Source organism: Salvia splendens, chromosome 4 (assembly GCF_004379255.2).
Source record: "Salvia splendens isolate huo1 chromosome 4, SspV2, whole genome shotgun sequence".
Lineage (NCBI taxonomy): Eukaryota > Viridiplantae > Streptophyta > Magnoliopsida > Lamiales > Lamiaceae > Salvia > Salvia splendens.
Genome location: NC_056035.1, coordinates 3,554,914 through 3,616,179, shown reverse-complemented (window position 1 = coordinate 3,616,179; position 61,266 = coordinate 3,554,914). Strand labels below are relative to the sequence as shown.

General features: G+C 38.9%; 8 protein-coding genes and 1 pseudogene across 9 annotated transcripts; 4 read left to right on the top strand and 5 right to left on the bottom strand.

Annotated features, from left to right (window-relative positions):
• Window positions 1–5,337: 5,337 nt before the first annotated feature.
• On the bottom strand, window positions 5,338–7,865 carry LOC121798997. The gene is made up of 3 exons (XM_042198297.1): window positions 7,738–7,865; window positions 6,587–7,099; window positions 5,338–6,071 (listed from the first exon to the last, which is right to left on the bottom strand). Exons 1-3 carry the CDS (start codon window positions 7,805–7,807, stop codon window positions 5,536–5,538), a joined length of 1,119 nt encoding a protein of 372 aa, XP_042054231.1. The 5' UTR covers window positions 7,808–7,865; the 3' UTR covers window positions 5,338–5,535.
• A 16,172-nt stretch (window positions 7,866–24,037) lies between these two features.
• Window positions 24,038–24,376, bottom strand: LOC121800281. Its single transcript, XM_042199855.1, has one exon. The coding sequence runs from the start codon at window positions 24,374–24,376 to the stop codon at window positions 24,038–24,040; it is 339 nt and encodes a 112-aa protein (XP_042055789.1).
• Window positions 24,377–26,591: 2,215 nt separating this feature from the next.
• On the top strand, window positions 26,592–28,209 carry LOC121800280 (putative late blight resistance protein homolog R1B-16). Its single transcript, XM_042199854.1, has 2 exons — window positions 26,592–28,007; window positions 28,117–28,209. Exons 1-2 carry the CDS (start codon window positions 26,592–26,594, stop codon window positions 28,207–28,209), a joined length of 1,509 nt encoding a protein of 502 aa, XP_042055788.1.
• A 989-nt stretch (window positions 28,210–29,198) lies between these two features.
• LOC121797934 (serine-threonine kinase receptor-associated protein-like) lies at window positions 29,199–32,453 on the bottom strand. The gene is made up of 8 exons (XM_042196717.1): window positions 32,257–32,453; window positions 31,946–32,071; window positions 31,175–31,310; window positions 30,883–30,964; window positions 30,261–30,436; window positions 29,930–30,067; window positions 29,721–29,860; window positions 29,199–29,622 (listed from the first exon to the last, which is right to left on the bottom strand). Exons 2-8 carry the CDS (start codon window positions 32,061–32,063, stop codon window positions 29,345–29,347), a joined length of 1,068 nt encoding a protein of 355 aa, XP_042052651.1. The 5' UTR covers window positions 32,064–32,071; window positions 32,257–32,453; the 3' UTR covers window positions 29,199–29,344.
• Window positions 32,454–33,823: 1,370 nt separating this feature from the next.
• On the top strand, window positions 33,824–37,611 carry LOC121797933 (26S proteasome regulatory subunit 8 homolog A-like). Its single transcript, XM_042196716.1, has 9 exons — window positions 33,824–34,118; window positions 34,718–34,815; window positions 35,496–35,720; window positions 35,944–36,006; window positions 36,084–36,247; window positions 36,336–36,492; window positions 36,610–36,708; window positions 36,902–37,012; window positions 37,349–37,611. Exons 1-9 carry the CDS (start codon window positions 33,926–33,928, stop codon window positions 37,487–37,489), a joined length of 1,251 nt encoding a protein of 416 aa, XP_042052650.1. The 5' UTR covers window positions 33,824–33,925; the 3' UTR covers window positions 37,490–37,611.
• A 127-nt stretch (window positions 37,612–37,738) lies between these two features.
• On the bottom strand, window positions 37,739–42,049 carry LOC121797932 (annotated as a pseudogene).
• Window positions 42,050–43,491: 1,442 nt separating this feature from the next.
• On the bottom strand, window positions 43,492–45,407 carry LOC121798285 (V-type proton ATPase subunit c''2-like). The gene is made up of 4 exons (XM_042197203.1): window positions 45,223–45,407; window positions 45,069–45,146; window positions 43,952–44,122; window positions 43,492–43,845 (listed from the first exon to the last, which is right to left on the bottom strand). Exons 1-4 carry the CDS (start codon window positions 45,345–45,347, stop codon window positions 43,680–43,682), a joined length of 540 nt encoding a protein of 179 aa, XP_042053137.1. The 5' UTR covers window positions 45,348–45,407; the 3' UTR covers window positions 43,492–43,679.
• Window positions 45,408–47,352: 1,945 nt separating this feature from the next.
• LOC121797931 (plastidic ATP/ADP-transporter-like) lies at window positions 47,353–50,719 on the top strand. Of its 2 annotated transcripts, XM_042196714.1 has the most exons (6): window positions 47,353–47,599; window positions 47,679–48,418; window positions 48,932–49,186; window positions 49,422–49,565; window positions 49,641–49,988; window positions 50,070–50,719. In XM_042196714.1, exons 2-6 carry the CDS (start codon window positions 47,681–47,683, stop codon window positions 50,409–50,411), a joined length of 1,827 nt encoding a protein of 608 aa, XP_042052648.1. In that variant the 5' UTR covers window positions 47,353–47,599; window positions 47,679–47,680; the 3' UTR covers window positions 50,412–50,719. The 2 variants fall into 2 exon arrangements, with proteins under 2 accessions (XP_042052648.1, XP_042052647.1); XM_042196713.1 differs by having other exon boundaries at window positions 47,353–48,418.
• A 5,206-nt stretch (window positions 50,720–55,925) lies between these two features.
• LOC121799211 (root phototropism protein 3-like) lies at window positions 55,926–58,074 on the top strand. Its single transcript, XM_042198550.1, has 2 exons — window positions 55,926–56,578; window positions 57,349–58,074. Exons 1-2 carry the CDS (start codon window positions 55,943–55,945, stop codon window positions 57,859–57,861), a joined length of 1,149 nt encoding a protein of 382 aa, XP_042054484.1. The 5' UTR covers window positions 55,926–55,942; the 3' UTR covers window positions 57,862–58,074.
• The last annotated feature ends 3,192 nt before the right edge of the window (window positions 58,075–61,266 follow it).

Genomic DNA, 61,266 nt, shown 5'->3' with positions numbered 1-61,266 from the left:
GATGTCCACAAAAAATAGTTTTATTTCTACAAATGAAGAGTTTATTTCATATACTTTACCTATTTTTTCTTCTCTATCTCATACTTACTTTTTCTCCACATCTCTCTTACCTTACATATTTTTCTCATTATCTCTTACTTTACAAATTTTTCATAAAACTCGTGCTATCCACAAATAGACTATTTTTGTGGCCGGATGGAGTATGTGATTTATTTTAAATCAATTAGTATTTAAAAATTAATTTTCAATGTAAAATATCTATGAAGTTTTAATTATGCATCTGTATTAATATGGATGTGATCAGTTGCTAGCTATTTACTATTGTTAATGACTAATTATATCAACAACATATGTTATAAATATCAACAGAAGTTTTAATTATGTATTAATATGGATGTGATCAGTTGCTAACTATTTACTATGATTAACGACTAATTATATCAACAACATATGTTATAAATATGAACATGAAGGTATTTATTGACAAACAAATAGTTTTATATTACCAACTAGTATAAAATAAGTTGATTACATAGTTAACTTTTATTAATTTAAAATAATTAGCAATCTAGCTAATATTTTTTAAGTATTTAACTTTAGGACGATCGTGGACCTAATATCGCCGCACCGGTCACACACATATATATTATTATTTATTATTTTTAAAAAAATAAATGAAAGACTTATGACATCTCAATTTTATCATTTGAATATTGAACTACGTTTGTTTCTTTACATATTTAACAATTAATGTGGAGTAAGCTACTAGCTTTGTATTTATTATTTTCTCGTGTGACTTATGGTGCTAATAGTTTATTTGATTTGACTAAATAATTAACTAGTGGGAATTTCTTACATCTTTTTCGACAAATATATCCTCTGCATTTCGTTCAACTAATTTCAATCTAAGATTAACGCCTACTAGTTTCTTAAAGAACAGGATCGATCACAATCATACAGTCGTTATGTACTTATATAAAAAGCTCAAACCAAATAAGACGGGCAAACAAGCTAAACATACAAAATTCACTAATAAATTGTGATAATAATATTCTATAAACTCACTAATAAATTTTGATAATAATATTGATCTCTTCATCTAATAAAAAGTGCACGCTTTGTTATTTTAAATATCACACAAATTTGTGCGCCTTATTTTCTTTTCTTCCTATTTTGGACACAACTTATTTTATCTTTTGTCCCCACTTTCTCCATTTATTTAAATTTTACTCGCGATGGGTAATTTTATTCCTCACAAAAAAAACTACAGTACTACTTATTTAATAAAAAAAAATAGTTGGTGTTAATTATATTTGTTGGGCAAAAATGTGATGTGACAATATTGGGAAAGATGATCCCATTTCCAAAATCCACCGTTTTTGCATTAAAATAGTTTGTTCTATAAAATCAAATTATTAGAACAGTCACCTTGCCGAAATCAATCTGAATAAAATTCATGACAGCTTATTTGGATTTTGTATGACTATAGGTATTAGTAGTATATTGCGTTATTTTACATTTAGTTAATGTATTCATAGTAAAGGGAGATGAATAAAATATAACTAATATTATATGTATAACTAGAGAATAAATCTCAGTCATTAGATCAAAATGACTTAGTTTACTATATGAGCGATTTAGTTCATTATAAGAGTGATTTAGTTCACTACAGGAAGAAGTGAACCAAAACACCATTATAGTGAAGTATTTACTTCGTGAAGGATTTAGTTCACTGTAAAGTCGTTTTGGTTCACTCTTTCCTGTTGTGAACTAAATCACTCTTATAGTGTACTAAATCACTCTTATAGTAAACTAAATTCGTGCTCTAGTTATGCATTTATGTAGTGGTTTCCCTAGATCACTACTCTTATAGTAAATACTTATAGATACGTAATGAACAACAAAAAATTCGCTATTTAGTGACGGAAATTTCCGTCACTAATCAGCAAAATTTCTTCACATAACAAGTTTATGCAAAATTTCTTCACACTAATCTGGCGCCATCCAGGAGGTCCTGAGTTCGAATCCTGGATGGCGCAACATGAGATTAATTTCCCTGTGGGCCCAAGGCTTGTTGCCTTGGGACTTTGCAAGCATACGGGTCTGGACCAGTCTGAGGGTGGTCAACTTACGAGCCGAGACCCGTCTGAGGGTGGGTTAAGCAGCTAGTTCGTGGGCCACGAGGGAAAAGGAGAGGCCAGTGCTTGGCCTGGACCCGTCTGAGGGTGGGTTAAGCGACTAGTTCGTGGGCCACGAGGGGCAGGAGGAGGCTAGTTCGGACGTGACCACGAGGGGCTGGAAGAGGCTGGTTCACTTGCCAATGTATCTCGAACTCCGATGTGTATGTGTGGAGAAAAAAAAAACATGTTTAGTGATGGATTGAGTATTGATAGATCCGTCAATAATTAACTTGTCACTAAAAAATGTTAGTACGAAATTTTCCGCAAATCATATTACTAAGCAACCCGATGACAGAAAACACATGTAGTAAATTAGTATTAGCGACTAAATAATATGTCACTAATTAGTGACTGGCCTATTTCTGTCAATAATCCGTCACTAGCCATTGAGCTTTTCCCATTAATTCCGTCACTAATATGCGATTTTTTTGTAGTGATGGTAGTCCCTTCAACCTTTAATATAAAATGAAGCGTCGTATTTAAATTCAGATCGTTCACGCCACTCATTAGATAATGTGAAGAGGCACGTACAATATCATACTACTACTATTTAACAAAAAGAAGTTTTCATGATTACGTAATCACTAATCTGAAAATAAGTTATTTAATCATGATATTGTAAATGTTTTTCGTGTTAAGTGTACCTATGGATATTAATACAACATGAAATTTGTGGGAAATTAAATACAGAGATTAAGTTAAAATTCAAAATTCAGTAAATTTAGAGAGTTTGATCAGTTCAAATTTATACACGAAATAAATATTTTGTGGAATTTATCAAGCCGGTAGTATCGATATAATCAATGCAACAGTACTTATATATTCAATAGAAATACCCTAAAAAAATGTATGGCATTTGGGATGAATAGATCTTCAATAGAAATTCCCTCAAAAAATGTGTGGCATTTGGGATTAATATATCTTTCATCAATTAGAAACTCCATCAAAAACTGGACGGCATTTGGGATTACCGACCCACTAATTAAAAAGGTTAATCTTTGTTATTGGTTCATCAAGGTCCAAGGGTAGGCATAATTTCCCATCATCAACATTTAACTGAATTATTTGGCCATGATGAACGACGATTTAACCTGGGAAGAACTGAAGAAGATTATTAAATGCAATGTTTACAATTAATAACTTTAATTTAATGTTTAAACCCCCCCAAAAATCACTTTAAAACAAATTTATTTTTGATGTATACGCGTATAAACCAAGGGGGCCTTCACCTTTTTAGCTGTAATTTGATTGAGGATATGAGGTTGTCCCACTTTCTCTCAATATTTTCGAAATACTACCATAACATATAGGTACCATTTTTCACTTTCATTTAAGTTTTCTTATCTTATTTTCAAACTTTTGGTGCCTCACTGCAAAGAACATAGAGTAGTTGAATTGGCCTTTCTTGTGAAAAATCTCCTTTATGTCTGTCTAGTTGCATGAATATTCCAGAATTCATGCTAGTAGATTTATTTCTCAACATTTTTGTTTATAGAAACACATTAATGCCCGCACAATTAGCTAAAAATCCCAAATTGAGCAAAAATAATAATACATCTAGTATTTTCTTTATTTTCTTCTACTAGGGTTTTGGGCTGAAATTGGGGATTAGGTTTTATTTCTATGAAACTTATATAAAAAACATTTAGGACCTTAAAATTTAGCAAGTTTATATAGAAAATAAACTCTAGATTGGTCAATTACTTGTTAATATTAATACGACAAAATACAAAAAATTGGAGAATCTAATTCAACTTAGTCAATTATTTGTTATTACGAGAAAATGCAAGTGTTAGGAAAATCTGATTGAACTAATTTTGACAATATGTTAAGCATAAAGAGATGGTATCTTGTGCGTCCGTGAGAATCACTCAAATAATTGCGATTTACCTTAATAATATTGTCATCAATTTTCCCATTTTATTCAATTTTCATCCGATCACACCTAAATCTGTCATGCATGTCGTGATCCAGACAATGCCGACTTGCCTAACATATGATGAACTCCTATAGTCCTATATATTAATTAAGATGATATATAGGTGTGACATATGGATGGTTATTTGTTACATGATGATACACATATAGTCTCTTACACCATATTACATTGTTGAGTGATCTCCCTATTTTAGTATAATTATATTTCTGGCCCAATTTCACTAGTTAGACATTGCAACATATTAACACTCATAAACAAATGTTTGTCTTCTAATAGACGCCTTTTCAATTTATGTGTGTTCATCATGTGATTTCTAGATGAAGAAACTATGTAATCGCATCTCTTTATTATCGCTTTTGCCAGCCATCTTGATTTTTTTTCTTTTCAGTATCTTTATTTTTTATATGTGGAAAATATTTAGTCCTATATTTGAGGAAATGTGGTGCAATTGCAGTAGTGGTCAATTCTAAGGGCTCGTTTGATAAGTGATGTATATGTATAAATTATTTCAGATTCATTAAAAGTAATATAAAAGCAATATAAAAGTAACATTAAAAGAATTACTACAAATTAATATAAAAAAATACTCTATCTAATTTTTAACATGTGTATGATTTTTCTTTTTCTTTTTTTGCAATCGTCTGCCACCGCCAACATCTTCATTTCAAGGTTCTATAGTTACTTTCAAGGAAATATGAGCCCAAATATCATAGACCAACAATTTAATTGACAATTAATAAAAACTATTTTTTACATTTTTTGAGAATGTAATATATTTTTTTAACTGTTTAACTGTACATTATGTTGGTAAAATTGCGTACATTGATATTTTTATTATTTGTAAACGAGGAGACTATACTTAGTACTCCCTCCGTCCCTCAAGAATATGCATCATTTTCTTTTTAGTCCATTCTACAAGAATATGCACTTTCTAATTTTGAAAAGTTGTTTCTCTCTAATGAGGTGAGACACATTCTCCACTAACAATACTTTACACTAAAACCCGTGCCTACCCCAAAGGGCATATTATTTGAGAACGGAGGAAGTACTAAGTTAAATTTGAAAATAATAAATTTATATAAACTCTTTGTTATTGGGCCTTCACAAGGACTAGCCTGAGAGACTGATTTCGGCCCGATGGGCCTTGTTCAGGTTCTTCACCATTTAAAAGAATATGAAGTAAGCCCACGTAATATCTCAAAACTAACATGATCAAAGTTAATCAAGAACCACTAAACATTGATGATAAAAAAAATAAACATGAACTTATACAAAGCTTATACAGCTCGTAGTTTACACGTCAAAAACAACTTAAATCCTCTCAAAAAACAAATTTCTCAAATAATTTTGCAACAAAACATATAATTACTCATCACCCTAAGTCCGACCCGAATAGCGCATAGTGTTGCGGATGCTCTAAGCCTGACCCGGATAGCGCACACTAACCAACCTCAAATCATCAACAACCGGTCCGCACAATGAACCCGAATTATCACTCTTCATGTGATAATATGCACTCAAAAACCTAACCCTAGTTCGGGACGAAACGGCCTTAAACCTAAGCTTAGCACGCTTGAACCCTCCAGTCCCCTTCGATTGATAAGGAACTTGCATGATATCTCTCCCCGCGGCTGCCTCCACCATCATCGACCCCTCGCACGAGTTCTTCGCGTCGCCTATGGAGAAAACGAGGTCGTAGGTTTTTCCAGGCGTAGTTCTGACTAGTTGAGCAATGGCACTCTCCCTTCCGGCCACAAGCTCCACAGCTCGTCTGCCCTCAGGCACGCGGAAGTGGTCAGAATCGATGTACTTGACGGCCTTGAGGGACTCGATCAACCAGCAGGGAAGAGGAGAGTTCGCGTCCTTCAAGGTCGGAGGGATTAGTACTCCCCAACTACTGTTGGGGAATATGTATGGACCCTCCTCAAAGTTGCCATTTCTCAACAAGTTGCCTGCACAATTATAGGAAGATTGACTCACTAGATATTTAAGTAGATATTTATATATGAAGGAGATGGTTCATTTAAGAACTTTTCTTAAAGTCGAAACACAAAACCATATCAGTTCGCAAACATATTAATATCCGTTGGTATAATAAAACATATCAATTCCTATAACAATTCGTTATATATGTGTATATATAACGAATATTTACTAATATTTACAGTTAGAAACTGTAAATATTTACAGTTAGAAACTGATATTCATAAATCAACGAACTAATATTTGTATATAATAACCTCTTTGTCTAATGTGTTTACTAATATTTACAGTTAGAAACTGATATTCATAAATCAACAAACTAATGTGTTTAGTTATGATTTTCAATTCTCATTTTAAAAAAGTTGTCATTGGAATCATCCTTATATATAAATATATTTCTAACTGTAAATATTAGTAATAATTATAATGTGATGCAAAATACGAGATTGAAACAATTTAAAACATAAATGTAAGGAAAAGTAACCTCTTTGTCTAATGGGTTTGGGCAAGGCCTTTAGTGCAACTGAGTCGATAAGTGGGCCACAAGCCGGGTCTTTGTCGACACCCGGATTGTGGATCAAGATCTCCATGTCACTAGAGTTGGCCCGGAATCCCCAAGAATAGGAATCCCAACCGTCACAACTGTAGATGGTTTGGATGGGCCAAATTCCCCAGTCTTTGGGTTGACTATTTTGTGAAATTGAGACCATCAATGTCTGCTCTTGTGCACAAGTCCTTGATGCACTAAATGAGATGGCGTAGAACACTCCTTTGGCCACCTTCACCTTCGTCTTGATGGTGGCCGCGTTGCCCAGCCGCACGGCTGAGGCTCCCTCCGGCACCACCAGCACCATGTCGCCTTGCTTTTGCGTCGATTTTATGTATTCCACGTAGCCTGTCGTTTCCCAATGTGGGATGGAATGCGGGTCGGTCACTTTCGTCCCTTTCATTTGCGACGGTTTTGGGCCGTACTCAAAGTTTCCATTTGGTATTTGTCCTGAAACAAAGATCGACAAATTGATTGAAGGAGAAACATTTTATCAATCGGACTATAGTGGATTATTTTGTTATTAAAGAATATAAGACCATATTGTATGTTCATATAGATTTGTGCATGTTCTAATGTTTTGAATCATTCAACTTTTGATTTATAAATCTCGATCTGTAATGTCACGTTCCACTGTGGTCACATGCTTTGTCCCTCAATTTCAAATTTTATAAATAGAGATTGTGATATTGATATAATACTATATTTATCGTCTAAATGATAATGAAGATGTACTGACAGATTTATGTTAGCGCGTAAAAATTACTCCATATCAATAATTCATTTTTTTAGCCATCCACCACAACTACTAGTCATTAGTGCAATAAATAAATTCAAATCATCAATTGTCTCTTTAAAACTTTACTTATTATTATTATTATTATGATCAAAGTATGATGATTTGCACTCATACATTAACTCAACGACAAACTTAGTCGAATAGATCTGGACTTTGGAAAAAATAAACTGTATACATTAGAATTGATATATAACGTATATATAACTATGAGGAAGTTTGTACGTAAAGGAATGCATTCTTGTGGGAAAAAATTAGTACGTAAAGTGTGAAAGTAAATTGGAAATGTTACCGTCACGAGTTGTTGATAATGCGATTTGGAAAGTTGCTGAGAGTAGCAGTAGCACTACTACTATCTTCATTTTAATCCTCTCTTACCCCACAATTTATGTCTATTTTCTTCTGTGTTTGAGAAAGAGAGAGAATGATGGTTGTTTTTGTGAACGAATATTTCGAAGCTTATTTATAGTCGTGTTTAAAGTCCAGGGGCATTTTCGTCTTTACAATATTGCTAGCTATCATATCGAGTATTTTTATTAGTTAGCTTGAACTTTGAATACGGAAGATAATAATTACAATTCACCAAAATATTTTTAATAGGGAAAATTAAATATTTACCGTAGAATGAAGCAACCTTACATTGAAGTTAGGACCATTTTTGCTCATTTACCAAGTTTTAAAATTAGGTTTTCTTAATTTAATTCCTCGGCACAACAAAATTTTGTTTTCTTGATTCAGTTTATATTTCCATAAGAAAAATAAGTTGGAAGAAAATGGTAGCATATAGATATTGCTAATTTTCTATTACAGATGGCTTACATGGATGTAGAAAGAAGATCAAATGTAACTTCTCAGTAAATTTTACAAAATCTATATTGCTATGATTGACGAGTCCTATTATTTATTTATTTTATTTCTAATTTGGATAATAACCGACTAAGAACTAACCAACGCCAACATAGAAAAAATCTAAATCACACATATTGAATTAATTTGTTGATGTAAATTTGTCCTTCGTCTATTATTAGCACGAATTCCCACATGATTGATCAAAACGCATAAAATGAATCTTCGAAATTATGATTAATTAGGTTTTGTTGGGGGTAGGTCCAAAAACATACCACTCCGCTACACATGGCCATTCCAACAGCCTGTTTTTTGGTCTGGAAATGGGCATTTCGGTCATTTCGTTCATCCAAATAGCAATTAGTCAATTAGACTTTATCTTCTTATACGGTAATAACTAAAAAGCAAAATAAAATATAATTTTCTAGAAATACACTACACATCAATTGTTATAGTATCAATGTTTTCTCCATATACAAATTGCTTGTAAAAACTTAGTAGATGGAGTGACTAAACTGCCCCTACTTAACATCCTTCTCCGGTTGTGCATATGTCCTGGACTAATTATGGTCTTTAGAGCATCCGCAGCGGTGCTCGCTGGGACGGACGGCGTCCGTGCCACTGGAGCGGCAACGCGCTGCTCGATGCATCGAGCTCGTCCGTGCCGCTGAGCAGGCGACGTGGCGCGTTTCTCTTCGCCAACGGATTATCCGTTGGAATTATTTTTTTAAAATTGAAAATAATACCAATTTTTTTTAAAAAAAATATTTTCAGATTCCCAAAAATATAGTTGTTTTATTACCATTTTTTGGATTTTTTTTTAATAATTTTTTAAACCCAAAATCATCTATAAATACACACATTCATCATCCATTTTTCACATCGAAGTGTGCATACGACGGTGGGCGAGAGGATCGTAACAAGACACACAATGCGCGATACCAGAACCCACACTGAGCTACAAGAAGACCTAATCAAACACATTTGGGCGAAATTCGGTCACGAGTAGTGGGTTTTTTTTATTTTATTAATTTCATTATGTAATTTTTAATTTTTAGGATTTTAATTATGTAATTTTTTATTTTTTAGTAATCTGTAATGGTATCGGATATTTTTAATGCATTTTAATATTGTGGAAATGTTTTTAGTAATTGAAGTATTTAAATTAAATAATGAAATAGTGGGACCCATGAGTATGTCCTTGCGGAAGAGCATTGATGTGGGTGTTGTGCTCTTGGGAAAGAGCAGGGAGTAAAAAAGTAATAAAAATAGGTCTGGACCCACATCCGTACTCTTTGGCAAGAGCATGGAGGTGGATGCTTAATTATTTTGTTAGATGCAAATCCACAAAAATAATATCCGAGGATGTGTCAGCACTATGATTGAAATCGGAAAAATTAAATTATGCCCGATGACAATTCAAGATCTGAATTTCTGCCCATGTGCAGTTGATTAAATGTATTGAAGAATTCGATAATAATTTTTCCTACAAACATGAAGGGAAAAAAAATCAGTGATTTCTAGTTTGAGGCTATACCTATGTCCCTCATTTGTCGGCAATAATTCAGTATTTAATTAATTTAATATCATGTGCATGCAATAAGTGAGTAAATTCACTAGGTATTTAGTGGTGGCGTATCAGTTGTCACACATGTATTTGTAGGTGAAGCCAGACAATAACTTTCTTCAGCATAGGTTATACAGTTTTCTAGATGTAATTTAATTATATAGTATAATATTATTGCAGAAGAGTTTGCTTTAACTTGATAATACAAATTTGAATTTGGACTCTACTGCTTTAGGCATCAATAAATTAGCTGTGAACACATTAACTCATTTCCATGATGAATGGGTTAAAGAATTTAATTAATCATTTACTGTACTTCAATCGATTGAATTTGAATGGTGTGAAATTTAAGCATCACTCCCATTACATGTTTATTCTGTTATTATTTATTTTATTTTATAAATTAGTTTAATTCTAATATATTAAGTATTAGTTTTATTTTATAATTTTAATAAAAATTAAATCCAATTTCTCATTTTACTCATTTATTTAAAAATATAAAGAAAATGAAAAGATCAAACTCAAATTTTTATTAAAATTGTAAAGTTATCAATGTCAATTACATTTTTTAATTTATTATAATCTCACTAATTGTATAAAACAAAATAAGTAAGTAACAATGAATGTGCATTAAACAAGAAAATATTCACAAGTGGTGCTCATATATGTATAACACATTATTTCCCTTTAAACAATATACTACACAATTTGAAGGAACTTCATTTCATTTTTAATAAATAGAGATCATGTTTACCTATATTTCATAACAACTTAATATTCTTTGATTTTCTCCAATATATATAGCATTTATTATAGTTTAATCTTTTTATATTTTCTCATCACTACACCATTTATATAAGAATCAAACAAGACTCATACATTTACTTAACATTTATAATTAAATATAATACACACATTTGTGATAAATGTGTGTACAATGTTCCACTATACATAGATTTACCTAACTTTATAAAAAATAATGTTGGAAAAAAATAGGCTATGTTTTTAGGGACCGAAGGAATATGATATTGTGATTGATTGGTTAGAGAAGTAGTAACCGATAAAACATAAAAACAATTAAATATTGTAAAATTTGGATGATTAGGTTGAAATTGCCCATCGCTATATGTCCATAATATTTCATTCTCTCTTTAAATTAGATTCTTCAAGAAGGAGTATCCCTTTCTCGAACTTCTTGTTCAATTCAGTATCTAAATTTTCATCGTTTCGGTTATGCATTTTGCCAATAAAACGGTAGTAATAAAGACAAATTAAAGAACACAATTCAATAATAAGATCTAGATAATGTGTAAAATTTATATAATATGCAGAAATTAGGCTTGTTTTGGGGTGGGTTGGGATTACCCACAGATTAACATCAACCAACCCAATACAAGGAGGTGCTATAACAGTGGGCCCAATCCAATTTCTTCTCATCTATACCATAGGCTATAGCATTACTAAATCAATTTATATTCTCATCTAAGGATAATTCTATTAGGGAATGTTCGGTTTGCAAATTATATCTGAGATTAAATTTAAAGTGTGTTTGGTTTATGAGATTCAATCTCACAACTCAATTCTAGATGGATAATAATGAGATAATTAGTCATAGCTAACCCCAATGACTAAAATAATCTTACAACTCAATCCCTAGATTATATCTTGATATTATTTTATCCTAGAAATTGAACGCCACCTTAAAATGCTCATATTTAACATTATATCTAAAGTAAGTACTATCTTATATAGCATGAAAAAAAGAATTATTATAATTTAAGTGGCCATCCTACAAATCACATAAAATTTTATCTTAATACTCTCTCCGATCCATGATAGTGGGGGAGTTTCTTTCGGCACGTAATTTAAGAAAAATTGTGTTAAATAAATTAAGTAAATGAAGAATAAAGTAGGAAATGAAAAAGATAGGAAGATGAAAAGAGAATAAAACAAAAGAGAGTAAAATAAGTGAGAACAAATATATTGACGTTTACTAAAAAAGAAATGATTATATTACTATGGAACGTACCAAAATGCCAAAATAATTCCAACACTATGGAACGGAGGGAAATGCCAAAATAATTCCAACACTATGAAACGGAGGGAGTATGCATTAAAACTTCATTTCAAAAATTTCTAGAGAGTAGTAGTAGTATATTTTTTAATTTGTCATTGTCCAAATTTTGTCAGTTAACTAGTACTTCCTCCGTCCGCCCGCGAATAGGATACTTGTTTTTCATTTCAGTCCGTCTGTAAATAAGAGACCCGGTTAATTTTTACAATAAATGATAATAGAATCATACATTCTATTAACTTATTCCACTTACATTTTATTTAAAACTTACAAATGATACTCATATTTCCCTAACTTTTTTCCATGCATTTTTCTTTAACGTATCTTCAAATCTGTATTGTTAACAAATAAAACTCCTGATGGCCGCAAGAGGGAGTAGTTCGGTTTTTTATTTCTATATTGAGAATCTGAGATTGGGAGACGAATTAGGATAATGATCAAAGGAAGTAATTAGCCAATTACTGCTCTACGAACACTCAATTTTTTTAAATATGAAAACCGGTAAGACAGTTTAAAATCTGTTAAAGCTTGTTTTGATTATATACTCCTCTTGATTCTTGTCTGCTTCAAAATCCTAGATCCAGATCTTAATGGAAGAAAAACAACATTATTTTGATTTATTTTTAATATTACCCTAAAAGAAGTAGTACTATGAAAATTAACCAAGGCAAAATGCTGATTATCGGCATCCTTCATCACAACTTCACAATCATAAACAAACGAAGCAAATAAATAAATTGAATGTACAAGAACTGAAGAACGATGTGACAGATAAACTCAAAAAAGATCCATCACAATCTGATGGGGTGCGTACTAAACAAGCCCAACAGCAATGACGGCCCATCAGCCCAAAGCCCAAGGAAGAGTATGAGTTCGGCATTACCAAAGAGTTCGGCCTCAGCCTACAGCTCGGTAAAAGCCAACCTATCAAGCTCTGCTCTCAGATCGGCAACCAAAGCAGGAGTATGAGTTCGGCATTACCAAAGAGTTCGGCCTCAGCCTACAGCTCGGTAAAAGCCATCCAATCAAGCTCTGCTCTCAGGTCGGCATCAAGCTCTACTCTCAGATCGGCAACCAAAGCAGTTCGGTCTCAGTATTCGACCGAACAAGGAGTTAGTGGACCCATACAGGATGTCCAACACACCCACTACCACGTGGTGTCAACTCAGGCCACGATCGTAGGCCATGACCTACGCTACATCCACGATCTTAGGCCATGACCTACACGACATCCACGACTTAGGGTGGTGATGCAAGCCACGATCTTAGTTCAAGATATAAATAGAACTTAGATCAGATAGAAGAAGGTTAAGCTCTCTAGAGATAAAATAGCAAATAGCAAGTTTGTATTTGTAAGCTGTAGAAAACAGATCAAGCAATACAATCTTGCCCTCCCTTCTTCCCGTGGACGTAGATTTACTTCAGTAAATCGAACCACGTAAATTCTTTGTGTCGTAGTTTTCATTCTCTACCAGCAATTACTAACATCAGAAATTCGCGGATCCATCACTGGCGCCGTCTGTGGGAAGCGAAGAACAAAATTTGTGATAAAGCGAATTTTTGATCCATTTTTTCCACCCAAAAAATGCATACCAGATCGCAGAGTACCCGTATTCCTGCTCGTGAGAACCAGGAGGAAGCCAATCCATCCCATAGGTCTGGAAAACAGCCTAGGGATAAATCCACCACCAGTTCTCATGGCGAAGGAACAGGCCGCTCCAAAAATCGTCCCACTGAGTCCTCCCAGCAGCCTGATTTGAATGAGGCTGTCAAGCTGTTCTTGGCTGAGAAGCAGGATGAGTTCTTAGCCTTCCTGCAAAAGAGCCAAGAGCCGAAGACGAAAGCGGAGGATTCTCCTTCCTCATCCAGACATGAAAGTCACTACCGCAGTAGTGCCGTGTCTTCCAGGAAGAAGAATCCTCAACCCCGACATATTCCTGCTCTTCCTCGGTACCGGAATCACAGGAGAACTCAATCTCCTCCATACCGACGAGATATCGGATTCGCCGTGTACGGAGCACTGAAGACTCCGTTCTCGGACGACATCACCCGAACTCCCCTACCACAGAACTACCGAACTCCGTCGATGACTTACGACGGGCTCGTGGACCCTCACGATTTCTTGGGGCGCTATCAGTATAACATGGCGAACCAGGGTCTCAACGAGGTCCACATGTGCAAGCTGTTTCCCGAGCTGCTCATCGGGAACGCGAGAAGGTGGTTCGATAGCCTCCCCCAGGGCAGCATCAGATCTTACCGAGATCTAATGGATGCCTTCCACAGGAGGTTCTTTCAGAAAGCGGAAGCCCGAATCACTTCGGCTCAGCTGCTTTCCATTCGTCAAGGTCGCGACGAAAAAATCAGCGACTTTATGACAAGATTCCACAAGGAATGTCTGCAAGTAGACGATCTCAACGATCTGCTTGTCATCTCGGCATTCCAAAATGGAATCCTGTCCGGAGCTCTCTACAGGAAGCTCGTTGAGTGCGGTCCGCAGACAGCTCAGGAAATGTGGGACATTGCGGACCAGTACTCCCGGGCCGATGAGGCAGACCGTCGTAAACGGTCGTTAGACAGCTCATCGTCCCGAGGAGACAGGAGGAAGCCCGATCATAGCGATCAGGGACATCCTCGCCGAACTCCTTTTGGCGATCAGGGACATCCTCGCCGAACTCCTTTTGAAAGGATTCAAAGGACTCCGGTGCAAGACAGATTGGGACCCCGTCTCAATCCCGAGAAGCCGCCCGCTCAGTTCGTACCGCTGAACAAGCCGAGAGCGGAAATTTTCGAACTACACTCTGACCTGTTCGAAAAGCCAAAGCGGATGACGAAATCTGCCGCGCGCCGACCCCAGGATAACTACTGCTCCTACCATCAAGACCACGGTCACGATACCGAGGAGTGCAGAAACTTGGCTGCAGGTATCGATGTTCTTGTGAGGGCAGGGACATTGAAAAAATACCAAAACAAGCAGTCAAAGAAGAATAAGAAGCAGAGAGGTGCGAACTGCGCTCCTCAGGATCCGAAAAGGCAGCCGGATCCCGAAGACGATGACGAGCCGCAATATGATGGAGTAATCCTGACTATTGACGCTCTCCCTGCCGGGAAGACCAAGTCGTCCCTGAAGTCAGAGCGCAGAGGCTCCAATCGAGAAGAGCCAACGCATAAAAGGCTGAAGCAGGACGAAGTGATTACGTTCTCGGATGCTGATCCCGTCCCGGCCATCTCTCCTCACCAAGACGCCATTGTCATCCAAGCCGGAGTGGCAAACAAACTGATCCACAGGGTGTTTGTGGATACAGGAGCGTCAGTCAGCATTCTTTTTAAAGAGTGCTTCGACAAACTAGAAGTGGACCCAGCTCGGCTCAGCCCGGCTCCGCTTCCCCTGAAGAGCTTCGCCCAGGAGGACACCCGCCCTGAAGGTATTATCAGCCTTCCGATCACGGTGGGGAAAGCGCCTACTAGCTCCAGTACGATGATTGAGTTTTTCGTGGTGAAAGCTCGGTCCCCGTACAACGTCATCCTGGGAAGAGACTGGCTCAACACAGTTCGGGCCATTTGCTCCACTTATCACCTCACCATCAAGATCCCTACTAAAGGAGGGATAGCGGTCATCCGAGGTGACCAAAAGAGAGCAAAGGAATGTCTGCAAATTGCGCTTAGAAGTGCCGAGCAGTCAGATCGGCACCACCAAGCATAGCAATCACAGCAGCCGGAGTCAGAGGCAATGACCGAAGTCATACCGGAGCCGAATTCGATGACAGTTCAGCTGTACGAAGACGATCCATCCAGAACGGTTAAGATCGGCTTCGCGGGAACGCCTCTACTTCGGGAAAAAACCATCCAGCTCCTCAAGGAATACAAAGACGTCTTTGCATGGTCTCCGTTGGACATGACCGGAGTGCCCCCCGAGGTAATCACTCATCGTTTAAATATTGATCCTTCGGTCCGGCCGATAAAACAGAAGCAAAGACTCTTTGCGGCAGAACGAAGTCAAGTCATCCATGACGAAGTCCGTCAATTATTGAAGGCGGATGTGTTATTCGAAGTGAAGTATCCTTCGTGGGTGGCCAATCCTGTCATGATCAAGAAAAAGGAAGGAGGATGGCGGATGTGCATAGATTTCACCGATCTAAATAAGCACTGTCCCAAAGATTGCTATCCCCTTCCGAACATAGATAAAAAAGTAGAAGCTCTGATAGGCTTTGAAATTTTTTGTTTTCTTGATCTATACAAAGGATACCATCAGGTTTTAATGGATGAGATTGACGCTTCAAAAACGGCCTTCATTACTGATTTCGGCATTTTCGCTTATAAAAAGATGCCATTCGGTTTAAAGAATGCCGGAGCCACTTATCAAAGGATGGTAGACAAGCTTTTTCGGCACCTGATTGGAAAGGAAGTCGAAGTATATGTTGACGATATAGTCGTCAAGAGCAAAAGCACCTCGGAGTACGAGCACAACCTCAAGTCCACTCTCAACGTGCTCAAGAAAGCCAACCTCAAACTTAATCCCCAAAAGTGTACCTTTTTGGTAGATTCGGGAAAGTTTCTGGGTTGTTGGGTTTCAAAAGACGGACTCAAGGCAAACCCCTCAAAAGTTCAAGTCGTTCAGAACATGGCAATGCCGAAGTCCATACATGACGTGCAAAGGCTAACCGGATGTCTAGCCGCACTGAGTCGATTCCTTTCCCAAGCAGCCGAAAAGCAACTGCCGTTCTTCAAGGTGTTGAAAAAGGCACCAAAGTTCGAGTGGGGAGCCGAGCAGAAAAAGGCCTTTGACGAGCTCAAAAGTTATCTAGCCGAGCTTCCTATTCTCTCTGCTCCAACCGAAGCCGAAGTAATATTCTTATACTTAGCGGCATCGGATCAAACCATCAGCGCGGTACTTGTTCGAGAAGAAGGCCTAAAGCAGCTTCCCATCTACTTTACAAGCCGAGCATTAAGAGGTCCAGAAACCAGGTATCAACCACTGGAAAAGATTGCTCTGGCATTAGTAAATGCAGCAAGGAGACTGCGGCCATACTTCTATGCTCACAAGGTATGCGTCTTAACTGATCTGCCACTTCGGCAAGTGTTGACCAAACCAGGAGCATCAGGCAGAATCGCCAAGTGGGCTATAGAGTTGGGAGAGCACACAATTGAATATCTACCTCGGAAAGCCATCAAGGGACAAGCCTTGGCAGATTTTCTTGCAGAAGCGAAGTTCGATCAAGCAATTCCTATTATTGCCGAACAGAAGAATTCTGCCAATGCCGAACTAGCACAGCCCTTGGAATCCGAAGTAGAGCCGCCGGACTGCTGGAGCGGATTCGTAGATGGAGCTTCAAACAAGATGGGAAGTGGAGCTGGTATTTTACTTGTCGCTCCCGACGGACACGAGGTAACCTACTCACTTCGTTTCCTATTCCCCACTACTAATAATGAAGCCGAGTACGAAGCCCTCCTGGCCGGACTCCAGTTAGCGCAAAGTCTGCTCGTCAAATCTCTCAAAGTCCATTGTGATTCACAAGTCATAGTAAATCACATGTTGGGTACAAGTGAAGCTCGTGACGAGAGAATGAAAAAGTATTTGGACAAAGCGCGAAGCATCAGCCGAAGTTTCTCCTATTTTCGGATAATCCGCATTCCTAGAGCGGAAAATAGCCGAGCAGATACCTTAAGTAAGTTGGCCTCAGATCCGAGCTCAAAGGCGGAAGAATTAATGCATCGAAGCATTGATGAAGCCGAGGTACATTCAGTATCCAGCTCGCCGAACTGGATGACGCCGATCTTGCAGTATCTGGATCAAGGACAATTGCCCGAGGATAAGAGAGAAGCTCGGAAGATCACGTGCCGAGCACTTCGGTACGAACTTCATGAAGGAGTCCTCTTTAGAAAGTCTTACCTCCAGCCGTTATTGCGGTGCGTAGGACCAGAAGAGACGGACTACATCCTCAGAGAAGTTCATGAAGGATCGTGCGGTAGCCACATCGGAGCCAGAGCTTTAGCTAAAAAAGTTCTGAGATGGGGATATTATTGGCCAACCATGGTACAAGAGGCAGTGCAGCTCGTCAAGAAGTGTACGAAGTGCCAAATTCATGCAAATGTCCCAAGGATGCCGCAGACCGATCTATACACTATGCAAAGCCCTTGGCCTTTCATGCAATGGGGCATAGACATAGTGGGACCACTTCCTCAAGCTCCTCGGCAAATGAAATTCCTTATCGTTGCCGTGGACTACTTCACGAAGTGGGTGGAGGCTGAACCATTAGCTACGATAACGAGCTCAAAGGCATTGGACTTCGTCTGGAAGAACATAGTGTGCCGATTTGGCATACCCCACATCCTCATCTCGGATAATGGGACTCAGTTCACCGACAAGACGTTCAAGAATTGGTGCCAAGAGCTGAACATTCAACAGCGGTTCACTTCGGTCTCCCATCCCCAAGCAAACGGACAAACGGAAGTAACGAACCGGATTCTGGTGAAAGGGTTAAAAGCTCGGTTAGAACAAGCCAAAGGACAATGGGTAGAAAATCTCCCTCAAGTCCTATGGTCCTACCGAACTACGCCCAAAACCTCCAACGGTGAAACTCCGTATAGTCTGGTGTACGGCACTGAAGCCGTAATTCCGGTGGAGATCGGCGTACCCAGTCCCCGAACTCTAAATTTCTCCTCAGAAATGAATGACGACGGACTGAGAGCAGAACTGGATCTCGCCGAAGAAAGAAGAGAATTGGCGTGCATAAAAGCAGCCAAGTATAAGGAGCAAGTAGCCCGGTATTATAACCAAAGGGTGAAAAAGCTTCAATTTCAAGTGGGAGATCTCGTCTTGAGAAACAACGAGGTAAGCCGAGCAGAAAAGCTGGGCAAACTCGAACCCACATGGGAGGGTCCATATCGGGTGTCCGAAGTCCTCGGCAAAGGGTCTTATAAATTGACTCACATGTCAGGAGAACAAGTACCCCGAACATGGCACGTCTCCAACCTCAAGAAGTACCACTTGTAAGAGACAAAAGTCCGGTCAGTCCGTCTCGTGTCTAGTTCGGTCATAGGGGTATGTGTTTTTATTTGTTTGTTTTTTACTTGTACCTTTTACTTGTCGTTTTAAAAAAAGGTTTAAAGTTTTTTTTCCTTCGTCTTTTTCATTTTTTCCCTATGTGTTTTGTCTCTATGTGCTTGTCGTCTCTTACAAATGGTACCAAGGTATATCGTTCTTTAAAGACTGATCCCCTTTTTAGATCGATTATTAAAGACTATTGTGAGTCCAAGCTTCTAAGGAGGATATAAGACCACAATTCAGCTTAACAAGCAGTCCGTCTGAAACGAACTGCAATAAGCCAACGATTGTGAGTCCAAGCTTCCAAGGAGGATACAAGACCGCAATTCAGCTTAATAAGCACTTCGTCTGAAGCGAACTGCAAAGGGAAAGTCCGATCCACGCGATAAACCTCGCCGAATTAGGACGACCAAGCTCGGTCAAAGAAGTTTACCTCATAAGGCCGGGGACGACCACGTCTAGTCAAAGAGGTTTACTGCATAAGACCACTTCGGTTAACTGGGAAAGTCCGATCCACGCGATAAAACTCGCCGAATTAGGACAAGGGAAAGTTCGATCCCGGCGACAAAAATCGCCAAATTAGAACACAAACCAAGTCCGGTCAAAGATGTTTATTTCATCAGATCAAAGACGAGTCCGGTCAAAGATGTTTATTTCATCAGACCAAAGACGAGTCCGGTCAAAGATGTTTATTTCATCAGACCAAAGACGAGTCCGGTCAAAGATGTTTATTTCATCAGACCAAAGACGAGTCCGGTCAAAGAAGTTTACTTCATAAGACCAAGGCCCAAGTCCGGTCAAAGAAGTTTACTTCATAAGACCGAGGACGAGTACGATGAAATTTTTTCGCTAAGCTGTAAATACAGTGTTAGAAGCGAAAACAAAATTTCATTTTTCAAATCTTGTTCGGCATACAACTTAGCTACCCTACAAAATGGCGTTACGCTATTACAAAGGACTATTCTACTGTCCAGGGTTGCTGAAGTTAAGCCACCTATCTGCAAAATCCTCTGGAAGCCGAGTTCGGTTGTTCCGAGCAGATGAAGAATAAGCAGGTCGACGAGATGCTATCCTCGACCCAACGCCTCTTCCCCGAGCCCGAGAAGTCCTAACACCTCGGCGATGAAGAGTCTCTGCAATAAGCATCTGCTGATCTTGCTCGCTCATAGTCACAACTCCTCGGCGAATTTCAGTCCATCCCTGTCTTGACGATTCCGGTTGCTCCTGAGCCCGTTCTCGTCTTGACGTTTCCGGCTGTTCCGGAGTTCGTTGTTGGCTGGGAGTAGGATTTTGAACAAGGGAACCAGAGGTTTGATCTGGAGTGCGAGCATCTGTTGGCGCGATATGCCGAAGGAATCTTTCTATGGAGGGGCGCCGAGAAAGAACAATGTTGTACCGAGAAGCCCAACGCCGCAGTGATGTCACAACTTGTTGGCAAGCCGGGCTCTCCAGCACATTGTTCATACGGAGTACATGATATTCCTCCCACAGTTCGTCAACTCGACTCTGAACATCTGATATGGTCATTCCCCCGCGCACACGGATGTAATCCTCATACGCAGTCCTCTCAGCAATGGCCGTATTCAGCTCGGCCTCCAGATCTTTCTTATCGGACTCTAAGTCCTTGATATCGGCATCCAGCTTCACTAAACGAGCCAGAAGCTCGTCATTTTTCGTCTGATCGGCTATAGCTCTTCTCTCAGCTTCGTCCAAAGCCGAAGAGTACAGCCGTTTCCAGTGAAGTATCTCCATCTCCTTGGGTACAAAGCAGCTATATTAGTTCGGCAGCTGTACCGAGCAGATAGTAAAATACAACAGGAATAAAGGCGAGTACGAAAAGCTATACGAAGACAAGTGTAGAGAATTTTTCATTCACAAGGAAAATTTTTACACTAGGGCTTCAAGGCCATTTTACAAGGAAGAAACTAGACTAAGAGAAGGGAGACGAAATCATACTCCGCCAGCTTCGTCTCCGGCTCCTCGGTCTGGTACAGCTTCTTTCTCCTGGGCTACCTCAGCCTCAGCCTCGCCTCCTGCCGGCCTCGCCTCCGCCTCCTGATGGGCTTCCTTCTCCGGATGCCCGGCCTGATCGACTTCGGCCTCCCGCTCCAGCGGCTCGGCCTCACCCTCTCCGTGGTAAGTCGAAGCGGGTGAAACGGGTCCCACGGAGGCAAAGATAGCCTCCAGGTTCTCGTCCCGATCAGCTCGACAACTCCGGACTCGGTCTGCAGAAAGCAGGACCGAAGATGAAGCGAGCTCCTCAAGGAGCGGCAGATTCTGAAGCCGAGCTGCTATCTCTCGGCTGTACAGAGGCAGCACGACGTCGGCCCCCTGCTCGCCCTTATCGGCAATTAGCCTTACCAGACTACCGACAAAGGCCGAGAACTGGCTGCTCAAAAAGAGTTTCTCCGTGTAAACATGGAGAGCCTCCCCTTGGGCAACCACGGCAGCAGCATCGCTCCGCTTCGCCTGCTCTCGCTGGATGACGAGCTGGTTTTTGGCAAACTGAGCTTCATCCTGGGCCGAAATCCTAGCAGCTCTGGCCTTCTCAAATTTAGCCTTAGCCTGTTCGGCCCGATGACAAGCAGCCGCCAACTTCCTCTGCATCTCGGCATAGTCATTGGACGCTTTGGAGAGTTCGACGGCGACGAGCTTGGAGAGCATATCGTTCCTCTGAAAATGAATAAAGAAAAAAGTCAACAAAGGGACCACAAAAAATACAGAAAAAAAAGCAAGGCCAGAAAATCAAGAAGAGAATTCACCTCGGCGAAGTCCGTGGGCCATAAAAACGGCTCACAGATATGTTCCGAAGGAGGCGCCAAGACCACGTCTTTCTCTGGCGCTCTCGGGGGCTTCTGGGCCTTCCCCCTCCCCTTTGCCGAAGTTGACTCCGGCTTCTTCGGATCCGAAGAGGTTTTTTGCCTTTTCGGAGTCCTCTCGGCATCAGACGCCGAGCTGGTGGTTTTCGGCCTCTCCGGCTCCTTGGACTCCGAAGATTTTCGGGTAGCCTTGTTCAGCATGTACACTGCCAAAAAGCAAGAAAGCAAGGTTAGTTTTCTTCGTTAAAGCAGTAGAACATAAAGGTAAAGAAAAATCCTCACCCTCGGCCTCTTCGTCCGAAGACGAGATGTCGAACACGACGTCGCCCTTGACGAGCTCAGACTCCGTGTATTGTTTCCTAACTACGGGAATCTTGTTGAGCTCGCCATCGAGCTCGGCCAATGGTTCTAACCGAGGATGAGGAATCACGGACTTCGGCCCTCTCCAGGGGAAGCCCGGAGCCGCTGTCCTATTATAAAAAAAGAAGCGGTTTTGCCATTTCGGCCACTTGGTTTTGCAGAATGCCCTAAACGGCTGTAAGGGGATCAAGTAAAACCAAGATCCCTTCCTTTTAAATTGGAAAAAATTAAGGATTGCCCGCAGAGACAGATCCTTATCTAACCTACGGAGTTCGGCAGCGAAGGCCGACAAGTGCCTCCAAGAGTTCGGAGTCACCTGGCCTAAAGGAAGCTGAAAAAAATCTAGAAGCTCTACAAAGGTGGAAGGGAAGGGGAAACGAAGCCCGCATTCTAAGCAGGCTTCGTAAACGGTGGCATAACCCTCCGGCGGGTCGTTAGCCCTATGATCATCGTCGGGAACCACCGCCTTCCCCCCAGGAAAAGAGTATTTTTCGTAAAGGGATATCACAGTATCCTTACTCAAGATACTGTGAAAATACTCTACGGTCTTCTCCCCGGATTCTTTCCGGCTAGAAGACCCCTTACCCCCTTTTCTACCGCTACCAGACTCAGACGAAGAAGAAGCAGACATGGTTCTTACTCTTTGAAAGTTTGAAGAAATCCTGAGGAAATTTTTGAAAGCGGAAGGAAATTTTTCACGCAAAAGATAGAGAGTGCAGAAGAAGCCAATAGCAAAGGTGTTCAAATGATGAAGAAAGGCGGTATTTATCAGATTTGGAAAAGATTTCAAATCATCGCACCGTTTCATATCCCACCTTTTCAGGATTCGACGGCCGGATTTTACTGTCGCATTTAATGCCGCATTTAATGCAGTCACGCGCAGGGCACGTCCCCTGACTTCAGCCTCCCCCGTCCCCTTTTTCAGAATGCCGAAGTGACTCGCTTCGCCGAAGTGATTCACTTCGCTTTTCGGGGGGGGGTAGTGATGGGGTGCGTACTAAACAAGCCCAACAGCAATGACGGCCCATCAGCCCAAAGCCCAAGGAAGAGTATGAGTTCGGCATTACCAAAGAGTTCGGCCTCAGCCTACAGCTCGGTAAAAGCCAACCTATCAAGCTCTGCTCTCAGATCGGCAACCAAAGCAGGAGTATGAGTTCGGCATTACCAAAGAGTTCGGCCTCAGCCTACAGCTCGGTAAAAGCCATCCAATCAAGCTCTGCTCTCAGGTCGGCATCAAGCTCTACTCTCAGATCGGCAACCAAAGCAGTTCGGTCTCAGTATTCGACCGAACAAGGAGTTAGTGGACCCATACAGGATGTCCAACACACCCACTACCACGTGGTGTCAACTCAGGCCACGATCGTAGGCCATGACCTACGCTACATCCACGATCTTAGGCCATGACCTACACGACATCCACGACTTAGGGTGGTGATGCAAGCCACGATCTTAGTTCAAGATATAAATAGAACTTAGATCAGATAGAAGAAGGTTAAGCTCTCTAGAGATAAAATAGCAAATAGCAAGTTTGTATTTGTAAGCTGTAGAAAACAGATCAAGCAATACAATCTTGCCCTCCCTTCTTCCCGTGGACGTAGATTTACTTCAGTAAATCGAACCACGTAAATTCTTTGTGTCGTAGTTTTCATTCTCTACCAGCAATTACTAACATCAGAAATTCTCGGATCCATCACAATCAAACCTAAATTTGACAGTAGGGGATTAAAAATTCCCCCACGGATCCAAGCAATCATCAAACGGTACCAATTAAAACAAGCACCGAATAAGCGCCTACATAGAAATGAAAACCCTACATTATTACAACAAAACAAAAGCAGAGATAGTCGAGTTGGCAGATTGATTCTTACGATGGCGCCCTCCGATTCAACGATCCTCGGCGCGGCCCGACAGATCGGAGGCGAGGCGGGAGGCGATCGCGGAATGGTACATAATGTCGTGGAACGTCGTCGTCTCGATCGTCTTCTTCCGCAGCTCCTTCGCCTTCTGCTCCGTGAAGCAGCCGCGGAAGAGGCTCTTGTCGGCCGAGATCCGTCCCGATTCGGGATCGGAGCTCCGGCTGGTAATGTAGTCGGGCTCGGCGGACCAGCCGAGGATGGGGGCCCACCAATTGTTGGATCTGCGGCTCGAATCGGGCTTCGGAGGGCGGGGGACAGCGGCGGTGGCGACGGTGGGGTGGCGGAAGGAGGACAATGTAGCGGCCATTGTGGAATGATTTTTGCTTGATTTCGTAGCGGTGGTAGTGAGAGGGATTTGGGTTGGAACTTGGAGTATAGATAGGGATCTCAATCGGGCCAGCTCACTGTCTTTCGGGTTAATCTTATTCGGGCTGCGGGTCAATCGGGCGCGGGCTAATCGGGTTTTGATTTTCGGGTTATAAAAGTTCAACCATAACCCTAAAAGCTCGGGTTTCGGGCTAGCCCAACGGGTTAATCGAGTTGCTATCGATAAAATTAGCATGCTATCAATCAAATAAATAACGGTGAAAATTAGTTATATTTATAAAATGTAAAATATTTAATTATGATAAATTTGAGATATATGCTTAAATTCAAACATAAACATGATCAAATACTAATATTTGAGTTTACGCAAAATAAAATATACACATAAAGAAATTTTAAAACATGTTTTAGAAAGTTAAATATATTTTTTTAGTGAATTTGAAGTTTCTAATTTATTTATCTATTATCATGTTAATAAAAATTAATATATAATTTAAATATTTAATATATATTTTGAAAGTTATTTTTTTAGTAATCTATACTATAAAATAACCAATGAAGTGTTAAATTATAGTCAAATAAATAGAATGATAGAAATTTTATCTGGTTTTCGGGTCAGTCCATCGAGTTTTCGGGTCTGGCCCTAACGGGTTGCGAGTTATCGGGCTGAGACTTTTTCGGACTAGAAATTTTCAACTCTAACCCTATAAATTTGGCAGGCTATTCGGGTCAGCTCGGGACTATATTGATATCCTAATAGAGGGAAGAGGGGTGGGGAAATGGATAAGATTGTAGACGTGGTGATTGGTGAAGGCGTGGCTTATTCTATTTATTTCGCTTTTCCGCGCTTTTTGCTTTTTCTTTTTTCTTTTTATTTTTGTAGATAGTTTACGGATAAGGACGTTGGATCTGACTTCAGAATCTGACCCGTGACGGTGGAGACTGAGAATCTTTTGCACAAATATTAATTTTATTTATCATCAATTTGTCTTATATTAAGCGAGTATTTTTTTTAGTTGACCAAAATTAAGGCTAAATTTTATTGAGCTCGAATTTCGGTGAAGTTGGGCAACTAGTATACCTTATGAAACATGGAAAATGAAAAAACTAAAACTAAAACTAAAACTAAAACTAAAACTAAAATTAAAATTAAAATTAAAATTAAAATTAAAATTAAAATTAAAATTAAAATTAAAATTAAAATTAAAATTAAAATTAAAATTAAAATTAAAATTAAAATTAAGGATGTCATTTTTCTTTGATTATATGCTTGCTTTTATTTTTAATCTCTTTAATAGGAGGCCAATTTATTAAGATCATTCTTCATTTCTTTGGGATAGTGGAAAATATGATCTGATTCCTTTCTGCTTATAGAGAATATCATAATCACTTATGTCCCGAAATAAAATACTATCATTATTAATTATGATTACTTAAGTTGCCTTAAATAAATAAATAAATAAATAAATAATTAAAAATGCTCGATAATTGGGCCCAATAAGATAGGGTGAAAAACCAAATTGCAGTCCATAGACATATTCGATGTAGGTACCCATTAATTGGAAAATCTTCCACTGCCTTCAGTTTTACTCTTTAATTTTGTAAAGATATTAATTTGGTATGTAAATATATATTATTTGTGATAATATTACAGTATCTAACTTTTTTAGGCTGTGCATTTTACTACAAACTGCAACAGGTTATTGGACACGTCTAAAACCAAATTAGTCAAAATAAAGAAAGGAAGTCAACAATATTCTATTCAAATAATTTACTGAAATATTTAAGAACACCTGCCAAGATCAACTATTCAAAGTTTAAACGAGTTAACTCAAAGTAACAAAGCTTATACCAATAATTTTCAATTCGTATTAGTTTGTTACATGTTTTTACGTATTAATCACTCAATAATAGTAGTTCATATTAACTTGTAAGAAACGATTAAATTTAATCATATGCAATAAATTAAACTGCATGGTCCTTGTTTTTTTGTACATGTCTTATTTGGTCAACATTAGACACTAATAAATTAGCATTTTGGTAGTTACGGTGAAATTTCAGGAGAAAGATGAATGAATAAAATAATACTAAAGGGTCCTTTGTTTTACATCTATCTCATATAGAAAAATTCAAGTCTTTACGATCAACTCAATTCATTCAGTCTAAAACTTGAACAAAAAAGGAGTTAATTAGAGATGGCAGCAGCTTATGCAGCTCTAGTTTCGTTGTTGAATACCATGGATCAGATCCAGATTCATCCTCGCCTTTCCACTTATTTTGACAACTACCAATTCCAATCTCTCCGCGAAAAGGTCGATTTCGTTCTAGATTTTGTGGAGAACTATTCCGATGCTGTGATCCCCGAAAAGACTGGCTTCCTCGAAGATCTCATGGTGAATGGCGAAGCAACAGAAGCAGAAGATCTGATGAGGCGAATCGCAGCTGCAGCTCATGAAGCTGAAGATGCAATCGAAGTCGAAGCAGCAGATCGAATCCATGCTGCTGCATCCACTCAACAAAGCCCCTCATTCTTCCACAAGGTTATACAAGACATGGATTATATCATGGAAAAGGTTGTCAAGATTAAAGAGGAAACTGGATTCATAAAGTCCTTGCCATCTCCATCTCCATCTTTGTCTCCACCGCCGCCTCTTGCAACTGCCAGCATCGTGGGATTCGACAGCTACCTCAAGCGGCTCTGGGATCAGCTCACCGGACATCATGCTGGCCGGATAATAATCCCGATCGTTGGGATGGGCGGAATTGGCAAGACCACTCTTGCAAGAAAGGTATATGAAAGTTCACACATCCTACAGAATTTCAACGTTCATGCTTGGGTTACTGTGTCTCATGAATTCAGTGCAAGAAAATTCTTTCTACAAGCACTTTCTTGCCTAGGAGTATCCAGTGATGACAGGGATACAACCAGTGATCAGCAGCTAAGTCTTGAGTTGCACAAGATCTTATTCAATAGGAGATATTTGATCATCTTGGATGATGTGTGGAGTGTTGATGATTGGGATAGGATCAAGTCTTTCTTCCCAGAAAATAAGAACAAAAGCAGAATTGTGATAACCACTAGGGAATCAAAACTGATTGATTTCTTAGGCTTTCCTCCACTTTCTCTGGATTTTCTTGATGATAAAAACAGCTGGGACCTTTTCTGTGCAAAGGCATTTGCACAACAAGGCTGCCCTTCTGAATTGGAGGAAGTTGGGATGAAAATCGTCGAGAAATGCAAAGGACTTCCACTGGCAATCGTGGTGATTGGGGGGCTTCTTCGAGAATCACCCAAGTCACAAGAATACTGGGAAAAGATTTCTAAAGAGAAGCACTTGGTTCTTGATTCAGTAGACGGCTACAAACCATTGAACATTCTATACTTGAGCTATAAGTACTTGCCACTTTGCTTGAAACTGTGTCTTCTTTACCTGGGAATATGTGCAGACTACGGCGTTGAAATGACTGAACTCATCAAACTTTGGGTGGCCGAGGGTTTCATAAAGCCGAATAAAACCCAAAGTCTGGAAGAAGTTGCAGAGGGCTACATAGACGACCTTGTCCACCGAAATCTCCTCTTCCGCTCTCCTCTCATAGTATACCGGAAAACGGTAAAATTCAGTGTTCACGATCTCGTGAGAGACTTATGCATGAGGATAAGTGAGAAAGAGAGCCTTTTCTGTGTCGAACGAGACCAAAATGGGAAGCGTCACGTTGCAGTTGATAAAAGAAGCGCAATGTTGTACACCAGAGAAACAGTATCACATCACCGTCCAATCATATCCCGTGAAAGATGGGCAGCAGGGCGGCTAAGGGTGTTGGTTCGCGACATCCGTCGCATTGACTATACTTATCCCGAAGTGAACTCCCGCCTTTTGTACCATGAAGCAGATAAGGATGACGAATATAGGGACATTAACCCTCATGATTATTGGTCGGTTACTTACCAGCTTTCTTCATCGATATCACTACTTTGGAGTTTGCAGACTATAATTGTCACCGAAATCTCAGACGTTGTGGCACCGTCTGAGATTTGGGAGATGCCGCAGCTTAGGCATATCGATATATCATCTGTCAGTATTCCCAGTCCGGCTCCTAGTAGCAACGCTGTTGTTTTGCATTACCTACAGACACTTCGTGATGTGGAGGACTTGGTTTTCACTGAGGATGTCTGCAAGAGAATACCCAATGTTAAGGAACTGGAGATTTCTCAGTATTTCCATGAACGTGGTGAGGCGAGTTCTCGCTACCATCTCCACGATGTTGGCCATTTAGACAAGCTTGAGAAGCTCGTGTACTCTTGCAATGGAAGGAAGTTTCTAGAAGGTTCCGCAAGGAACCTCAGACTCCCGAGTTCCCTCAGGGAGTTGCAGTTGAATTCCTGCAAGCTTGACTCATGTGATGTGAAGATTCTTGGTTCGTTGCCTCATCTCGAACTTCTTCTATTGCATAAGGTGGCGGGACAGGAGTGGGATTTTGGGGAAGAGGAATTTGATTGCTTGAAACACTTGAGCATTCATCAGTGTGATGATCTGATTTGCTGGATTGCAGACAGCTATACTTTTCCTGTGTTAGAGAGGCTTTCACTTGGATCATTATCCAATTTCGAAGAGATTCCTTCAGACATCGGAGAGATTCCAACACTGAAGAGAATCTCAATGTATGATTGTAGAGAATCTGCTTGCATATCAGCAGTTAACATTCTAGAGGAGAAGGAGGAGAGCTTTGGACATTTTGGGCTTCGAGTTGAGATCAGTTTCAGTAAGGAGAGTGAAGCAGAAATGCTGAGGGAAAAAGTCGAATTTCGTAGCAAAAATCTTCTCATCTCTGGCTTCCGTTGATTGTGGTATTTTGTCTTTAACATCAAATGATAGAAGCTCATTCTTATTTAAAAAAGATGACTCCCTCAAACGTTTAGACAATGTAACACCAGGTAACACTATTAACACTAACGGGCCTCCGTTGCCTTCACCTCAGTTGGCAGTTGTTGTTTCTTGTTCTTGTCATCAACAATAAGCGCCTTCTCCATCTGTCGTGTAACCTCGTTCACGACAGCCTTCACGCCCTGAGAAGGTCCGTTGGCAGCTGAACTCTCCGGTTCAGCATGATCAAACGGACCGGTCTTCCATATTCTAACAGTCCCATCTTCAGATCCAGAGGCGTATGATTCACCTCCAGGTGAGAAACGAACACAATGCACCGGACCATGGTGCCCCTTGTTACACCCTGAATGAAATCACAACAATATGTAAGACCAGAAATGAATTAAGTCAAGCCTTCTATTCAAGAAAATCGATGTTTGGTAGTTATAATTCAGAGCTTACCGATTTCTTCTCCAGTGTGAAAGTCGAATAAATGGACCCACATGTCTTCTCCACCTGCAATGAACTTGTTGCCAAGCTTCGGCTCCAACGAGGCTGACTCCATTATACAGGGCATGTCGTAGCTCTTGACCAGACCGAAGCTGTTTCAAGCGTTTTGCATGTTAAAATTGCTAGTGCACTTTACACAAGTAGGAAAGAAACAGACGTACTGATTTGCATCCCAGAACTTAATGGTCGATCCATCAGCAGTTGTTATATAGCGGCCATCATGACTCACTTCAACGCTGGTTGTAGAAGCCTTTGTCTCAAGTGTTCGAACAATCGTTCCAGTTCTCACATCCCATAACCTATGGCCATCATTTTGAGTAGCAAAGCATCAAGTGTAAGTTCTCAAATGATAATGCAAGAAAAAAGGAATTGCCATATGTTAAAAAACAGAGAATTCGAATAGATCTCTGCATATATTCATGTTAGTTTTGAGTTTGCAAATTTTAAAGGATTGAAATAGCAACCTCATAAAATTTGCATTATTTAACGTACCTCACCCCACCCATGTCTGTGCAAGAGCCTAAGATTGTCTGGTCGCTATGGAGCCAAGCAAGCGTTCTAACTGAACCAGGAGAATTTTCTAGTTCCCTGGGTGGTGCATCCGGACTATTCAAATCAAATATACGAAGAACTTTTTCCATCCCTCCAGTTAGCAGCAAGTGAGTATCCTACAAATTGATGGAAAAAGTTTAATCATCATGATTTGCTAAGTTACCATAACTGTTCCGATCCTAGGATATATTTTAAGCTAGAAACTGATACTATCGCACGCGTATATAAGTTTTGATAATTTACACAAGCAAATTGCATAGAGTGCAAAGAACAAAAGTCAAGAAACAGAACTAACAAATTGCGTAGAGTGCAAATTTCAGAAATCAACATTTTCAAACCATGCTAAGGCAAAAGTTTCACAACCTCAAATTCAAGCTTAGAAATATGCATGCTTTGAGAAGCCAAATTAGGGGCTTCATTTTATACTTCGGATTCCGAGAATTCAGAAATTCAAAAGGGACATAAATTAATACGGAGATTTCACAATAAAATCAACAGAAAATATTAAATAGATACAAACGATGAATAAAAATTTGAAGTGGCAAGTAACAGAAAACAGTACCTCTGAGAAGGAACAAGCACGAACAATGTGCTTGTGCTCAAACGAATGCAAAACATCCCCGGTTAGTGCATCCCACAACTTCCTGCAAACCAATGAACATAACAGAAAAAAATGAAATTAGTATGGTAAACAAAGCTCAATATGCGACACTTGCTTATATGGACGGTCACATATGGTTCTACATACCCTGACGTGAGAATAAGATAAATCAATTCCAACATATGTTTCTCTGCATTTATCTTAAACAGCTATATTGATTCTTAAATAAAAGAAACCCAAATATTTAACATACGCAGAAAAATCAGCTGATGCAGTTGCTACATGCAAACCATGTTTGTCCAGGCAGCAACTCCACACTGCACCTTTATGCCCTAAAAAGGTTCCAATCCAGTCTCCAGTCTCTCCATTTCTCAACATCGGTGAGGAATCTGAAAGAGAGAGAGAGAGATTCACATAGTCATTAAATTGGCAAAGCACACGAAGTCACAGATGTGCTTTCAAACACAAAGAACAAATCAAGGAAAACTAATTTCAAAGGTAAAATTTATTAGGTAACTTCAAACAATAACACAAACCATCACTGCAAAAGAGGCTGTTGGCAAATAAGATTAGTTTGTAAACTACATATCTTATATAGAAATAACATATGCACAGGAAACAACAACCTTAATAGCATTAAAAATATGATCAGTAACTGAAAACAGTCGTGCACAAAGTTCTCCACACTAATCTCTTTTTCTTTCTTATTCAGTTTCCATTACACTCCAAAACTCAACACTTCTCCTAAAAACACTATAGTCAAGTGCATTGCTCTGATATCTCCTTCACATCAAACAACATTAGGCTGGTGAAATAAAAAAAAATCCCACTAACCAAAATAGCTTCATCTAATATAATAACATCACAATGCATCAAATGTACATTAACATTTATAGAAACGTAAACACCAGAATTCCAAATGCTACAATCACATAATGATCTATTAGTTTCCCTGAGAAAAATAGCATAAAAAAGCAATGCATTATTATGAATGGACACATATCAGCTTAAAATACACAATTACCCTTGCTGGAACTAACAAGGAAGAAACCATCCGGCGTTATCGGGCTGTAGAACAGGTCGACAACGGGCCGAGAATGCCCATGGCAGATCAATGGAGCTACCACCTTCTTCTTATCCATTCTTCGACCTAATCTCAACACAAAAAAAAACTCTACCTTTTCAATGAAAAAGCAAATTCTCCAGCCGAATTACTATATAGAAATCAAAATTCCCACAATCCGACAATCGGAGGTCCAATCGTCTTATTCAAATTCAAATTAGAAATTAACAAAAAAAATGTGGCCTGTGACATAAAAATCAAGGCTTTATTACAGATCAAGATGAAGCAGCATCAATAATTGTGTATATATGTATGTCTTGACGGTGATGCACGGAGGTGGGAAACCCTAGTATTTATGATTATGAATCCATTGAGAGCTTCTGCGCGGATCCCAACCAACCATGATCAAATTTATTAGTCAATTGCAGATGAACTCCAGAGGTAAAAGAGAGAGTAATTTATAGGTGAACGAAAGATTCAGCTTTTTACTTACTATTTAAATTAAAGTATTAGTATAATGTAATTAAAATATATATTGCTATATAAGCTTTTTATATTGTTGAAATTCATTTTATGTGTGATTTCTTTATATCTTGTGCGCAAATGGTGAAAGTTTAAAATCCTAAATTTGGTAATGTTAAAATTACTAATTAACTTAATTAGGTGGCTAATGATTAAGCTTTTTAATTTTTAAGTTTTTTTAATGGTAGTTTATTGTTATAGTGTGCTACTAGTAATAAATAAATAAAGGGTTGATCTTAAAATATAAACGATATTGTTTATTCTGATTTAAAAGTGTGTCATTTCATAAATTGACTAGTAAATTGTAAGGATCAGAAATTTTGGCTAAATATGTAATTCTATGAAATATTATCTCATAATTGCAATTGAAATTTATAATTTATAAAATCGAACTCCAATAAAATTTACAAAGGCAATGATTAGTGATCAAATATTAAATTTATGGCAAATAGTAAATCGATAGAAATTTGTAATTTCAGAAGAGTAAAGGCCAAAATTGGTCCTGAACATATACTCATTTTATCATTTTGGTCATAAACATTATCTTTTGAATTTTTTGGTCCTGGACATTTCAAATCGGATCACAATTGGTCCTCCGTTAACAATTCCGTTAATATTTAACGGTCAACGATTTTAATCACAATTTTGACCAACTTAAACAATTTTTAATTATTTAATCATCAAAAATATTTTTTTAAATAAAATCATAAATAATTTGATTATTTAAAAATTGTTTAAGTTGTAATAAATAATTTATGATTTTTTTATAATAAACACAATTTTTACCAACTTAAACAAATTTTAAGTATTTAATCATCAAAATTATTATTTTTAAATAAATTCATAAATAATTTAATTATTTAAAAATTGTTTAAGTTGTAATAAATAATTTATGATTTTTTTATGATAAACACAATTTTGACCAACTTAAATAATTTTTAATTATTTAATCATCAAAATTATTTTTTTAAATAAAATCATAAATAATTTTGTTATTTAAAAATTGTTTAAGTTGGAATAAATAATTTAATTATTTAAAAATTATTTAATTATTTCTAATAAATAATTTATGATTTTATTTAAAAAAATAATTTTGATGATTAAAAAATCAAAAATTGTTTATGTTGGTCAAAATTGTGATTAAAATCGTTGACCCTTAAATATTAACGGAATTGTTGACGGAGGACCAATTGTGATCAAAAAATTCAAAAGATAAAGTTTATGACCAAAATGATAAAATGGGCATATGTTCAGGACCAATTTTTGCCTTTACTCATTTCAGAAACATGTAAATATAGGTTTCTGGCGAAGACTGTGAGAGAGTAGAACTTGAAGGATTTTTAATACCCCTTTTAGCTGGGCAAAGACGAAAACCCAATTATTCTCCGATCCAATCACACATCGAACGACGACGTATCAATGGCGACGGCGGCGATAGGCGTTCGGCAGGTCGATGAACCAAAGCCGCAACACCAACAAGGCGCTGCTTCCGGCGGCGAAGGCCTCCGGCAGTATTATCAGCAGAGTATACAGGATTTGCAGCTGTCGTTACGTCAGAAAGATCACGATCTCCAGCGCCTCGAAGCTCAGCGCAATGACCTTAATGCTCGAGGTTTCATTCAATTCGCTTATGGATTCAAATGAATTGTGTAATTTTAATTTGGTTGTTGCTTTTTTCGGAAAACCCTAGGCTGCGGTGGTAGTTTCATATTTATCATGCTCTCAAATTGTGAAGTATTATGTTTTAGGTTTGCTGTAGGTGATAATTTAGAGGATTTCCAATCCGTTGATTAGTTATTTAAATTCTATGGGGTTTTTTTTATCATGTGTGTATGCACCTTTTCTTCTAAAAAATAGTACTACTAATGGGAATTTTTACTGTCTGCTAACTGCTTGCTTATGTTACTCGAATGTCGAATGAGCAGCAAGTAATTTCAGGCATGAATTTAAGATCTATGTTGCTAAAAGAATTGTTGTATCTCTGTAATTTATGTGTCAATGTTTTGCCATTGCCACATCTTCTGTCTTCTATACATGTTCGTTATCAGATAACTTTTTTATCTTCATCTGAATGCCAGCGTTGTTTTTCAAGAAGTGCTATCGATAGAAATTAGGTCGAGATGGACATAAGTCTTAAATATGAACCAATCATTTGATAAAGGAAATGCTTGGCATCTTTATATAGAACTAATTGCTTCCACTTAATGGCAGTGAGATCATTAAAGGAAGAGTTGCAGCTTCTTCAGGAGCCTGGATCATATGTGGGTGAAGTTGTCAAAGTTATGGGAAAATCAAAGGTCCTTGTTAAGGTTAGTTGTTCACTGTTAACAACATTTTCCTAGTTTTCTCTTGGGTGACAATATCAAATCAGTCAATATCATCCCTCCTCCTTCATCCGATGTTACATAATTAAGAACAACAGAATCATGGACTTCTGGTCTAGTATGCCTTCTTACCTAATACTTTCACTTGCCACTAAAAAAATGAATTGTTATCCTTTCTATTACTAGAAATGGGTTTAGCAATGGGTTTAGGCAAATTTTTATGCGGTGAAGGTTAAAATGTACTCCTCACAGAAAAATTAATGAGCTAAATTAGGTCTGTGAATATCATATTTGAATATGTATATACTAGAAAAAGTGGTCAAAAAGTATATGATATGAATCCTTATCAGTATACTTCAGCGATATTATTTCTTTTTATATGCACTTTAGGTATTTGGGAGGTTTAAGTGTTATCACTTTATCCACCAAGAAGTATTTTTTTTTTCAAATTCAACCTCCTTCACTGAAAAGATAGGGGGAAGAGAGGTTTATGACTCCATATTATGCACAGAAGGAGATAAAGAACATGAGCTATGTTCTGTTTTGGTGGTTTATTATGGTCTCAGTCTGATATAGTTGCGTTGCACTGTAACATTCTTTCTCAAATTTAATGATTTAGCTTCTCTGCTAAGCAAATATTTTGTTGTTTTGTTGTCTTTGCTTAGGTCCATCCCGAGGGCAAGTATGTAGTTGACATTGACAAGAGCATTGATATCACTAAGATTACACCTTCAACAAGGGTTGCTCTACGTAATGATAGCTATGTGCTCCACTTGGTCCTGCCTAGTAAAGTTGATCCATTGGTGAACCTAATGAAAGTTGAGAAAGTTCCAGATTCCACTTATGACATGATTGGTGGTCTTGACCAGCAAATTAAAGAGATAAAAGAGGTACTTATGCTGTGTTTGTCTGTGTATTGTTCATCTGGATTATTTTTCATTGCTGCCACATTTTGAGATGGTTAATGTTTAAAAATTTTGAATTAACCAATTTATTGCAGTATTCTTTTTGTCTTCTCATTTTTTTGGGTGAGGATGGTATAGGGTATTCTCCTTTCTTTTCTACATCATCAGAAACCTATCTGTTCTCATACCCTGCTGTCTGGTGTTATAGGTGATTGAGCTTCCTATCAAGCACCCAGAATTGTTTGAGAGTCTAGGAATAGCCCAACCAAAGGTAACTTCCGAACGATCATTACTGTTGCTACTTGTCATTCCATATTTTCTAACATTTATATTTTTCAACTTATAAAGGGAGTGTTGCTATATGGTCCTCCTGGAACAGGCAAGACACTGCTGGCAAGGGCAGTGGCTCACCATACTGACTGCACTTTCATCCGAGTTTCGGGCTCTGAGCTAGTTCAGAAGTACATTGGTGAAGGATCTAGGATGGTTAGAGAACTCTTCGTCATGGCCAGGTTAGTCTCTTTTAGCATCAACCATCTCAGTTTATTTTTCCATAAAATGTGTTCCCTGTGATGCATTACTGATGTGGTTTTTTGACAGAGAGCATGCTCCATCCATCATCTTCATGGATGAAATTGATAGCATCGGATCTGCTCGTATGGAATCTGGAAGTGGAAATGGGGATAGTGAGGTTCAGCGAACTATGTTGGAGCTTCTTAATCAACTTGATGGCTTTGAAGCCTCTAACAAGATAAAAGTGTGTCTATGTGCTTACTTATTTTATACCTAATCTTGTTTTCCTTTTGATTTTAGTATGAGTCATGATACATGAGTTTAATGGCAATATTATTTCATTTTCCACTGCTCTATACAGGTATTGATGGCTACCAATAGAATTGACATTCTGGACCAAGCTCTTCTTAGGCCTGGAAGAATTGATAGGAAGATTGAGTTCCCAAATCCCAATGAAGAGGTTAGTGGTGCATGTTCAGATCATACATTTTGAACCTTGTAAATATAGAATAATAGATATATATTCATTTAATGCCTGGAACCTTTTGAATTCCAAATTTTCCCTACAATTTGTGTATTCTTGTCTAAATTAATAATTCTGGTTGGCCTGTTTTCATTTGACTTCCAAATACTAATTTTTGGAAACTTTCCAGTCCCGGTGTGATATCTTGAAAATTCATTCAAGGAAAATGAATTTAATGCGAGGAATTGACCTAAAGAAGATCGCCGAGAAGATGAATGGAGCATCTGGTGCAGAACTTAAGGTATGCGTGGATGTTTTGGTTACATTAGAGCTTTACCCCTTTGAATGAATGACTCGTGCAGAAGTTCCTTTTTTGCTTCGTTTCACACCTAATTTGGTTATAATGGCTGGAGATTATTCTCCGCTTTTGGAATGAAAAATCAGATATATGTTGGAATACGATGCAATTATCTGTTGCTTGCCGTGGTGATGAGAGTTTCTAGTTTTGATAACCAAACAAGTTCAGTTGCATCGTTCAGTTACTTGGGCCATGTAGTTTATCTATATCTTTCGTATTGTGGTAATGGTGCTTTAGATCAGGAGAACAGTATCGAAATTTATGATATACTTTTGGCAGGCTGTTTGCACTGAAGCCGGAATGTTTGCTCTGAGAGAGAGAAGGGTTCATGTTACTCAGGAGGACTTTGAGATGGCGGTCGCCAAGGTCATGAAGAAGGAAACCGAGAAAAACATGTCGTTGAGGAAGCTCTGGAAGTAGATTAATGATACTAGAATACTATTACACATTCCTGTTGATCTGGGCCATGATGATTAACCAAATTTATGATAAACCGGCAGATTCAGTTTGATTCGATTACTCATAGTCCGTATGTTTTGATATGTTGCATCTGTGGCTCATTTTTCGTATTTTGCATGCTTACTGTTAGTTTGATTTAATTCTTTATAAAATTACAATCTATTCAAACTTGCACAGAATCTAGAATAAGTGAGCCATAGAAAAGTCGAATTGAAAACAAACAACCGAGTCCATTTTTCCTTTAAATTGCTCAATTCTCCATTCATTCAGGTCTTACAATACTCATTTCCAACAAAAAAAATAAATATATATAAAAAAAGAAAGAAATCGTTGAAAAACAACAAATAAATTTTAACTAACAGATCAAAAGCACAACCAAAAGGAGAGCAGGACTTGGGCTTCTTCCTCTTGGAGAAAATTTACAACATAATTGGGGATGAAAACACAAAGCTACCTAGCAACTACATAAAATATGATCAACCAACCTATTGCCTTTGCAATTCTGGTCTTAGTAAAAGCTTACTAATGGCCGCGAGTAACGCCTTCGGACATTCCTCGTGCGGAAGATGGTCACAACCCGATATGGCCACCATTCTCTGGAAATAGATGAAATCAGGTGTGTGTGAGTGAGTGTGAGAGAGAGAGAGGATCAGGAGAGACCAAAGGAGTGAAAAGTGAGGAACTCACAGAATTTAATAGTTTTGAAGCCAAAGTCTGAAGTGACTTTAAAGGGACAAGGGCATCTTCTGCCCCTGCAATAACTAACACTGGCATCGCCTCAACCACGTTGAGCATTAATGCTGCAGTTTGAGGTTGTAAGACTGTTTCGTATGATAGTTTACCAATTTCATGAAGGGCCTGGTCCCAACCTTCCACGTGTAATGGGGTCTGAAATTACCCACAGCATTAAAAAGTAAGAATTGTTAGACATTGTTCAAAACATTCCATATAGAAAAAGCACGACGTTTAAAGGCACACATAATGCAGAATGAAGCAGGTGATTTGATGGGTGTAAGTGAAGCAGCTAAACATTTTTACCAACAAATCAATATCAGTCATGAAAACTAATGTCGTTGTGCAGAGAAATATCATCCAAGATGTTTAGCTGCAGAAAATACTACCTTATATAGGCTCAAGACTTCAGTGGTTAGTTTGGTGGCATCATACCAAGCTCGTCGATTCACCACTTGAGTTATTTCTGTTCGTAGAAGAGGACGCACCATGTGCTTTTTTCCTAGAGAAGTGCGTAATAGTATTCTGGCAAAGGCAGGAACCAGTTCTCTCGACAAACTTACATTAAGCAATATGACTCCCTTAATATCCAGCTGAGAAATATAGCTTATGAAATTAATTCTTAATCTGAAGTTCTGTATTACTTTGTACCAAAATCAAATTTACATCAGTATAATAAACTAAAGTAACCAACTTACATTAACAGGATTTGCTGATGACCTAAGTTTCTGCACAGCTTTCAGTGCAAGTAATCCTCCATCATCGTGGCCAATTAGAACGACTGATGAAAACATCTCCATACAAAATGAAAGTAGCAGATCCACCAGATAAATTAAAATATAATCATATTTATGATATATGGCTCAGTAAAAGAAAATTAATAATAATGTTAATAAAGCCATATTTGAAAGTATAGCAATTGCATCATTTTGTGTTTATGCATATATGTGATAGAAATACTGGATCAAGCTCCTAAGAAAGTAATAGTAGGGGCCCTTTAAGGCTTAAATGATATTACATGTTTATGTGATATTTTAGGTAAAATTTTATTCAAGAATAGTCATTGCAGGAGTTATGACAACCAATACATCAGAAAATTGCAATGACCAGAATCACACATTATAAATGTTATTCTTGTTTATGCTATGATAGCACACATCACACATACATATGACTCATTACCTGACGGTCGAACTTGTAAGGATTAGGCAATTGATTTTCCTCCCAATCCTTCTTCCGTGGCCTTGACGTCAAACCCCATCCAGGTCTATCAGAAGCAGCAACAGGACAACCAGCTTGTCCGGCAAGAACGCTCATTACCTTTCTCCAAGAGAAGACTCCTCCTCCAAATCCATGGACTAGAACAATCCCACAATGTTCGATTGCATCCCCATTTCTTTCCATAATTGGAGACCCTAGATTATTGAGTTCATTCTTCTCAAAAGACTCATGCAAGCTCAAAACAGGCATATCCTCAGATATTGGGGATGTTGGAGTGCTCGCCAGGAGGGGAGTATCAAGCGGGGAAACGTTACAATAGAACTGATTACTGATACTCCTATGCAGACCATACTGGGTCTTAAGAGGAATCCTCAATGACGGTGCATCAAAAAGTGTAGTGGAGGACAAAGAGCGTGAAGGTGATCCCGGCATGTGTATCTTGTAATGAACCGTTAGCCCAAGACAAGAAAGGAATAAACTGTCCTTGTCAGCAAGTAAACTGACTGGAAGTTCCCATCATCCTGCACCAATCCTGGTGCTTTTCTCCTCATGGCACTCTCACTTCGGAAAGATTTCCCTTCAGGAGTGGGTGATCAGAGAAACCTTCTGGTAACCAGAGAAAATCGTTTTGCAAGAAAGCACCTGAAAATCAACAAAGAATATTAACTAAAATCCTAAAACCATCTAGAGAAAATTAGAGAAAGAGTAATTAAGAAAATTGGATTCTGTCATATTCCTATTAAGTGAAGTTTAATGACAGTCATATTCATAGAATAACATGATATGAGAGTGTTTTGTACAATATGCTCATTTTTTAATCTTCAGGTCATCTTAATGATGTTGAGAATAACGTGATCTAGGACATATAAACAATGCATACAGAGCACAAAGATATAAAAGATAGAGTATGAACTTACTGCCTCTGGGTCATGGTGAAAACTGAATTTCCTTCTAGCTTTGCAACTTGTACGGTATGCCACAACAATGTGGCCCAGAGCAAATACAACAGATGAGAGAAACAGCACAGGCATTCCCCAAGATTTCTTCAGGTGGATCCTCTTCCTCGAAAGAGAAACTGATGATTCACCCTCAAGTTGAGAATGAACAGTGAATACACAAGCCTTGATGGAAAGAACAAGTATCGAAACTATTGAGCAGATTGTTACAGTTCCTAGATAGGGACTGTGTGATAGTGCTGGGCCATCGCACATTGTATATACACCTGGTCACATTTGAAAATTCCAAAAAGTGATAAGATTGGCTTTCTATAGTAGAGGTCTTCCAACTCTTGATTTTATCTTCAAAAATTATTCATTCATGCCAAAGCTGAATACTCAGATATCTCATAATAAAAGGTCAGTTCAAATTGTGAATTGTAATCCCCAGTAACATAAAGCTATATGTTAAAGTCAAAGAAAAGGAATAATCTTGGCTTTTACCTGAAAGTAAATTAAGAACCAGGACAAGACCAGAATCGCTTATGATATTAAAGACTGAAATTGCATGTATGTACTGAAAGAAATATTAAACACTAAAATGGGAATATAAGCATGAAATCAATACTTCACCATAACCTTTACATTATGTAAGGAAACAAAAACACATTCATAACTCAATGATACTTCCTATCTTATGCGAGATTCCAGATTTATGCATTCGGAGCAATGACACGACTACATTCTTAATCTATATTAGCCGTTCTGCTACATTATCCATATCAGTTAATTATGCTGCAAACTGAAAGAAAGAGAGCAATAAAGAACAAAAAGACACAAGTGCACATTGGCAAAGCAGGGGAACTTTAACATATAAAATTGCTAAATTGAAACCCTGATCATGCATATTCATAGCACAACACCACAGCACTAAGTATAAAGTCGATAATCACACAATCTAAATTTAAGTGGCAAGTTAAACAGTGAAGAAATCATACAGATGATAACGAGAGATCTGATAATGGAAACAAGAGGAATATCCACAAGCGAGCTCTTGAAGGCGTATCTATGCAAATGTTCCCTAAAACCATAGCAATTCACACACGTAAAGCTAGATATTAACAAACAAGGCAAAACGGCGTCGACGATCGCCATGACCACCGGCAACACCACGACCCACCAGCGACGAAATCATCGCCCCCATGAAATAAACCGTCCACACTCCTCTCCTCACCTTCTCCCACCACCAATCGCCCTTCGCCATCATCTCTGCCGCAGTCAATCAACTCCGACACCGGAAAAAATCAATCACAAATAATTTCAATTACTACAAAACAATCGAAATGTGGATCGATGAGGAAGCAGAACTCCACAGCAACACGAAGAAATCGACGGCGTCGCAATCGCCTTCCCCGACGTCAACCGTGAATTCCGCGTTCACAACACACAAACCTCGCCGTCGCGCTAGGGTTTAATCAATTCAGACAATTCGTATGATCCTTCCTCCAGAAATCAAACTTCGTCGAGGAAGAGATGAATGTAATAATTGTGAAAATTAGAAACTTTGTAATATATAGTTTTATTTTTGAAAAAACATGAGACGGACTAGATTTGAATGTCAACACATCCTCACCCATACTCCTATTTTATTTAACAATTTGGCCTATAACTTACACTACAGTATAAAATATTTGAACACAATCTTCTGTCAATTGTTTGTATGCGTGTAATTGCCGCCTAAGAAACAATATACAACAAGAACACTTGCATCAATAAAAAATGACACAAGTCCATTGGCTTAGATACAAGCCAAAACGAAATAAGACAAATAAGGGCCATAACATTATTTGCAACGAAGATATCAAAACATGCCCATAATAAAATGAGACTGCATCGCTCTAAATTTATAGAACTAATTTTTGTAATATATCTAAAAAAATAAAATTTGATTACTTACTACAAGCATGCTGCATGCATGTGTATAAAAAATCACAAGTCAATAATAAATTTCAAAGTGCACATCTTTTGTCAACGTTTGAGTATAATTTAATAAAAATAATGTTACTAGTGCAGTATCTCCTCAAGTATAAGTCTATAACCTCGAGACATTAAACCAAAATGATGTGTCTACAAGAATTAATAGGCAAACAATGAGCATTACCCTAATTTAAATATTAATCAAGCAACACTCTTTGAACATAGGTCAAATAAAATTTGAAGCGTGCCAAAGTGCACTTCTCTAGGAATAACTAGAAATATGGCTTGATATATTCATATATATGACCTAACAACTTTGAAGTATAGTACTCCTTTCGTCCCTCAATAATATGTACTATTTCTTTTTTAATCCGTCACACAAGAATATGCATTTTTTAATTTTGAAAAGTTTTTCTCTCTAATGTGATGAGATTCATTCTCCACTAACAATACTTTATTTACTTTTTCTCTCTACCTCTCTCTTAGTTCACCAATTTTTACATTAAAACATGTGCCGACCCCAAAGTGCATATTCTTTAGGGACGAAGGGAGTATTATTTATGGTATTACATTAAAAAATTCAGATATGACAGTGATCTAACACATTAACCTCTTCATACTTAGATCAAATTTAACACATGAGTGAAAAATTAATTTCCTATAGCTACAATTAGGGGCGAGGATAATACTTGAAAATCAAATATCCCGACCAAAAACAATTTCGAAAATTTTTCCGACTCTTTTTCAAATTTTGGTAAAATTTGATTAAACTATTTGTTATATTTCTATTTCACTTAGATTTGATTCAAGCAAAAAAAATAAAAACCCAAATTTAGTTTTAATACTATAATAGTATATGCATATGGTCAATATGATTACTTTTAGGTAGATTCTAGAAAATAATTTTGGATTTTCAAATTTTTTTAATACTTTGGATTGTTCAGTGTGATTTCAATTTTTTAATACTTTGGATTTTTCAGTATGATTTCTATTTTTTCGATTCTGATATGTATTCATAGTTAGAATTTTGAATTTTGAACCGAAAACTGAATATTCACCCTAAGTACGCACCTTCAATTCATATAGAAGGAAACCATAGAAAAATGAAATGGGCAGTTTTTTTCTTATTAAACGAAAGTAATTACAAATAGAAACCACAAGTGACTCTTGTGGTGCTCCAAATATTCGCCAAGGTTGCATGACAACAAAAATTAATTTTTAAAATATACTACACAACAACGAAGAAAACTGGAAAGAGTTACATAAAGGAAGGTATTCATGAGAAGTTACTTAGTTGGCCATGTAGCTTGAGCTGACATTATGATGCCTACGATGACACCGAACAATCCAAGTGCACTGCCAAATATTTCGATGACGAGGATCTTAACAAAAAGCGTTGAGTTCTGGGCATCAGATAGAGCACAACTACTTCCTATGATACCAACACATAGCCTTCACGAAAGTAAGAAGACACCAAGGGGGATAATATGAGACGAAATTGCTCTAGAAAGTAAGATTATCTGATTTGACTGTTTAAAAGAAAAGCGTTAGAACTTACCCACAGACAAGGTTAGCAAAGCCCACGATAATTCCAGATGCAAATATGGCGTAGCCAGCTCTCATGGATTCAGGGTCATAAATCTTTGACTTAGGCACACTATCAAGCTTTGTCTGTAGAATGATAGCAACAATGACTCCATATATTGCAACAGCCTCACAGAAAATGACACTGAAAACAAAAATATTGGAAAAAGGTCAAGTTATGCCATTGTTAATGCTAACAAATAATAAGTGTTTATATTCTCAAGTGCAATATCAATGCACACAAAGAGTAGATAATCTCCACAGAGAATGATAAACATATGGACCAACGATAATGAGATTACTTAAAAAGCTATGCACAAAAAACACTGATTACGCAGTATGAAAGCAGGTAAATCTCTTGCTTTGTCCTAATCTTATATGGTGTTTTTTTCCATCATTATTTCACCGCCCGTCACTGAAGAAGCCCAAACAGTAACCGATGAACAGAGAGGAAAGAACAAAGAATTGATGGAGAGGTAACACATCCACGGTTCTCAACTCTCCATCTCCCACTCCCACCTCATGTTCATAACATAAAGGATTGCAGTTGAATTCTAGTTATTCCCATCATTAAACACTCGAGAATCGAGATAATCCATGTTTCTTCTAAAGATTGGATCTTCACTGAGAAATTATATCAACTCTAAGCAACTGTCACATCCATTTATCATACCTTCACTACTGACTGGCGCTCAATAGGAATTTATCAACAACAACCTCAACTCTGATTACAGATTGAGCCAAAAGCAAGAAACAAATGATACAAGACCAATCTCCCCTATATTTCCAAGCTGTCCATATTTATCATGTGAAACTCAAAAAATACAATCAATTTCACTTTGGATGAACTTCTAGTTCACTTGTTAATAGTAGTTTCTTAAACAGGTCTAATGGTCAATCTTCAAAGTAAAGCAAGCACTTATCAGTTGTCACTCCGAAAATATGCTCAATTTTCAGTCATATTCTTCTATTGTTACACATATTGTGCAAGTTGAAATAGTTTCAACAGATCAGCTAGGGAGAAAATCACATCAAAAGTAAGACATGAGTAGATCAAAAAATCGAATCCAACAAAATCCTTAGTTGCATACCTGATTAGGTTTTTGGAGGTAATGCGAGGAGCTTTGATGGCAGCACCAATTAAACTACTCCCCGTTATATAAATTCCCCTAAAAAAATACCAATTTAAGCCCGAGATTGCACGAAGTGAATAAACAGTAGTCATAGATGGGAGGAGATAGATACCATGCGGCGCCGAGGACGGAAACGCCAATCGAGATAGCGATTCCGATGGCGGAGAAGGTGTACGGAGAGATCCGAAGCAGCGCCTGCCCCCACGAGCTCGATGACGTCACCATCGTGCTGTCCATGCTCAATCCTCAGTATTTTCTCTGAAGAGATTGGAATATTTTCAGATCGAAGAAGAAATAGATTAAAAATTAAAATTAAAATTAAAATTAAAATCAATATTAAAATAGATGCTTGTGCACTGGGCTTTGTTCGATTGGACCCAGATTTATATGCCCGATTAAATATGGGAATGGGCTATCCGAAACTATGATGTATGCGATAATATGGAAATGCTTAAAAAAAATACTCCATTCGTCCGTAAATAAGAGTCTTATTTTTTCTATTTTAGTGCATCCACAAATAGGAGTCTCATTTCATTATTACTATAAATGTCAATAGGGTCCATGTCACACATTCCTCTAACTCATTCGATTCACATTTCATTTAAAATTAATATTCCGTCCGTTCCAACTTAAGAGTCCTATTTCACTTTCACCTTAAATGGTAAATAGGTCTCACATTGCACAAACTTATTTCACTCACATTTTATTATAAAAGTAAGATTTATAAGTGAGACTCATATTCCACTAAATTCAACCCACTTTTCTTTACATTTCTTAAAACTCGCGCTCTAACTAATTAGGACTCTTAAGTTGGGACGGATGGAGTATATACAAGTGAGACTTATATTCCACTAACTTTTTCACCCACTTTTCTTATCATTTCTTAAGACCCGTGCCACCAAGTAATGAGACTCCTAATGGAGGAAGGGGGAGTAACTAATTTTAAAGTTACAACATACATCCAATCTCCTGCTGTCACGTGGCACGAAACATGCAATATTGTAAATACTAAAATGCAATATACATTTGTAGAAGCAGTAGGTAGATTTCGGCAGATTGCATTTATTATTGTTGAGTTTTACATGTTAGATATAGATTGCTTAAATTTTTGCATTTTATATGTAGACAAATTACTTTTATATATAGTTTATTTTGCATGGTACATAATTTAAGTTAAAATGCAAATTGTCTATAACTAAAATGCAATATACGGAAATCCACCTACGGCTTCATAAATGTATATTGCATTTTACTAGTATTTACAATATTGTGTGCTTTGTATCACGTGGCAGCATGAGATTGGATATACGTTGTGACTCTAATTAAGGATGCGCCTAGCATTCCCTTATGATAATGTTATATAATTACTCCCTCCGTCTGCGAATAGCAGTTCTATTTTTCCATTTTACTCTGTCCATTAATAAGAGTTCCAATTCAAAAATAAATAGTAATAAAATTTTACATTTCACTCATTCTACTCACATTTTATTTAAAATTAATATCTATAAGTGAAAATTTTATTTTATTAATATATTTTAAAATATGTGGTATCAGGAAATGAGGCTCCTGTGATAGAGGGACAGAGGGAGTATGAGAGAAAGACCATTAAAGAATGAACCCTACTTTTTACACGTGGATGATTATCCACCGCTGCTCATGGATTCCTCCCTCAATATCTGTTCCACCATTTTTGGATATCAATGTAAATTAGGGATTTTTTCGTATGTTAGTACCGAGGACAAATCTATGAATTTGTAATTTTGTATAAATAACAAAATACTACTACTACTCCTATTCACTTCATCCGCATTTCGATACTACTATTATGGAGTAGTAAATCAGCATTTTGGTGACTTTCTAAATCGTAAAGTGGCACATGCACACGTTGCTACAATAAAACTGAGAATATGATTCAAATGAAAAATGTGACAACAAGGGTCCGAAATGTCGGTCCGACACGATTATTTATCGTGTTCAATTCAACCACGTCTCAAAATTGCAGATAATATTCTTATTTATACTTTTGTACATTTCGAATGGTTTTATGAAATCATGAATGTTTTACATAATTCAATTAAGAAAGGGCACGAAATAACAAGAAAATTCCAAGAAATTAGAAGTATGAACATGAAAGAGTACACGCATAAATTTTGCTACAATCCAACAACCAAATTTGGACGGAAAATTAACACAAAGGCACATATTAATGTTGCTTGGTCAATAAATCACCATTCTTGGCTGTATATGAGCTTTCTTCACATGAATCTCTTGCACTTTTAGTTGGATCGTATTAAAGATCCCATTTTGATTGCTTCCACTCAACAACTCCCATCTCTCTCTACCCATCTTCATTCCAACAATTGCTTTTTGTTTAAATACAAGTTCAAGAATCCCATTTCTTTCTGGCGCAACTAATGAAACAATTGCTTTTTGTTTAAATACAAATTCAAGAATCCCATTTCTTTCTGGTGCAACTAATCCTCATTGAGGTAAATCATCATCCACCTTATCTTCATCAAATATCTCTCTGAACTCTGAACCTTCACTGAGGGAAAAGGTATTTTGCAGAGATGCAAGCTATTTTACAACCAAAAGGGCTTCTTTCCTTTCCATCAAGCCCCAAAACCAGGGCTTTCATCTCACAGCCCTCGTGTGATTTGAGGTACAGATTCAATCCCATAAACTCTTTCTCCAAACCAGTCACACTAAACAAAACCTCTCTTTCTCCAAATGGGTTCTCAAAACTTCAGTCCGAACCCCAAAACAACAGAAATCGTCACCTCTGTCGAGCTGAGGCAGCTGCATCATCAGCTGATGGGCAGCCACCCAAATTCATGGGCCTTGATTTGGTGACTCTCAAGAAAATCATACCTCTTGGTCTCATGTTCTTCTGTATTCTGTTCAACTACACGATCTTGAGGGACACCAAGGATGTTCTAGTGGTGACAGCAAAAGGGTCGAGTGCTGAGATCATACCTTTCTTGAAAACGTGGGTGAATTTGCCAATGGCTGTGGGCTTCATGCTTTTGTACACGAAGATGGCCAATGTGTTGTCGAAGCAGGCTCTGTTTTACTCTGTTATCTTCCCCTTTATCGCCTTTTTTGGGGCGTTTGGATTTGTTTTCTACCCCATGAGCAGCTATATCCACCCCACAGCCCTTGCTGACAATCTTTTGAATCTTCTTGGTCCGAGGTTTCTTGGCCCTCTTGCTATTTTGAGGATATGGAGTTTCTGTTTGTTCTATGTTATGGCTGAGCTTTGGGGGAGTGTGGTTGTCTCAGTTCTGTTTTGGGGGTTTGCTAATCAGGTAATTCTGTTGGATTAGTTATTATGCATATTACTGTTAGGAATATGTGTTTGTATGAGGTTTCAATTAGCAATTTTGAGGTACTGCTTGATATTATAGTTTTCCCCCTAAAGACTTGTGGTGCTATTAAAGATTCTGTTTTTAGTATCTTCCATGAGTAGTTCAAGATTGCACCTTTGATGGATTAGCAAATGTTTCATTGATGATTCCATTGTATGTTTCGTATTTGTGTTTCATGGTGTCTGAGCTAGGCAGCTAGCGTTGTCTGAAAATCGAAGTATGCCTAATTTGTTAGTATATTAATCTCTGAAAGTCTTGCTATTGTTGGATAAGCCGATCTCAAGTGATGTTGGCTTGTTCTTGAACTAACATGGATTGCGAAGTGTCCTTTGTGTTTTTCATTTTCTTTCCATATAGTTTTGGTGCATTAGTGCTGGTCAAATATTTTCGTATATTTGTGTAGCTGCACATTCATGATATTTCATGAGGTTTGCAATGTGTTCTGTATTGCAGATTACCACTGTTGATGAAGCCAAGAAATTCTATCCCCTGTTTGGGCTCGGAGCAAATGTAGCGCTTATCTTCTCTGGTCGAACTGTGAAATACTTCTCTAAATTGAGAGAAAACCTCGGTCCTGGTGTTGATGGCTGGGCCGTCTCACTAAAGGGAATGATGAGTATCGTGGTGCTGATGGGACTTGCGATTTGTTTCCTTTATTGGTGGGTCAATCATAACGTTCCCCTCCCCACCCGTAGTCAGAAGAAGAAGGTAACTACATCCAAGAAATAGTAGCTTCATTATTCCATTAACATAGCTTTAGTATCACGATATGAGGCGCTCTGTTCGTAATTTTGGCTAACATTTCTCTGTACTTTCAGTCAAGAAATTCAACCTTTGAACACTTGGCATTACAGCATCTTTTTAGGGATATATTGTAGCATCCTCGAGTTTTTGAGCTGGTTCGTGTTAGTACTTTCTAAACATGTTGTTCATTTTCTTCCAGGAGAAGCCACAGATGGGGACGATGGAGAGCTTGAAGTTCTTGGTTTCTTCAAGATACATAAGAGATCTTGCTACTTTAGTGGTAGCATACGGTATTAGTATCAACCTCGTCGAGGTTACATGGAAGTCGAAGCTCAAAGCTCAGGTGGAATAACGCTATTCATTGATTCGTACCATTTCTGATTGTTGATTCAAGCATCTAACCTTCGAAATCGTGCAGTTCCCAACACCAAATGAGTACTCATCTTTCATGGGAGATTTCTCAACTGCTACCGGAATTGCAACTTTCACAATGATGCTTTTGAGCCAATGGATCTTCAACAAATATGGTTGGGGGGCTGCAGCGAAGATCACACCAACCGTCTTGCTCCTAACCGGTGTCGGCTTCTTCTCCTTGATTCTCTTCGGACACCCTCTCGCCCCAACTCTCGCCAAATTCGGCATGACCCCACTGTTAGCAGCCGTTTATGTCGGAGCAATGCAAAACATATTCAGCAAGAGCGCCAAGTACAGCTTATTCGATCCGTGCAAGGAAATGGCATACATTCCGCTGGATGAGGACACAAAGGTTTGTTCCTAACTTTCACATACAGTGCTTTACATGTCTGTAACGAGTGAGTTAAGGCGAACTTTCGTTTTCTGGTCTTAGGTTAAAGGGAAAGCAGCCATTGATGTAGTCTGCAATCCTCTGGGAAAATCCGGGGGTGCCTTAATTCAGCAGTTCATGATCTTGACCTTCGGATCCCTAGCAAACTCGACTCCCTATCTAGGCGGCATCCTCCTTGTGATCGTCCTCGCCTGGCTAGGCGCCGCCAGATCTCTAGACGGGCAGTTCACTGCGCTGAGGAAAGAGGAAGAGCTCGAGAAGGAGATGGAGAGAAAAGGTGTCAAGATCCCCATAGTGTCTTCGGATGAAGGTGATAACGGCTCTCTTTCTCGTGGCTCGGCCTTAGGCGACAACCTGTCCCCAAAGAAGCTACATGATCAATAGATTGACAGGCAAGGATGGTGGAAAGATAGATAGATCAATAAGTGTAGCAGCTCTAGTTTTACAACTTTAGTTTATGAGAGTTCTTGGTTTTCATTGCTCGTATGAAGTTTTTGGTCATGTTATATGAATAATGAAACCAAGAACGATCTGTCGATCTGTTACTTGATCTCAGCCGTCGATCAATGTGTGTACTTTGATCTTGGCTCTTGAAATTGTGACATGAATCTTGTATTTAGTTTTGCGTCTCCACTTTTGGTGATGTTCGGTTGGTTGTATAAAATTTTACCAAGATTAAGTATGAGATTAAATATGGGATTATCATGGAAATTAATTTACTAAATTACCCTTAGAGCATCCGCAATGGGCGGACGATGGCACGCCCGATGGTGCGCATCGTCCGCGCCATCCATCGTCCGCACCCATTGCGGGTGCGTGCCATAGGGCGCTGACGATAGTCGCGCCTTATACTTCGGTCGCGGAGGATAGCGCGGACGATGGCCATTGTCCGCGCCATCGTCCGCCCCATTGCGGCTGTCGTGGACGATGGCCGCGGACGATGGTCATCGTCCGCGCCATCGTCCGCCCCATTGTGGAGGTCGCGGACGATCGACGCGGATGATGGCACGCGGTATTATTTTTTTTAAATTCATATGGATTTTGTAAATATTAAAAAAATGATGACGTGGCGCGCCTTAGGGCGCCCCACTGCAGGTGGGGAGGTAGGAGGATAAAACTGCTGACGTGGCGCGCCATAGAGCGCGCCTTAGGGCGCCCCATTGCTAATGCCCGTAGTAGCCCATATTAATGTGGACCTCCGTAAATTCATGATATCGCAGCATCAAACCCAATTTATTGAGAAGTGATGGAGTCCAATTTAATGAGAGCAAAACTGCAAGACAGTTTCACTTTCCACGTGTTATTTCTCCCTAATTTGAATACGATTTATTTTATCATTCTAATTATCATACTCATTTTCTTCTCTGTTGTGACTTGTGAACATAGAAATTCACAAAAGTCATGAACTCAAAACATCATCTCGCATTTTTTTTCTCTTATTAGTCGCCATCCTCGATTTTCTCTAATTTCATTTGGCAATTCCACAGGCAAGTGACATCTTCATTTATGAGATAAATGCAAGTAAACGTGTTGATTTGGAGAGAGAGAGGTGTAAGTAAATGCAAAGAAAAATAGAGAAATTTGTGTTCTGCCAAGACAATGTTAGTCGGAGGGGGAGGTCCGATCTAGAGTCATGCATTATCTAGAGTCAGAGCATCCGCAATGGGCGGACGATGGCACGCCCGATGGCGCGCATCGTCCGCGCCATCCATCGTCCGCACCCATTGTGGGTGCGCGCCATAGGGCGCGGACGATAGTCGCGCCCTATACTTCGGTCGCGGAGGAAAGCGCGGACGATGGCCATCGTCCGCGCCATCGTCCGCGCCATCGTCCGCCCCATTGCGGTTGTCGCGGACGATGGCCATCGTCCGCCCCATTGTGGAGGTCGCGGACGATCGACCGCGGACGATGGCACGCGGTTTCGTTTTTTTATAAATACCGTTCATTTGTAACATTTCATTTCACGCGATTTCATTTTCGAAACTTACATTTACATAATTACTACGAAATGGATTCAAGCCCCAATAGTCCTACGTTTAGCGCAGGGGCGCATTGGCCGGGTACAGAACCCGGCGATTATCGTTCGTTCGACACCAACACCCATTACGATCCCGATTTCAGTACGGAATCATATGGGTTGTCTGACATGGAGCCGTCTCCGCACCGCCCAACCGCAGCGGCCGATCCTGACCCCGCCGCGACCGCTTCCGCCCCAGCCAGAAAGAAGCGGAACCGGCAGCGGGCGCTGAAGTTGCCGCCTCCCGGTGATTGCGATGAGTACGCCCCCGGCCGTACGAACTACAACGACGACGAAACTCTCACTTTGGCCCGGTGTTGGGTAGATATATCGGAAGATCCGATATTCGCGAACAACCAGCGACAGATCGCGTACTGGGAACGCATCGCGGACCTCTACAATTCGGTCAAGCCGCCGACCGCGTACAAGCGCAAGCGTGAGCAACTCCGCAAGCACTGGGATCAAGTCAAGAAGCAAGTGAACTTGTACGCGGCGGAGTTCGAGAAGTTCACGCGGTCACAGGTGAGCGGCGAGAGCTCGAGCGACGTGCGCACTAAAGCGATGTTGTCGTACCGGTCGATGTTCGGCGATTTCAAGCACGAGGCCATCTGGGCGCTCTTGAGGGAGAAGCAGAAGTTCCAAGGTGGAATTCTGCACACTGGTGCGCCGAAGAGGATGAAGGTCACCGAAGTTGGTGACTACACGAGCAGCGGCAGTCACCCGGTTGACCTCAACCGGACGTACGTGGATGAAGGGAGTTCCGGCACACCGGTGTCCTTCCGGTGTCCTCCCGGCGTCAAGGCTGCGAAGGCCAAGGGGAAGGCGACCGCGACCTCATCGTCGACCGCTGCAACCCAAGCTCCGGTCCCGGTAGAGCTCCCGACCCAGACGGCCACCGCGTTTGAGTCGTTAGCAACAGCGTCGATGGCAAGGACGATGTTGCAGACGCACAGGGCCCTCAAGAAGTGTACCGACCCTGACGAAGCCGAATATCTCCGGGCGTTACTCGATGAGCTGCGTCGAAAGTTGGGAATTGATCCGACTTAGTTTTTTTTATTAGTTCAATGATGTAACTTTTTTTTATTAAAACTTCGCCGTTTGTTATTTACACCGTTTTTTATTTACTCGTTACTTGTTATTTGAAAACAGTTAAATTAATTAAACAAAACAATAAAATGATGATGTGGCGCGCAATAGGGCGCACCTTAGAGCACGCCTTAGGGCGCCCCACTGCAGGTGGGGAGGTAGGAGGATAAAACTGTTGACGTGGCGCGCCATAGGGCGCCCCATTGCTAATGCTCTCATGCATTTAGTATCAGGCCTTGAAAATAAGGAACTCAGTTGCGGGCCGAAATAAGAACGAGTTTTGCAAACCGAACGCCGGATTGCATGGTTTGTCGGGCGTTGTCGTGGTGGTGAATAACGGCAACCGAACGGGCACTAAGTTGCATAAAAAATAATCTTGTGTTGAACTGGTCCGAATTCGACTCCCACTTACCACAGTTTCTAAGTGGTTGTGACTCATTTTTTTTTCTATCGTAAATTCAATAGTCATGGACATAGTTTTGATATTTAAGAAAAATGCAAATGTAAACAATTGTACAATCATAATTCATGCAAATTTTATCTAGCTAGCCCCCTTTTGGCTCCACTCTTACTTGCCAAAACGTACCTGGAGTACTATTTTTGTTTATACAGTTTGCTAAGGGGGTGCCTAACTTTTTCTTCCTTTTATAGAGTTGCAGTCCTTGATTTTTCACTTTCACACATAAATAGTATTTAATCTTTATTTTATATCGTATTTGGTACTCCATGACAAAAATAATCATAGGTACCAAACATGTGATTTTTTTGTTATGGGGGATATTTTTGGAAATTCTAATTAAATGGTACCAAATATGTGATTTCTTTTTTCTTCCTTTCTTATTTCTTTTTTTCTTCTATATATTCTTCTTCTTTTATTTTTCTTCGTTTTCTTCTTTCTTTTTCCTCCTTAGTTTATGTTTCCTCTTTTTTCTTTTTCTTCTTTTTCTTCTTTCTTTTTAGTGTTTTGTACATAAATCTAATTGCATTCATAATATAAATCAAGAACAAAACTTCTAATTAAATTAATTATTTAAACTAATTAAATCAATTGAATATTAGTAATTAGATTATTTTATACTCATTTTAGGTTTGAAACACCTAACTAAAAATATTCAATTGTTTATATTATTATAAATATAATATACAATTTTTAATTTTTATTAAGACTATATTGATTAGTTATTGAATATTTCAAAGATTATGTCATTTTTTGTATCTACTTTTGGAAGTTCAGTTCATAAAGTGCAGTCAAAACTTTCAAAGTTATTTCAGAAATCTTCACTAAATACCAATTGTAATTACCTTTAATTAAAATGTTTTATTTAGAAATTTCTAAAATTTAACCAATTTTCTGATTTGGTTAAAACAATTATTTACAACTCAGGAATCTGTTACATGTGACACGAATATGAGAACCTGATACTAATATTATATGCAAGAGTTTGTACTAAGTTCCATTGGAATGTAACGACCAGTACTACTATTGCTATATGACAAGTTCCATAAAACGTAAAAAAGTTACCAAAACAATAATTAAACCCAAAATTAATAAATAAATAAATAAAACTTTAAACCTAGCTCCGTAATTTAGTATAAAATAATAATAGTAATAGTTATTATTATATAATATTATATGATTCACAATTTAAATAATTATACTATAATTACTTATTAATTAATACTAGTTTATTAGTAATTGAGTATATTTGAACGACATTAAAAAATAAATTAATTATTAATTTATAACATCAAAATAATAATATTAATATTATTAATAATAATAGTATAAAGAGTGAGGAGAATGAGAAAAGATATTATAATATCACTTTTGGTACTAGTTTTGTATATGCCCAAAATATCCTTTAAGACACAAATGAGAAAATGTATTTGTTTAAAGGGCATTTTGGGGTGAAAATCACCAAAAACGATATAAAATAAAGATCAAGTATCATTTATGTGTAAAAGTGAAAGATCAAGTACCATTTGTGGTTCGCTCCTTTTTATAATACGGTAGTACTTCGTAGTTTTTAAAACAGGTGAAAGATTTGCAGAAATCTCATTCAAGTGAGTTGTGATAATTAATTTTTTTATGCCTCATTGCTTTATTTTACCTTTTGTTAAATTGTAGATTATCACATGTTTAATAGGGAAAAACATAAATAAAGTGACAGCATTATCCACCACTTATGACAATGAAAAGTGAATGCAAATATTCCATCCAGTGACAGACTATGGCTTATTCTATTTTGCCATGGACAAAATTCATTATGAAATAACAAAAGAGATAGAAAGTTTGAAAGTGATTTCTGTCTCTCTCCCCTCCTATTTCTTTTTACCATCTTATCATCATTTTCTGTCCACATAAATTTGGCCGGCCAATACTACTGCAAAATGAAAATTACATTAGCAAATCTACTGCAATTATACACAACCCCATCATAAAACACCATTTTTAACATTTCATTATATTGTTCAAGAATTGCTTTTTGAATAAGAAGAAATTAAATGTCTAGTAATTTTTGAGGAGATGACATGAACTACTGAAATACAGTACGATATACAAATGTTACATACTCAACTTATATAATTCACATCAAATTCATCCAGTTAATCCAAATGTTGAACCTCGTGAAGGGAATTTTCTTGCAAGCTTTCGTTTTCAATATTGATCAAGACAAAATTGGCAAGTGAAATAATATAGTATATTATTATTAGTAGAGCTAGAATTCTCCTACAAAATTTGTCCTGTTTTCACATTTTTTATATATATTACCACTCACACAAAAGAAATAAAAACAACAATATTCTCTAAATGGATGATTTCATCAAAACTCTCTCCGAAATCAAGGGCAATAAAATAAGTCCCGACCTCATCGGCTCAATCATCACTCGCTACGCCTCGATATGGCTCCCCGAGCTGGCGTCAGACGAGTCTTCAGACAGGCCAGCCGCCACCTCGGGGAACCCGGCCGAGAGCGTGACCCTCTCATGGACCAAGAAAAGATTCATCATCGAATCTCTAGTGGGAATCCTTCCACCCGAGAAAGATTCCGTCCCCACCGACTTCCTGCTGAGGATTCTACGCGCCGCTAACATTGTCCGAGTCGAGCCCGCCTGCCTTTTCGAGCTGGAGAAGCGCGTCTCGCGGCAGCTCGACCAGGCCTCGCTGAAAGAGCTCATGATTCCGTCCTTCAGCCACACTAGCTCCACGTTGCTCGACGTCGAGCTCGTGCTCCGCCTCGTGGGGAATTTTGTGAACACCGAGGAGGCCTCTAGAGGCGGGGCGGCCCTGGGGAAGGTGGCGAGGCTCGTTGACTCTTACCTCGCGGAGGCCGCCCTCGACTCGTGTTTGGCGTTGCCGGAGTTCGGCGCGCTCGCGGGCGCTCTTCCGCGGCACGCCCGCCCCATAGATGATGGGCTCTATCGCGCTATTGATACTTACCTTAAGGTAAAAAAATGTTACTACTATATTATTTCACTTTTATTATTTTTCGATTTCGTATAATTAAGAGCCGTTGAATCTAAATTAATTATTTTGTCTGGGTCTATTTTAGTTTCATCAATTAAGATATTTCTGCATGTGGCATATGGACCAACTTTTAATCACTGATATACTCTTGAATAAGTCAATATTTTTTGTTTTTGTCAGATAGTACATTTTTGGAATGGTTAAAATTTTAGTCTGTAATAGGCGACCTATTCCGATATCATATTAATTCTAGGATTCGGATTAAAAACCAATTGATAATAAGTAGAACAACTCATAAACTTATATAGAATTATAGTGCTACTAGTTAGTTCTTATTTATATCGATATGATAGATTTGTGTTTGAAAAAGGCACATTAGAAAGATTCTTTCTGCAAAAGAAGTTGGCACGTAAAATACATGCATGACAAAACTAAGACACACGTTTCTGAAAACAGACGAAAAGATGGTGAAATATCAATTTAGCATGTGGGATATGACCTTTAAGAAATATTTAATGCTGAGTTAGTAACTTTTATTTTTTATTTTTTTGTGTTTGGACCGATGCATTATTGTGTCGGATAAAATTTCGGCACACAGTCGATAATCTAATCTGATATCATGATAAAAGGGATTTCCAGCTTAAAATTATTTAATGATCAACAAAGTAGTAGCACATAAGACTTTCATTTACCAATGTGATTTAAGTCACGTGTATTGTTGGGTCAGTTAAATTTTTGGTCTGATGCAGGCACATCCGAGGCTATCGAAGAAGGAAAGGAAGACAATCTGGAGCCTGATCGACTGCAACAAACTAACGCAGGAGGCGTGCCTACACGCTGCCCAGAACGACAGGCTGCCAGTTCGGGCTGTGATCCAGGTGCTGTTGTGGGAGCAGTCTCGGCTGGCGAACAAGCACCTGGATTGGAGCGGGACGCTGAGTGGGCCAAGAAGCCCGGCTGAGCTGCCGGGGAGGTGCCTGTCGAAGAGGGAGACGGGGGTGCAGCAGATGGAGATAAAGAAGCTAAAGGAGGAGGTGCTGAGGCTGCAGAGCCAGTGCATGGCTATGGAGAGGCAGATCGAGAAGCTGTCGGAGAAGAAGAGGGGGTCGTTTCTCAGCTGGAAGAAGCTCGGGATTTCGGGCTTTAAGGGTAACAGGATTGCAGAGATGGAGCAAGGGACTGAGATTAATGGGATCGGGCCCTACCTGGTTAAGACTAAGGTACGAGGTAGGACTCCCAACAGGAGGAAATCCATGTCGTGAATTCTCACTTTTATGCTTTTTCATCAATTGTTTTATACATGTAATCAAATATTTTTGTTGGAAGATACCGAGAATAATGGGATTGATTGTAAATTGATCTATTATCAAAGATAGAATAGGATATCCATAATCTAGGTTTACCATATATGCATATTCTATGCCGATATAATAATGTAACATATTGTGTGATATTCATCAAGTAAATATATGAAATCTTCTCCCAATCGTTTCTTCATGGCGTCAGAGCAGAGAAAGATCCGGCTCAGAAAAATTTCATCATAGTCGTGCTCATACATATCTCGGTCAAGAGACCAAAACCAAATCAGAAAAACCAACCCTACTAGAAAAACCAATCCCTGCACAAGAAACATGTCAGATTCAGATTCAGAAGGAGATACCAAACCAAAAATTAAGCCTTCAAAGTGGAAAACAAGCAAGAATGTTACTGTTGCATTCAAATTGAATGGAAAAACTATCCTTTGTGGGCGCGACTAATGAAAGTCGCAATAGAGAGCAGAGGAGGATACTCGCACATCAAAGATCACCCACCGGAACCAGAGAGTCACGGATATGCCGATTGGGAGGAAACTGATCTCGTGGTGTTCTCGTGGATCATCGACAACATCGAAAACGACATCATCGCTGACTTCGCCCATCACCAAACCTCGAAAGCCATATGGGATAATCTCATCGTAACCTTTGAAGGCAAGAGGGACCCATACCTCATATACGATATGGAGGATAAGGCGATTGCACTCAAGCAAGGAAGCTTGGATCTTGAAACTTACTATCGGCGAATCCACATGCTATGGATTAATGTGGATCGATGTCGAAAACAACCCGTCGACTGCTGTGACAAGGGAGTTAAGCAATTCAGGGAATTCTCAAACACGACCAGACTATTCAAGTTCCTCACGAGGCTGAATCAGGAGTATGACACAATCCGAAGGGATGTCCTCAAGGAGGAGCCATATCCCTTAGTCGAAGAGGCTTACGGGAGGGTCCAGAGGGAGGTGGCTCGATTAAAAATCATGCCACCGACATCCCCTAAAACCTTAGAAGACTCCGGCGTAGGAAGCGCCAATGCATCATCGCGAGAAATTGGCTATTGATTCGGGGCACAGAGAGACCGACCAAGCAAAAGGAACGGACCACCGCGACCGCCGCCTACCGGAAGCAGTCACCAAACCGGAGGCAAAATCGACAAAAGCAAGCTGTGGTGTTCTCACTGTGGCAAGAACAAACACTAGGGAGACCTGCTTTCTCCGGGTGGGATACCCGGAATGGTGGGATGAACGGCAGAAAGCGAGAGCTCAATCAAAGCAGGCCGCCATCGGGATCAGAGAGATAAGACAGAAACACAACATCGCCTAAAATCAACACCGAGACGGAGGGGCAAACCAACTGAACAACGCCTACTACCCAGATGTCAACGGTGGGAGTGGTGGTGGCGGAGGGGTTCGGGTCAGAAATTTCGTGGAGAGGGCTGGAGCGACGGAGCCGCAGAAATGGAATGGCGGCGGTGTTCACTCGGGAGGTAAAGGGTTTGATCTTGGATCAAATCCTAAGTTATTTCACATTTTTCAGAATGGTCCCCCAGATTTGCATGATTTAAACTTGATACCCCATCCTCCTAAAATGAAACCCCCAGATATGCATTATTGTGAAATTACCCCACATGACATTCAAAAATCCGAATTACACCCCCAGATTTTAACTCAAAACTGTTTTGCACCTTTGATGAATATTTTTGCAGCTTTTTCTGTGCAAAATATCGATAATATTGATAGGAAGGGTTGGATCTTGGATTGTGGTGCCACAGATACTATGACTCCAGAAAAATCTGATTTTAGTGATTTTGGGGAAGTGACTACAACCTACATTAGAACCGTAAATGGGGAATTAATTACGGTAGCCGGGGCTGGAACCATAGAAATTTCCCGTAACCTCCGACTGTCAAATTGTTTATTTGTTCCTAGCTGGTCTCAGAGACTAATGTCAGTGAGTCATGTGACAAGAGAGCTGAATTGTACACTCCTAATGTATCCAAAATTTTGTAACTTGTAGGATATTTGGACGAGGAGGATCGTTGGGCGTGACACTGAGAACCAAGGACTCTATTACGTGGATGTGGTAGCTCAACATGGCAGTCCGATGCTAGCTCACGGGTCCACGAAAGAGGAGGCTTGGCTGTGGCACAGAAGACTAAGACATCCTTCTCATGGTTATTTCAAACTTTTGTTTCCCGATTTTTCCTTACCTGGAGATTTTTCCTGTGAGACATGTGTTTTGGCCAAGAGCCACTGATAGTCTTTTAAACCTTCAGATACTCGTATGAAATTTATGTTTGATTTAGTGCATGTCGATGTGTGGGGTTCTGCACCTGTTATTGGGGGTAGTGGTTTTCGATATTTTGTGACATTCATTGATGATTGCACTAGAATGACATGGATCTATTTTCTAAAACATAAATCCGAAGTTGTTGATAAATTTATCCTGTTTTTCCAACACAATTCCACACCACCATAAAAATTCTTCGTTCAAATAATGGGAGGGAATTTGTCAATAACACCATGTCAAAGTTCTTTAGGAAAAATGGTTTTGTTCACCAAACATCTTGTGCCTATACACCCGAACAAAATGGGGTTGCTGAGAGGAAAAACCGAACCATTCTAGAAATCACCCGTGCCCTTATGATTGAATCCAAAGTCCCAGACTTCCTTTGGCCTGAAGCTGTTGCAACCTTGGTATACTTGATGAACAGACTACCTACCAAAATCTTGAACACAAAAACCCCTCTTGACATCCTTTCCCAACAAGCTCAAATACTAGAACCCTTAGCATGCCACCTAAAGTCTTTGGGTGTACTGTCTACGTCCATATGCCCAAACATGAGAGAACCAAACTTTCCCCCTGCGCAACCAAATGTGTGTTTGTAGGGTATGGGGTAAACCAGAAGGGATATAGGTGCTTTGATCCGAGTACCAAGAAAGTCATCGCCACTATAAACTGCAATTTCCTTGAAACCGAGTTCTTTTACCCTCACCACCTTAGCAGTCAAGGGGAGAAAATACTTGAACCTACAAATAATCATGGGGACTGTGTAAGTTGGTTTGTGCCACCTCCAAGCCCTTCAATTGAGGATCCTCCAGAGACAGTTGTCACTGTCGCCGAGCAGGCCTCCCCAGAGTCATCTCAACTGCGCCCCGCTGATCTTTCTCAACCAATATCTGAGGTACGTTTGGAACCAGTATCTGAAGAAAATACCACAGTTGATACTAACAATGCAGAGATTGAGGAGAATACTGTAGATGGTGATACAGGGAGATACGTCCTTCCTTACCGAAGTACTCGAGGTGTTCCCCCTAAGAGGTACTCTCCGGAAAAGATTGGGGCGAAAAACAG

Bases quoted from the DNA above. Each gene is read 5' to 3' on its own strand.
- LOC121798997 (XM_042198297.1), bottom strand. From the start codon at position 7,807: ATGAAGATAGTAGTAGTGCTACTGCTACTCTCAGCAACTTTCCAAATC. The intron at 7,100-7,737 runs GTAACATTTCCA...TCTTTGTTTCAG, and splicing joins ATTATCAACAACTCGTGACG to GACAAATACCAAATGGAAAC. The intron at 6,072-6,586 runs GTTACTTTTCCT...ATAATTGTGCAG, and splicing joins CAAACCCATTAGACAAAGAG to GCAACTTGTTGAGAAATGGC.
- LOC121800281 (XM_042199855.1), bottom strand. From the start codon at position 24,376: ATGGCCGCTACATTGTCCTCCTTCCGCCACCCCACCGTCGCCACCGCC.
- LOC121800280 (XM_042199854.1), top strand. From the start codon at position 26,592: ATGGCAGCAGCTTATGCAGCTCTAGTTTCGTTGTTGAATACCATGGAT. The intron at 28,008-28,116 runs GTAAAATTCAGT...GTCACGTTGCAG, and splicing joins TCATAGTATACCGGAAAACG to TTGATAAAAGAAGCGCAATG.
- LOC121797934 (XM_042196717.1), bottom strand. From the start codon at position 32,063: ATGGATAAGAAGAAGGTGGTAGCTCCATTGATCTGCCATGGGCATTCT. The intron at 29,861-29,929 runs GTACGTCTGTTT...CGCTTGAAACAG, and splicing joins AAGTTCTGGGATGCAAATCA to CTTCGGTCTGGTCAAGAGCT. The intron at 29,623-29,720 runs GTAAGCTCTGAA...GATTTCATTCAG, and splicing joins TCACACTGGAGAAGAAATCG to GGTGTAACAAGGGGCACCAT.
- LOC121797933 (XM_042196716.1), top strand. From the start codon at position 33,926: ATGGCGACGGCGGCGATAGGCGTTCGGCAGGTCGATGAACCAAAGCCG. The intron at 34,119-34,717 runs GTTTCATTCAAT...ACTTAATGGCAG, and splicing joins CAATGACCTTAATGCTCGAG to TGAGATCATTAAAGGAAGAG. The intron at 35,721-35,943 runs GTACTTATGCTG...CTGGTGTTATAG, and splicing joins AAATTAAAGAGATAAAAGAG to GTGATTGAGCTTCCTATCAA.
- LOC121798285 (XM_042197203.1), bottom strand. From the start codon at position 45,347: ATGGACAGCACGATGGTGACGTCATCGAGCTCGTGGGGGCAGGCGCTG. The intron at 45,147-45,222 runs GTATCTATCTCC...GTATTTTTTTAG, and splicing joins TCCGTCCTCGGCGCCGCATG to GGGAATTTATATAACGGGGA. The intron at 44,123-45,068 runs GTATGCAACTAA...TTTTGTTTTCAG, and splicing joins ACCTCCAAAAACCTAATCAG to TGTCATTTTCTGTGAGGCTG.
- LOC121797931 (XM_042196714.1), top strand. From the start codon at position 47,681: ATGCAAGCTATTTTACAACCAAAAGGGCTTCTTTCCTTTCCATCAAGC. The intron at 49,566-49,640 runs GTGGAATAACGC...GAAATCGTGCAG, and splicing joins AGTCGAAGCTCAAAGCTCAG to TTCCCAACACCAAATGAGTA. The intron at 49,989-50,069 runs GTTTGTTCCTAA...TTCTGGTCTTAG, and splicing joins CGCTGGATGAGGACACAAAG to GTTAAAGGGAAAGCAGCCAT.
- LOC121799211 (XM_042198550.1), top strand. From the start codon at position 55,943: ATGGATGATTTCATCAAAACTCTCTCCGAAATCAAGGGCAATAAAATA. The intron at 56,579-57,348 runs GTAAAAAAATGT...GGTCTGATGCAG, and splicing joins CTATTGATACTTACCTTAAG to GCACATCCGAGGCTATCGAA.